At 40.6% G+C, this 72,089-nt stretch overlaps 2 protein-coding genes across 3 annotated transcripts; both read right to left on the reverse strand.

Moving 5' to 3' along the window:
* Positions 1-25,352: 25,352 nt before the first annotated feature.
* Positions 25,353-29,035, reverse strand: LOC117769396 (ladderlectin-like). Of its 2 annotated transcripts, XM_034598273.1 has the most exons (10): positions 29,018-29,035; positions 27,422-27,510; positions 27,220-27,329; positions 26,475-26,528; positions 26,343-26,384; positions 26,208-26,258; positions 26,030-26,121; positions 25,810-25,935; positions 25,586-25,682; positions 25,353-25,464 (listed from the first exon to the last, which is right to left on the reverse strand). In XM_034598273.1, the coding sequence occupies exons 3-10, from the start codon at positions 27,281-27,283 to the stop codon at positions 25,397-25,399; spliced, it is 594 nt and encodes a 197-aa protein (XP_034454164.1). In that variant the 5' UTR covers positions 27,284-27,329; positions 27,422-27,510; positions 29,018-29,035; the 3' UTR covers positions 25,353-25,396. The 2 variants fall into 2 exon arrangements, with proteins under 2 accessions (XP_034454164.1, XP_034454163.1); XM_034598272.1 differs by lacking the exon at positions 29,018-29,035 and having other exon boundaries at positions 27,422-27,530.
* Positions 29,036-30,055: 1,020 nt separating this feature from the next.
* LOC117769365 (ladderlectin-like) lies at positions 30,056-32,102 on the reverse strand. Its single transcript, XM_034598234.1, has 9 exons — positions 31,901-32,102; positions 31,699-31,808; positions 31,548-31,601; positions 31,416-31,457; positions 31,277-31,327; positions 31,099-31,190; positions 30,796-30,921; positions 30,600-30,696; positions 30,056-30,439 (listed from the first exon to the last, which is right to left on the reverse strand). Exons 2-9 carry the CDS (start codon positions 31,760-31,762, stop codon positions 30,369-30,371), a joined length of 597 nt encoding a protein of 198 aa, XP_034454125.1. The 5' UTR covers positions 31,763-31,808; positions 31,901-32,102; the 3' UTR covers positions 30,056-30,368.
* Positions 32,103-72,089: the final 39,987 nt, after the last annotated feature.

Raw genomic sequence — 72,089 nt, forward strand, 5'->3', positions numbered from 1 at the left:
CCATTCCCCAGCCGGTGTGGCCCCCGCGTAAGACCGCTAGGAACAGAGTGTCGGGCCGCTGCGTCTGCACGCTCCGCCATCATCAAATCTATCCATTTAAGTTGAATCGTAGGACATTAGTATAAACACTAACTCCATTTCTTCAACTGTACAGGAAGCTATAGATCGAAGAACCAACACACAAAAGGGTTTTCACACTTTGATATTTTCATTACTTATTTGTGGTCTTTTCAGCACCAGCCGTTTACTGTATTACATTTAAGTTATATATTATTTTCCTTGTTGTTCCCATGTTTAATTCAACGGCTCCTTGAGAGGCTCCAGAGATTCACAGGAATCAATTCAACACAATGTATTTAATGCGGCGTCATTGTTTTTAATGAGTTCTTTGATACCAGCGTCACTGTTCACGGTCTGCAGCCATTAAACAGCTTTATCCATTAATGCTGAACCAAACATCTCCAACTGTTCATGCTGGTTTATATAGTGAAACAGCAGTGTTTGTCACAAAGGTTTGCACTGACAGTGACAGCTCTCCATTAAATGTGGCTACAATTACAACATTTAAATTTCTAACAATAAACCGTTTTTTTTTTTATGGTTTTGGAGAGAGGAGTAATGCTGCGTTCACATTTAAGTGAGTTTTCACGTCGTATTACTGAATATTCACCCATTCTCCTGCAGAAATGAGTAGAGGAGGACTCCGGGCTGAAGTGGTGACAATCGCTGCGTTGTACCTGCTGTGGAAATGCCGGAGAAGACGTGTCATCGTGTGTGGGTTCACAAGAACGTCTGGAGGTTCACGCAGCTCGGGGAATTTCACCGTCTTCTCCAGGAGCTGCGTCTGGATGTCTCATATTTTTCCGCATTTTTCCACAATGTGAATATCTTTGTATTCACATTGTTTGTAGTCACATTGTGCACAAATTTGCTTTGCGTTTAATGTGAATGCAGAACGTAGGAGGTCCAGGTGACAGGCTGCATATCTTCAACTCCTCAGCATAATAATAAACTGCTTTTACTGTGTCCTGCTGATGTGTACTCCCATTGTGTGCAGCATGAAATCCAATTGTATTTATTATACTTTATTAAAATAATGAGTTTTATTGATCAATCTGAGGAACATCAATCACTCATGTGTTGTGTTTACGACAAAGTAGCTGCTTAAAGACTGTTGAGCACTTTGTTGTTGTTTTTTTTACCACAGATGCTCCCTCATCAACCAGGACTGAAATATTAGTGACGTTAAATGATCATGTCAAGCACAACCAACGTGTCTGTTAGCAGGATAACACAAAGGCTACTGAACCAAATTTCTTGAAACTTGCTGAAAGGGTGGTGAACAGGCCGAGGAAGACCTCAGTAACTTTTGGAAAATGCAGAAATTTTAGTGAAAGAAATCAGGCATGTGAGGAGTGCTAATACGAACAGGTGAAATTTGGTTCATGTCCGCACAATGATCCGGATGTATCTGATCTCAATGAATGTATTCATACAAAGTGTAAGATTTGCCCTTGTAGTTTACAACACGGTAAATATATGAAGGTGAAAGGAAGGGATGGGAAGTACTGTGGTTAGAGCCCATTAGGCCTTAGTGAAGACAGATAGCCAAGGCTTTTGAATGAGTATTTTATATATTCAGTTAATTACTAAACTTAAAGAGTTTATAGTCTCTCAAGATGAGCGTGATTTAAAGAAAAAAAATATTGCTGAATTAATTGTACTGAACTTAGTTGGTCAATAGTTTGTTAAGTTATTGATCATTTCAGTCATATCCACTGACCAAAGCTCTTAAAGGTAAAGTACATTAACTCTCTATTGGTTTACGACTATTAGTGAGACACATAGACTATATGTAAAGATGGACAACATGTCCCAACTTCCACCAACTTCCCAGAAATGAAACCAAAATATCCCGGATACGAACACTGCCATCTTGCCCCAATCTTTGGAACCAGAGTAGCGAGGTCTTGAAAATACACATGCATGAAAAATCACCAGTCAGTCTCAGCTGTCAATCATGACATTTCACCCACTTTTTATTGCGTCAAATAATAACTAACTTACCTTAGAACTACAGAAAATGACAGAAACCATCTCTTAGAAATTTATTTGACTTGTATTTGGACCTTTTCTTTTGGCCAATGTCCCAACCCGCTAACCCGGAGGAGGTACGATTTATGACCTATACCTCAGACAGCCACCAGGAGGTGATCGAGACACTTTGGCTTCACTTTGTGGGAGCAGCCACATCATCCATCTTGATATAAGGTCTGTGGTCAGACACAACAACATTTGAATATTACAACTCACTTCCTAGGAAATTGTATTCAGCGTTTTTGCAATATTTGGTGTCATTTGATTTTGTTATTTTATATCTCAGCTAATGTAAGAAGGTGTGTGTTCATAGATGAATGGAGATCTGGTGTCCTTGGGCAGATATTTGTATTCATAACAAACAAGGAAATTAAAGCCAACTAAATCACCTCAGGCTCCCTGCATTTCAATTATAGACAGTATAAAAGGGTTATTGATCCATAGCAGAGGAGACACGCAGGGAGGCAGAGAGATTTTTAAATACTCATCAGTCGCCACACGCCTGCAATGTTTGGTAAATCTGGTCTTTAATTGATTTTTTGGAGGAAGCAAAAGCCGGTGAGCTCCAGCAGACAAGTAAAAGGCTTGAAAGTAATGGTGCGCTCATCTGAAATACATTCCCTTGTGTATCCCTCTGTGCTGTTTCCCTAGTAATCTATATCTTCCCTCAGTGTTGCCCAAGCAAGCCCCTGTGGTTTCTGGCGTTCCATCATCTTTAAGCTGCAGTAAAGAGGAGGGTTGGGTGGCTGCTTAGGTCCATTCAGCGTTCCACCTGACCAAGATAAATGTGAGGAAGGCTCAGTTCACTCCCAAACCAGACCGTCCCCACCTCACCCCATTCCAACAGCTCCAGCACCTCCTTCGATTGGATTAGCTGTAGGATCCAATGTGTTCAGCCAGCTGTGCAGTGCAGAAGCTCGAGGGGTCAACTGGCCAACTCCCAGATGTCCACTAAGACCCTGCGGTTTCCACGGACAGATTACTGAAGGGGCCGAACCAAGCACAGGCTCAGGAGCTCAGGGGGCCAGCGGTGTGGAGAAGGGGGAATACAAAGATACATAAGGTGGCAGGATGACCCCAAACTTTTCAGCACAATATGCAAAACAACAAGGAGACACTAAATAATTACAAAAACAAACAAAAAAATTACCAAGATGCAGAGATGCAAAACAACTATATAGACAAAACGTGGCAAGATACTATGACCCCAAAGAGACACAGCAACGAAAGATTCAAAACGACCACAGAGACACAACATTACTGGAAACAAACTTTGTAGTTACAAAGTAATGCTAAACGACCACAAAAAGACAAAATGACCAGAAAAAAAAAACCAAACAACTACATAACGATGTAAAATGATCAGAAAGAAACATAAAACATCTACAAAATAATTTAATATGATCACAAAAAGGCACACAGATGCAAAACAACCTCACAGAAACACAAAACAACCACAAAAAGAAATTCCAAATGGCCAAACAAAATAATTTCAGTGTCACAAAAAGATGCAAAAACAAGTACAAACAACCTTTTGTAGTGTTTCAGTGTCTCTCTCTCTGTGAGATACACTCCTCTCTGTGCCCAGGAGTCTAATGTCTCATTAGCCAGCCTTCTCTTGTTCCTCACCCCATTGTTTCTTTCTAAGTTTCTTTCTGCCTCTCTCTTTGTCTCTTTGAATATGGTACCTTCCCTTTGCGCCATCTGTCTCCCCTTACTGTCTCCTGTAACACCGCGGACGCTCTTTGTGAAAGATGGGGACGATCACAGAGGATCTCTCTTTATCTGACCCGGCCGTGCCCTTCATCTTCCTCTCACAGTTTGATCTATCATACGCAAGTGCTTTTTATTGTGCTGTGGCAGCCGGCTCTTGGCCCGTGGCTCTGTTTGTCTCTCCCTCTCAGCCCCTCTCATTATTACTGCGACTCTTCCTCTTTTGGGAGTAAGCCAACATATTTTGCATTTCCACTGTGCTACGTTTTTTTTGTCGTCTGTGAAACTGCTCTCAACCTCAAAGGCCCTATACTTGATGTTGCGATACACAAGCTCTATGATTAGGTAAAGGTCATTCTTTAAGACGCCTCAACCTACTTTCCTGAAATAGTCATTATCAGCTCTTAAATGACCTTCACCCAACAAGATACGAATCACAAAGGTAATTTTTGGCTGTTTTGAAGTATGCCGGTTTTAAATCAAAGCCACACGGCCTCTTCCTTGATGCTTATTTTGGCTGTTTCTGTCAATACATCTCGCTCTGCTTGACCCTGCACAGCAACAGATAAAAACTGCGCTGACAAAGTGGAGTCATCCGCTTGACAAACTTCTCAGAGTGAAAGAAGTTCACCATCTCCTCCTCTTCACTCCGTCTCGAGCTCTAATCTTTTCCAATAAAAGTGACAACTTTATAGTTTCTGACAGACTGTCTTATCTTTCTGCTGCGTTGAACTCGGTGTGCACTCGTGTTCATTACCTCTGCCAAAGACTTTTTGTGTTCACCCCTGTCTGTTTGTTTGTCTGTCAGGAGGATTACGCAAGAACAGTACTGAACAGATTTTCATAAAACTGGGTGGAGCGATGGGAATTTTGGTCAAAGGGGTGGAGCCCAAAAATATTTGAACTTATTATTATTTAATTTCTCTCACCTAGAATTTCCACCACATACCGTACTTCACAATATGTTTCACAGTGCTGTGATTGTTCAAGAGATAAAACAGTTACAAGATACAGTTGCAATATTTACAATACTTCATAATGATATTATACCCAAAATGTAGTTGCAGTTAATCTTAGGGGGAAAAGCTATTGTGGCCTTGCTCCAACACATTTTGATTAAACCTCTCAATAACCTCCAATTACAGTCAACTAATACTCTTTGTCCTGCATTCACTAGACAGATAATGGTCTCGCGTGCACTCACCTCTTTGGCAAATCTCTCAGGCGACTTGGCAGTGACAACAAGTCTTATCTCTTTGAAGTGTCAGTTCATATATATCATGAGGACCACGGGGGTATTGTAGCGTCACAATGTTTGTATCAACACAGCAGACACTTTGTTAACAGCCTTTTAACATCCCCCTGCTGCAGCTTATGGGCTTCCCTTCCCCTCAGGTCTCTGTATAATAAGGAGAGGCTGTTCATTTAATCTGAACCCGCTTCAGTAAACGATGAGACAGTTAACTCTTCAGGGTTGTGTAGGTACAGTATTGACTGGGGTTTTAAAGGCTATTTTCAGTCTGTGTATCTGATCTGTGTCATGATAACAGCGACAGTATAAGTTTCCTTATTACATTTCATGATATTGACTAAGCCACAAATCACCATGAAGGGTGTAGAATATTGTGAAACAACAATTTTTAGATTTAATGGTGTATTTACTAAGAATAAACATGTAACTCAGCTCAGTCACAGGTCAATTAACCATGACTAGTTAGATCTAATATTTATTATGTTTTTGTTTAAGCAGCTGAAAAGAGATATGAAGTTTATTCAATTTATAATATAATATTTTATAATAACATATTATAGTAGCTTACAAAAAGGAAGAGGAAAAATGTGCAGACCTGGTTTCAGACTCTAGGGAAGGCAGATGAAAAATAAAACTCTGTCCGGTGGAGATGAGTACAAGGGGCTTTGTTGGAAAATCAACGTTACACCTTCTCCAAAGCCAGTCAGGAGCTCAGAAGGTCAGCCTCTAGTTATGGCTAATAAGGAAGGAGAAGTTTTGGAGAGCCAGCTGCTCCTGAGGAAGCTGTGGGTAGTGTCAGGGAGACGTCCCTGTTCACTGCCTTGCCACCAGGAGATCTTCCGGGACAAGGGGCCAAACATCTATGATCGGCACTGGTGGCGATGCGGCCGGCCCAGAGCCCAGCCGGTTCCAACGTCTACCTGTTCAAGTCGATGTTATTCAAACACCCTTTTTATGTGTGCATGTGTTTTTTTTTTGTCTAAACTGATGAGATGTCTCACAGTTTCTCTCCCTTTCTGTCTTTCTCAATTATTTTTCAACTTGAATTATGTCACTCTCACTCCCGGTGTATCTGATAATAACGTGACACAGATTTCACAACTGCTCTTCTTAGACGATACATTTTCCAATACTTCCTGAGTGAAGCCTTAGAAGAGACAGCTTTTTGGAGGAGACTCTGTATGATCTGGTTCCTGACTCACAGTGGAGTCAGAAGTTTCAAAGCATTGCAAACCCCATTTACCTTGTGTATAAAGGACTTAAATCTCAATTAAAAATAAGTTTTATGTAAACTATGTTTATGTGTAAGCAGCAACATTTCAGCATTCTTGATAATATGTATGGCGTCTAAGTAATTAGTGAGTAAGGCGAGAAACAACTGCGCTTCTTTCAGCAACAAATGAGTCAATGCAGTAATGATGTGATGCTCATAATCATAATTGTGTTCATAATATTCATTTGAGATGTTACTGGAAAAGGTTTAAATGGTATTGGTATTGGTCCGACTGCTGACCAGGGGCTTTTTGTGGGAAGAGCTTTTACAAAACCTATATAACAATAGAAGGGGAACAAAACTGAAAAAAACATCTTATGTCTCCTTTAAAATGCATCGCTGAAATATGCTACTTTGTACAACTGCTGTTTAATACCTAAAAATAGCCATAAAGTTGTACATTTTTTCAGATTTCGTCCTCCATTGCCTTATTCTACTCTACTCTTATTCTAACTTGCGATATTCTTGTCTCTCTTCTCTCGTCTCTCCATCAACGTCTTCCCTCCCTTGTCATTGCCGCACATCTTTCAGTCAGAGCGTCAGTCAATCATCCCAGCAGCTGTAGAAAGGTCAACCATTATAACAATAACAACGACCTTGATTCTGACGGGTTTAATAGATAAAGCAGCTGACCATAGCTGTAGACCTCACGACTCTTACTTCTGCTCATGGAGCGTCCAGGTGGTATATCACTCTGATGATGATGGACTGGTGAGATGGATGAGCTGATACTCTGATGGACCATGTGGAGGTCACACCTATGTTGTATTGTTTTATCCATTGTGTATAGACGCGCTTCTGTGTCGAGCATCAGGTCAGGCTGTTGAGTTTCTCCGTCACATGTGATGACACATGACAGTCTGTGTCACGCCTGTCTCTTCTGATGAACACGCGTGTGTGACCATGTGTGCCACGGCTGCCTTCAGGGACCATTAAGTGCCGCTCGCCCTTTATCTTCACCCTCGGTTTGTCAGTGTACCATGACAGAGAGACAGAAGCCTGCTCTGTTATAACACTGACTTTCCTTATACTGTCCATTGCTACAGCTCCTCTTTTCATCCTCTGTCTGAAACACTTGGTTCTAAGCTCCTGTCTCTTTAAGGGCCCCTCCCAATAAAGCCCTTTTTGCTCTGATTGGCCAGCTGGCTCACTGTAGTGATTGGTCAACAGCCTCCCACGCGTGTAGGAAACGTCGGCCTCCGCTCCCGCTTTACCTGGCTTTGTAAGATAGTGTTGTGAATATTGCAAATGTGGGTCATTGTCACGACATTGCGATGGTGCGGAAATATTGGTCGGACTGCGGAAGCGACATTTTAGGAGCAGTGTTTTCTGCGAGGGAAAGGAGCTCCCTATACAACACACTAGAGGAAAGAAGAACTGAATAGCTTAATAGGTCTCCTTTTGATATTGTTAGGATGTCAAACTGTGATTTCAGTAGAATGCCCAACTGAAATTGTCCTTTTTAGAAATGTATTGTAATTTATTTTGTAAAATATCCCCAGGGAAATATCAGAAATCCTCCTTTTGATCTCACCTGGCGGAACATGGTGAGTCAGTGTTTGATTAAACGCATCTGGCAGACTGAGATCCAACAGAACGACGGACAGAGTAAACAAACTTGTTGGAACTCTGCGGGAACATTTAAATGCTGTTTAATGTGCACAGCATTTAATTAGCTATCTAACTGCAAACTGATGTTGGCTGTGCTCTTTTCCCTGGTGTATAATTGTTTGGTTTCTCATTCAACAAGCTAAGGTGCAGGACAAGTCGTGTTCATGTTTGGAAGTTAGACAGGGGAAACTTTAGCAGGAAGTTAATGTGGTTGTTCAAAGTCTGTGGCTCTCGCGTTGTTGCAAGCTGCTATCTTGTGTATATAGAGTTGTAGTTTCTAATGTTCTTTTGTGAAACCTATCTCTAAATTAGCCTCTAAATTAGTCTGCCTGTAGGTGCGGCGCTGGCCATTGTACTGATAAAGAGCAGAGACAGACAGATTAATTCACATAAGCCACATTTTTACCAAAGGTACGTGGAACTTTTAGTCTCAGGAACTTTTTGCAAGGAGCTTCCTTCAGACTGTTGTTCCTGCATTTCCACCTCAGTCTATAGTGGACCAGTGAAGGATACACACATTCTCCTGCCTGACCTATCAACAACAGATGGCTACAACAAGCTGTTTGACTTTGTTTGTGTTTTATCATTTTGTTGTTATCAAGCTCACTCAAGAGGATAGCTTTAAATATACTTTATCGTTAGGGACCGCCATTTTATATTCCCTCTGAATATCCTCTTCAGTGAAAATATTCGTGAGGGCCTAGACTTTGTCATCGGTCCATCTGTCGTAGGCGTTCTTCTGCAGCTCCATAATGTTGATGCGTTGAAGAACAATAGATAAAAACTGTATACGCAGTAACATGTTTTTTGCAGAACTCAACCAACCTACCTGCCAGCCCCACCTCAAAGGTTCTGGTACTTTAGTACTAACCCCCGAGCAGGGACTTTTTTTAGGGGGTAGTTTGCCTGGAACTTAATTTTGACATTGGTTCCTGTAGTGGAAATGCAATGACTTCCTGCAAAGGTTCCTAGTTCAGGGGGAAAGGTCCTGTTGTCAAAATGCAGCTTTAGTTTGATTTGTTAGCCTAATTGCATTTTCCTCCCATTGTGGCAAGTTACAAACAGAAGAGACGCAACATGGAGGTGAAAGGACAATCAACAAGGGAGAAAGAGAAATCTGTGATACTGTACATTAGTTGCTATAGAAACACAGCTGAAGTCCACTTTGTACAGGTTGTAATATTGTCCACACACCAAAGGCGACCATACATTTGCTGTCAGAAAAGAGGACACTTCTTAGTAGACAAAAAAACTGCTCACTGCTGGTAGGGTCTCCATATTCGTACTCACTAACATGTGATAAAAACATTTATCACAAAGTTCATTCACACACACAGAATTTTACCTATTGTCCCCTCAGCTGGTTACAGGGGTGATTCAGCGAGGTGTGCTGAGATGAGAGATCTAGTTGGCTCACTTTAGGGGTTGACATTTTCTCACACAGTATGTTCCTGGCTTTCTCTAATGGTTTTATTCCAGTGCCTGTAATCGTCACAGCTAACCTGAAAAGACAAAAATCTAATCCCCCCTGAATGTTTCTTTTTTTCCTGTGAAGCATTTTGAGTTCAAGCTGTGAAAATGCCTCATAGTGGGAAACACCTTTACTTTTCCCCCACATGTGGCTGCTTAAATCCTTGGTCTCTGTGTCATTGTATGATGGTGTATTGTGGCCCTTGGGGCACTGGGCTATTTCCCAGGGAATCATTCCTCTACCATGACCCATTTGGAGTGTCTCCATCCGGCTGCCTGCTGAAACCAGAGTGTTTTTTCTTAAGACAGCTTATTTTACCCTTTTCAAAAATGTGTTGATACAAATGTAAAAGCTATTTTGCAGGGATGAGGTAAAACTTCTGCAGAAAGGGTTTAGCCCTCGAAACAGTTTCTATCTACTATCTGTCCAGCTGTAATCTCTCTTGGTTACAAAACGATAATTTGCACCAACGCTTACTTTGTGAAATCTCATTGGTTGCAGGAGATGACCGGATAATGAGCTAATTGTCTTGTGAGAGAACTGAAATTTATTTTATTGCCAAATGGATTGCAGAGGAGCCAGTAGGTGAGAGACAGATCCATTACATCACTGCACCCTCTGCAGTCCACAGTGCCGAACTAATGGAGGTGTCTGTAAAATGTATGGATCCATCTTTCATGGGCTTTATGTGACCGGGGAAAGATGCAGTTCCTCGAACTAGTTATTGAGGCTCCCACCCACCGTGCATTACCACATGTGTCGGAGTTCCTGTTGTGCCGGCTCTTCCACTGGGCTCGAGTTGTAGTGAATCAATATCTCTGGCAGTATCTCATTTCTCTTGTCTGTTTTTGTCTTTCCTCACAAAACTCCTGGGAGCTGGAAAACCCGGAGACAGACACTCTCTCTGTCGTAAATGGATCAGATAGACATTCACTCTGCGTCGTCGCCCGGTTTCCTTGTAAACTTGCGCCGTGAAACATGATGAACAAAGCAGGAGTAACTTTTCCCAAGGTCTTGCGCATCCTTTCGACATCAATCAGCATTGTTACCTTGGAGTTTGACAGAAAAAGATGGGGAATACTCCAGATGACTTCACTTCTCCGAGGTATCTTACCCAATCCACTGACAATTGATAAAAGATGATTTATGTTGCTCTCACCTTTGATGAAGCAATATCACATCAAATTAATGCAAGCGTTTCACAGAGTTGATTAAAGTCTTCGTGGGTAACTCTAATGAGGGTAATATTTTTTCGCAGGCCAATGTTTTTTGCTCACCGTTAAATTTTGAAGGTTAGCTAATGATGCGACTGAATATCCCAACTGAAAAACCCAAACAATGTTCAAACCAGTTGGAAATATAGCACCATCTTCCCCAAAAGAAAAAGATATAGCCTTAATGATCATGTTACACATCATGAGCCCCGTGACAAAGTGCTCGTTTTACTTTACTATCTCTGCAGAGATGATAGATTCACTGTCTTCTCAGGCAGCCTGGCATCACCGGACCAATTCACATTTGCGAATGGGTTCGGGAAACTTTCCGTTCATTTTCGATTTTTCCAAGGAGCCTCTTCGACTCTCACACACCGAAACGCCTCTGGACGCAACTGGAAGACCTACAACCAATCAGAGCAATGAAGCATGAGACGTAGTGCCGAGCAACAGGAACATGTCTGGAAACAAGACAGCTGTTTGTAGAGAAAATACACTGTCCAGTTCATTTGATACAGTCATGAGAGCAGATTCATTTGACCTTTTCACATCGGCGGGAGCCATGATGTTTCTTGACAAAAATGCTCAGCGACGCTCCTCTGTCAGTCATCGCATCAAGTCCGCCCTATTTCAGATGAATGGTTGTTATTGGCTCGACCTGTTTCTGCACGGATGAAAATCCAGGAGTCGGAGGCATCGGGGGGATCCAACAAGAGTTATTTAATTGTTCTGGATTCCATGGTATTTCTTATTGTTGGTTGCTGACATTAGAAACCTTGTTCCTCCATATAGGACAGTGTTTCTACTCCCAAGGCTTCCCTGCCAACAAAGGTTTAGGGTCACAAGAAACATCAAACGAATCAGTGCACAAACACAAAACTTTCTGAAAATGTTCTCTTGTCTTGGTAACCTGTCAGTTCGGTGTTTTGGCTCAGTGTGTCTGAAGGAGGACTCAGAGACTGAAGGTCGTCCTCTGCACAGCTGGACTCTGGGAAGATCATATCAACAACCACCGAACCATGAAAGTGCAGGTTCATTCAATACAGGATTCTTGACCTTGAAGGAACATTTTTATCTCATGCTGTTTTTCCACTGTTCTAACTCACCTTTGTAGCGTCTGTTTGTTTTCACTGGATGTTTGCTGTGTGGCATTTGTGTTTGCTCTATTTTTATGCTCCAGCTTTATTGCCATCCATCACTCAGCACAAGCTGCAGGGAAGATGCCCTAATGTCAAGCATATGTGCGAGGAAACAATTGATGGATAACTGCTTGAAATTCAGACAATTAGTGTTTGACAGTGGCTCGTAAAAAAGGCTTTATGGGTATGTGCTGGAGCAGCAACGACTCAGAGGAAACTGCAAGAGTCGAAGTGGATTTCAAGCATTATATTTTTAGTAATTTGGATTTGAAATAAAACAGCAGCTGGGATTAAATTACCGGATCTCAATTTTAATGCAAAGTAGTTCATGTACACGCACATCGACACTGACAGGGTACCAGAGATTATCGCATGATTCGATACTCAAATACTCAACTTGCAATGCAAAGCAGGTGTTAGTGTCTTGAGTGATAATAATAAGTATGGAAAATATTATGCAAAATGTATTATTATTGGTATAATTTGGGAAGCTGTGGTTGGTTTATACTACAAAAATAGTTAAGATAAAGAGCTACACATTACTTAAGGTATGACCGTTGGTGTTGTAGTTTCTAAATATGAAAAATAAAGGCGTCAAAGCAAGTAACGCTATCGTGAGGCTAATAAATCAGAATAAAACAGGGACATCAGAAACATTAGGTGCTTAAAAGTCACCAGCTTTGTATAATTTTACGAAACAAGAATTCAAGTTTCTCAAGACCAATGTAGTGGATTAGAGAAAAATATGTGTCATAGTTAAGAAAACACCTTCACAACAAAATCAGCAAACTAAAACCAAAATGTAGAATACTGTGAATTAGTACACAGCCAATATACGTCTCTGTCCTAATTTATTCTGACTGCACTGCAACTATTTATGAGCCACAGTTTTTTACACTGACGGATGAACTTTCTATGCAACCTTTAATTTCACTTCACATAAATATACATTTCCACAGACTTGAAATGTACTTCAGACATGTCAGTAATTCATCACACTCAAAGTTATAGCATTGGTGAGTGGGAGGTGATAATGAAGTTCAACACATTTATAGTGTAAATCTCAGTTGATGTGTGGGACGCTCAAACATCCATGGGTTCAGTCAGCTGCCGAAGAAGGTTGCATAGATGATGATGTAAAAGAAATCTAACAGAGATAAAAGTAAATAAAATGTCATGTTTTGCATCTAACTCTCAGATCTTAGACGTCAGAGACTCCCAGCTGCACTTGAATGCACCAACCGGAGACAAATCATGTTTAAATCCATCATCACGCAACAATAACACAACTATGACACAGAGAAAAAACAACAGATCAACAACAGATTTGTGTCATGTAGCATTTTATTAAAATAACTAATAACATCAGTAATAACTGACTGAACAGACACGAGGACGTCTTTAGTGTGATTTCACGTGTTTTCTGACAGAACTTTAGACTGTTCCACTTCTTCTTTTTATTATTTTTCATATGAAGACAAATGACTGCTTCCATCTCAGCCGTGAGATATATTTAAAATGTTTCATGTCTGCTCTTGCAGCGAGTTCATGAACATCTATAATAATAACCTTTTTTTTTTTTTTATTCTCTCTAAGAAGCTCTTGTTTGATTAAACTCTTGAGCAGTTCTGATGAACCAGGCGCACATTCAAAACCTCAAGATTAATGATGAAGAAACAAACATTAATTCATTGGGCTGAGATTCACATTTTAAGATGCCCTTGACATGTAAAATCATGGAAACCAGTCTAGTGGCAGTTACATGCATCTCATCTGTGACAGGATAATTAAATAGGGTAAAAAGATTTTTCCAAAGGATAAACTTGACAAGAAATGCTATTAATAAATAGCTGTTTTTACTTTGTCTTAGCAACTTTTCTCCGTCTCGTATCCAATTTGTGAGAAATGCTTTTTTTTAAAGAAGAAACTTTATCACATGTCTCATATCATGACTAAGTTTTTTCTCTCAGTACGGTGCCTGTCAGCTTTTGAACTGATTTTACATGTTTTAAATTCCAGTCATGCAAGGTAGTACCTCAAGGAATCCTGAATATTTTTCATGCCCTAATCATGTGTTATTGCTGAAGCGTCTCATTCTGTCAAATATATCATGTATGTCACAAAGTATTTGGAGTCTTGGTCAAATCCTTTTCAACACGATTCTCTGACCATGTGTCATTCAGCATTTTATCAACTGACAGAAGCTAAAAATCCTCCAACTGCCACTTTACTTTGTCTTTGAATTGAAGCTGATCCTTCTTTTGCTGTCACAGCTTATTGACTCCGAAACACAGCCTGAGAGAAGCCATATATTTGCTTTATAACCTGTTTTATACTTAGGGTTAGGGTTAGACATTTATGTCTCATCTTCTTTAGAGCACTTTACAATTTGCAAACTCCCAAAGAGTGGGTTTGTTTACTCACTTAAACAATTCAAGTGTGCTTGTAAAACTGTGTTGTTTAATTAAAAGGTAATTTTGAGTAGAGAGTGCAGAGAGAGAAAATAAACGTGTTCAGTGATCACCATTTGTTCTGGAATTAACTGTTATCATTCATCTTAATGGCAACTGATGCAGGGAGTTAATGATTGAGGGAGTCTGACTGATAGATGCAACACTTTTGGTTTTCCCTGCAGCAGTACGGTGCAGGTTCATGACTGAAGGGTCAGGCAATGAAATAATATATATATATATATATATATAAAGTCGGCGCTGAGTTGATAGCTGAAGGCCGTGCATCAATTATCAATGGATTTACATACTTAGCAACATAAATCTTTGAATGAATAATGATGATGCACTCGCTGAGGTTTTGCAGCACTAGGACGTGCACTAACACTTCAGCATCACTACGTGCGTGTGCAGTGCTTTTGATTTCAGTACATGTACATGATACGTCCATCACGCACTTGCATGCATGTTTATTTGGTCCTCTTGGAGACGTCCTGCTGTTTGCTTTCAGACACAAGAGTGAGGGAGCCGTAATTGCCAGACTTTAAAAGCACTGGCCTTTTATCAATCAAATGACATGTGACTTTGAAGAGAGCATCTTCATGTCTTCAAAGAGAAGCCAGGGAGGGAGAGAGGAGGACAGAGGGAAGACAAAGAGAGAGAGAGCATCGATAAATGCTGGGCGACTGCTCCTCTGCCAATTAAATGGAGAAGAGGACTGTCACTGGTCGATGTTGAGCTTTTTTATTGGTCATTATGTGACACATCAAAGTTCAGACATATTTTCAAACAAGCTGTAAATACCTGGAGTATCCTAATTGACTTCCATGGAATAGTCCCTAATGCAGGATGTGGAGATGATCGTTGATGATTTTTGTGTTGAGACATGAAATCATTGTGAATCCAGTGGCCTGACAGAGGTGTGGGCCTGATGAAATGAGAAGCTGTTACTCTCTTCATATCTCGTATATATCCTCATATCTCTGAGCAGTGGGTGATTTATTTTTAATAGGAACACCATCCTGCTCCTAGACCACACACACACACACCTCCCAAGACTAATCCTTAATACTATAATTGCGATCATAAATGTGATTAAATAGAGCTGCTCTTAGGTTAAATATATATATGTATATAATGTGGAGATCTGTTATGAAGTTAGCTAAACTTCAGTGAGGATGTTGTCGTCTATTTCCTCGTTCCTCCTCAGTCACAAGCACCTTTGCTGCTATCTCTCTTCATCCAATCACAACCTGACATGCTTGCGTCGAGCCCGTCACTTGTAATCTGTCAAACTTTCTCCCATCTCCTGTTATTCAGTTTTCATTTCAGCTCTGTGATCAGTGCACCACCCACCTCCACCCCTGCACCACCTGGGATACCTGGTCATTTCCCATCAAACCGTGCAACCAGCGGGGGATCTTTCATCTTTTGAAGCATGTTAATGTTCATGACGTGGCTTAAGTTCTTCTTTTTATTGTAAAAAATGTTTTACAAGTGCGTCTCTGAGGTTCATTCTACCTGCTCTACTGCCATAGTATATTCCCCACATAACTCAGAATCAATGGCTCATTGTGTCCTTTTGTTTTTTTTCTCTGAAGAATGACAAGACGACAGTATTTTCTCCGTTGTGCGTCACTGAGGGATTGTTTTGACTGGCAGCGCTCTACGGCAGAGTCTTTGACAGCCACTATTATTCTGACTTCATCTTTATTGTGGCGGTTAAAAGTTTGTTTTGTCCTTTTTTTTCCAAGCTCCTTTTTCATGCCGTCGGGATTTTTATTTTTTTTGTCTGCTCGAAACTATTTCGTCTTCATGACTGACGGCAGGAGGCCCGAGCGTCATTGAAAGCGTCGGAACAGCGCTCGTCGCTCGTCTCCGATGAATCCTCAAGTCACATTCTGACTCACTGTATAATGGATGAGCCTGATGAATCACACGAGGGGAATGTTTAACCTGCCGTCTTTAATTTACTCCTAACATCACCTGATGATCCTGTTCACATTGCACAGGTTAGATATTGGAGCACAAAGTTACACCTACACGATTCACAAAGTTTTTATTGATGTAAAACATAAACCATACACCCACTCCTCTGTTTCTGTTACTACACCTCTGCATATTTCCCTCTGATTACATTAAAAACAACAGGACCTTTATTTTAAATGACTTTTTCTATGCGAGGCCATTCCAGCCACTATAGTAGCTACTGTATAGTAATTACCTGTGTGCCTATCATTGTTCATCCAATATCTTCTCATACTGTGCTGTGACACATTTAATGGGTATAATAAAACCAATTTTTATTGCTCTTCTGCAGGATTAGATTAGTATTTGATGTGCCGTATGGTTAGAGCCTGTTCTTGAGGGATGAGTTGAAGGAGTCTTTTTATTGACTCTAAATAAATCAATTTTCACTTGTCCATCACATTTTTTTATCAGGAAAATGAAAAGAGAGAAAAGAAGCCAAAATGGGTCGGATGTTAAGGTGTGTGTGTGTGTGTGTGTGTGTGTGTGTGGGGGGGGGGCTGCCTATGGATGTTTGATTCAATGATTTATGACTGTAAAGAGGCAATAAGGTGTATGGTATAAAGCAACATGTACCTGGGGAAACCGCTGTTTGTTTCCATGGTCTCTGCCACAGCTCTTGTGATTTGGGGTGTTTCTTCGAACAAATACACACACACACACACACACTCACACACATCCTGCAGGATTTAATTTTCCTGATAAAAATATGTGAAGTGAAAAGTCATTGTGGACATAGTCATCAAAACCTCACCCCTACCCTTAACCATGACCAATCAATGCCTAACCCTAACCTTTTTGCCTCATTAGATTGTACTTTGTCCCCCAAGAGGTCTACCGGTTCAGACAAGGTCAGTGTTTATGCTGGAAAAGGTCCTAAAGAGGCAACAGAAAGTGAGTACACACACACACACACACACACACAACAGCAAACAAGCAATCACTGCCACAGCCCAACGCTGAGCCACCACGGCCAGTCAGCAGAAGCGCCTCATGGTTCCAGCTCGTCCAAGGGGAGCTGGAGGACAGGAGGGGGGTGAGCAGTGAGCGACAGCAGCAGGAAGAGGCTAACCAGCCGGCTCTTCCTTCTTCCTGTTGGTGTCAGGATTGCTGACCAGCCGTGGGACCTCAGAGCTCTTCCACTTAATTACCAAACACCTCTGTGACTCGATAATCATGTACATGTCGGTGAATAGGCCGCTGTGTACAAACATCTACTTGAAGGCTTCTCCTGCTCTCAGCAGTGATACTGAGAATAGTTAAAAGGTTTTACTGGAGCCAGCAAACACACCTACACTGTTGGTACAGTACAAATCCCTGATAACAAGTGAACAGAAGGAATTGATCTGTGTAATCAGTGCATAATCCAAAAACTTTATATTTTACAGAATTATATGGATCCCATCTGTTGGCACAGTTTTTTATTCAAAGAAAGATGAATTGCCTACAAGTGTAAATGTGTGAGTGAATTGTTTTCTCTTTAAGTGCAATACGCTGGTGACCTTTTTCCCAATGTCAGCTGGGATTGGCTCCAACAACCCCCTGCGACCATTTTTGAGCCTAGAACCTACGGAGTGAGGGCACTTTGGGAACCATTTTCCCATTTTCAATAAGCTGTTTGAGGGTTAGACTTGATTTTAAGGTTAGGGTTAGGGGCTAAGGAATGCATTATGCCTCACTCAGATAGACAGAAGTACAAGTTTGTGTGTGTGTCTTTGTCTGTGTTTGTGTGTGTTCACTCACCTGATTACCTGATTACCTCCCACCTGGTTCCAACTGACCTGCAGCTTCAGACCTCCAGACACTCATCACCTCATTGTCAGCTCAACCTCATTGGTAGCTATTCTCTCCATCTTTTCAAAAACAGCAATGATTTACGATGAAAGCCAGATGTTTAAACTATCATACGTTTTTTTTTAATGTCTCTATTTGCTTTAGAGGCTGAGAAATAAACGTTTTTGCAAATGTTGGCAATCAGCTCTTTGGAAATCCGACAGGTTTAATGTGGTAGTTTTCAATCAGTGCTTCGGTGTTAGTGTTGAGCCTGTTACTATTCAGCACCTCAGGTCTTAATGGGTTAACTATGGAACATTTCCCAGACTTTTCTCTAATACTTCTACACTGAGGAGCCTGGTCCAACCACAATCATTTGCATTTGGGTCTTAAGCAGCTCCACTGCAGCAGCCGGTGATGAAGTTCCGTCATCAAGGACTAATCAATGGTATTTTCGAGAGGTTCGAGTTTGTAAGTCTCTATTTAAAGAAGTGGCTCAAAGTCACAAAGCCAATTCTCAAATGTCTTGGTTCCCACTGCCACAGGCAATTTCCATAAAGTATATATTCAATAAAGTATCCCTCTATCTATCTATCTATCTATCTATCTATCTATCTATGTTTCCAGTCAAACCAAACAATTTCCCTCTGTAGCATGTTTCCATCTTCACTATCATTCAATCTGCATGTGGTCATATTTTTTGTTTTATACAGCAGTGTGAACATGGCTGTGTTATCAGAGCTCAGACCGATGCAAGCTGGGCCACAGGCATCATAGAAAACCAGAAAAATATTCTCTGACAGTGAAAAATATGGAGAATGAAATGTCAAAACACCTGAAGATAGTCCCAAAACACAGATGTTTACAGGTTTTCAAATGATTCTTATTTCGACTGTTTGTATTAAAACTCTTGCGTCTGCGGCGTTTTCACAATTTAAGGCAGTCGTAGGTGGCGCCTGCGGACTCCTATTTTTTTTTTCCCTCGCTGCATTCCTGAAGGTATCGGAGAGAAAAACTCACAAAGATGCTACTCGCCTGAATGTTGCAACTCAACAAAGACAAAACAGTGAATGAATCCATCAGAATTACCTGTTCCCCAGTGTTCACACTGCCTGAAGCTGTGTTTATGCCTTGTCTGAGCCGACGAGGAAGCAAAGTGAAAATAAACCCCACGGACCGAGGCAGTGATACAAACAGGCAGCTCGCCCGTCTTCCTCGTTGTTTTTTAATAACACTATGTGGATTCTGCGGGGACTCAATGCTTTTTAACTAGATCTGAAGCGCGAGATATATTTAACTGTACGTTGAGAAATCATCCATGTGTGGTGTTTTTTTTTTTTTCCTTCTTATCTTTCACCAACCATCTGGCTGTGAATGATTAAAATAGAAGCTGCAGGTTTACAGGCTGAACGTCCACTCTGACGGACAGAAAACTGATAAGGACGAGCTCATTGGGTAAATAAATGGCTGATGATGTGGCAGCTTTGGAGGTTGTTTGGACCAGAAGACCAATCAGTATTTTCCTGTTTGATTATTCATCAGTAAACATTCTTCTCCCGCCTGTCGATGCTGCTGCCGTGGTAATGGATGTTTTTATTAAGGCTGATTAGATAAATTGTAGGGGATGAAGACACATTTTTCTGGAAGTGCACCCTCAAGGGTAATTCGAGGAAGAATCAGTCAATGAAACATGTTCATCTCAAACCTCATAATGCAGTGCTGATTGTTTGAGGTGTGGAGCGAGAGGCAGGAGAGACTCAGGCTTTATCTCCCATCTCTATTATCCCTCACACACACAAATCCAGGGACTTGGTGTTCGCTTCCTCCTCTGCCTCTTCAAGGAAATGAGAGGAAAAGTCTCGCTTCAGTGTCTGAACAACGGCTGTTTCCCGACAGCACAAAAACAAAAAGTGAATTTGTGTTCCACTCATCAATTGACCTCTGATGATAAAAAAAAAAAAAAGGTTGTTTACAACAATTGCCCACTCCCAAATACTGCTGTCTCCTCATAGGGAGACATTCATTTTAATTAAATGGAACAATATCCAGAAGCTGCACAATGTATTTACTGCAAGAATTCAGACAATGGCAGGTTGTTGCAAAATATGAAACTGCTGAGATTTTCTGTCGTGTGTGAAGCTGATTAGATATAGCAGCCTAAAAAAGTTTGGTCTCTGTGGTAGATGATCCTGATTTCGCACAGCACACCCAATAAATCTAATGTTGATTTGTTGAAATGTCTAAAAACTCCTAAACATGGGTTATATGTATTTTGTTGACTTGTGTACTTACATGATTTACTTTACCCATGAATTTTCTCGTCTCTGCTATAACCTCCGGGGGCAAACGACTTTAACAAAGTAAAACACACGGCTGGCCAGTTAAATAGCCAATTGTTTTTTTCCTTCCACTATATTTGTATTGGTCACTCGTAATGGATCAGGTATGTCTTTGCCATTTGCTGTGTAACGTGAACAAAACTTGAACACATTTCCTCATCCTTGAACATGATTTGTGCCAGAGTAACGTAAAGGTTAGTAAAAGGTAGATTTTCATCAGTAATGGTGGTGAAGACTACAACTCCCATGATCCCATGCTGCTTCATGATGTCATAAAACTGGGAATTTTGTTATTGTTTTGATTGAGAGACCCCTAAATTACATACGGAACATTTAAGATTGAATAACATAAATAGTGTAAATACTCAAGTTTGTGGAAATGCATTACATTGTTTATCACAGAGATGTTGATAATACTTTGACCAAAGCTTTTGGACAAAGTTAGAAATAACTTTCAATTGCATAACTTTAGCTACATTTATACTGAAAACATTCACCAGACTTCACTTTTAAGACAATGTAGAAGTAGAAAAATGTCCCTAACTGGTTATACCTATTGTCTCTGACATTATTTCACACAGAAACATATCAGTGGTCAGTCCAGGTCCATCCACGCCACAGAGAGAGCATTACAGTTGTTAGTTCATGTTGTGCCGTGAGATGAGTCTGATATTTTCAATGCTAACTGCATTTCCTCACATAGTAAATAATCTCAGTCGTAATGCAACCGAACCACTTGAGGTTAATTGGTGATAACTGGAAGACGTATCAGGAGACTGAGATGTCTAACACAGAAACAGAAGCCTTTAATGATGCTCAGTGAACATCAATTCTGAAAATATCCTTCCTGATAATCAAATACTTCCCTACTTACATACTTCAACACACACTTATTGCATGGCCAAACAAGGTTATTCCTCATGGTGCTACATCACATCCATACATGTATAGCGACCGTATCCTGAACACTTTATCATGTCCGACTTATCTCATGTTGCTGAAACTCAATTACCTCTTCCCCACTAAGAGAGACTAACTGACCATAAGACCGTGAGACACAGGCTGTTTGCTGTGCTTCTCTACCTTATCAGTACCTTCACAGCTGTCCTGCAAACAGACAGTAAACTGTTGTTTATAGAGACTGGCATGTGAGTGTGACCAGTACACAGACATTCCCGGAATAAGAGAAAGGCGACGTAATGAAAGTAAATAAACCTTGGTGTGGAAACTGTATCCTTTTGCATCATGGTTGTTTGTTTCTCCTGTCATGAGAACCAGTGTCGTTATGCCCTTTGACTTTATTATAGCAAAGGATCTATAAAGTGTAGGCGACACAGCATTATCTGAAACCCGCTGGTTTATTGTTCGGTAAGTGACGGATCAAAGCAGGAAAGGGAAGCTATAAAATCGAATTGTATGTTTGCTTTGGTGTGCCCGGAAGGAACGCTGGCTGTTTGATTGACAAGGACAAATGTACATTTATGAAGATATATATGATATAACAGAGTATCTGTGTATAATAGTCTTAGTTCTGTGTGCAACAAAATGTCTTATTTGCTGTGATGATATGCATTAGTTTATTTCATCTTTGGGAGATGTTTACTTCCAATGTTTTCCAGTTGCATATCCCTACAAAATAAAAGCTAGTGCCAATTACATTATAAGTGTAGTCAGGAAATACTCCTGACCAAAAATAAAGAAGTCCCAAGCATCAGAAATGTCACAGAAAATGCCATAAATGCATATTGGGTAAGTACAAAATCTATATGTCGTAAAATGTAAAGATAAAACTTCTCTCTACTGGAATTTGACTTCTTCTTCGCTGCTCTGCCATTGGTTAGTTTGAGTGCGAAAGAAGAAGTGATTTTCAGTGGTGCAGCATTAGCCAGAGCAAACTCAAACTTTTACTGTAAATACAAAATGGTTTCCTGACACTTCTCTGCAGTTGTTTTCACGCTAACACGTTTTTGCGCTGGCTCCAGGTAAATTTATGATAGATTGCTCTCGGTCGGGATGATCTACATTTTGTGCTGATGTAGTTTCACTTGCCTGGTGTTGCTGATGTTGTCTGTGGGTGAGGAGGATGTGTAACGACACACGTGCACACACACCCGGCAGGGTCAAAAAGCCATCCACTACTAGGAGGCAGTTTTGCAATCCATGCATTTTATTGTGCCTGCTGTGTGTTTCCATGATTAAGGATGCACTTGTACAAAGATCCTGTGAGGTTTCTCTTTCCATGTAAATGATCAGATGTCAGTTTATACACATCCCACCAAATGAAACTAATATACAGTGTTACCCCCCCCCCCCCCCCCCATTGCCAAATTGTGTAGGCATGCAAATATATACTGGTGTGCCAATTTGTTTTTAGAATAACTATTCAATAAAGTTTGTGACAAATTGTGTAATTTTTCCCTTGAATTAAAATTGTGTGGCACTTTATTTCGATTTAATGGCCTTACACACACAGCAATGTGGTTGTTTTTCTCAATCTCATGGCAACAAGGCAATATATTATATATACAAACAACCAAAAGAGATATTTCCTGTTTTTCTATTAATAATACATCTCATTTTTATCAGCTTTCTTCTCTCTCTCTCTCTCTCCCTGCCTCGGTGTAACTTCTCCTCCTCCTCATCCTCCTCTCCTATTGAAAGCTTGATCATTGTGAAGGAAATTGTTCCCAGCTTCTCCTTCAACTGGGTGGTTTACAACCAATAGGCCTTAAAATGGCTTCATTTCCCATCAGCACCACCCGCCCCAGGGAGCATTTAGTGGAGCTAAAGGCCAATCAGGAGTCCAGGAGATCAGTAAAACCTTGGCCTGAAATCAATCCCCAGAGTTCATGAGCTCATGACTCTGGGGCACAAGGGGATTTAACTTGCTACTGATACATTCATTTTAACCAGGGTCCCTTCAGAAGGACCAACAACCTCCAATAAGTCGATATCTATTAAAAGGCCCATGATTGACATAAATACCTACCGGAGTAAAATACTGCGAATCCCTTCGTCTTCCAGGCAGAATCCTGTATTTTTGTCACGACTGTTGAGTTTGCCTGTTTCAATTTATTTTTAATGAAGATTAAACATCATGAACACCATTGAACAACCAACAGAAACAGAACAGCACAGTGTGAAGAGGCCAGATGACTTGTCCTGCATCCTTTGCCACCATTTCACAAATTTGAAAATACACTGGCGGTTCTGCATCTTCCTCTATGGAGCCAAGATGGCGACCACTGGGGGGTGAAAGGTGTCCAATGTTTCACTGGGTACTCACAGTAATTGGTTAATCCCATGTGAATGGACCTTATGCACTGAAATTGGTAAGTGGGAAGGACATTGTAGCTGTAGTGAGTGACAGGCTTCACCACTGCTAAGCTGGATCACTGACACACTGTAAATCTCAGCATCTTCTTTTTGTGTCTACTCTGTCGAATGACCTGCAACAACAAAACAGTAACAGATCATCGTCTCTGTTACAATAATGAAGGTAAGGACTAACCTTCAGGTGGGGATATCGGAAGGTGACCGGTTTCTACATAGACTTGATTCATTTGCAAAATATGATCCTACTTCAATCAGCTATACTGTGTAACTCCCGCAGAGTCAAGTTGACTTGATACCATTCCAGCCCTCTTAATGACTTGCTCAGTGTCTGTGTCACAACTCAATATAGAATCAATCATTCATGAGGAATAATTTTCTGGATCAGCATGGTGCCGCATGTTGAATTGGCCCTTGGACAAATCAAACTCAACCTGTGGCAGCCAGCTGAGACAGATCAGAGGAGAGCCGTCTCTCATTTTCAACGACGACCCAGACGTTGTCCTAACCTTGACCCTGTTATGATAATCTCCTCTTGAATCACAGGCTTAAAGAAAGAGATTTCAACTGTGACTCCGTTAATGAGACACAGCTTCATAGAGCTGAGGTGGTTCTATGCCTGAATTGGTTTTGCACATCAATTGGTGATTCTATTAGTTTCTGACAGATGATGTTAGCTGAATATAAGCGTGACAAAATTAAAACCAAATATTCGGATAAATTATTTTTAGGGATAACTGTCCACCAGTTGATGCAGACATTAGGGTCATGGTTACAAGACTGGGTGTAAACAGATGCTGAATACATTGCATTGCTGGATGATTTGGGGAATTTATTTTGTATTTTAGCCTCGTTGTTGACCAATAATTTTTGCTCACTTTAAAATTCCGATTTAGGAATGTTCATTTTAAAATGAATGATACCAACAAGATTAAAATGTACCATAGAATGGACAAGTAACTGAGACACATTTAAAGAAAACTACCACAACAAAAGGTGTTTGTTTCTACATGTGCAATTAGCTGCATAACCATTACTTTAGACTAGGTATTTATTGCTGTGGATAATTTAACCTTTTAACGAATGAGATTGAAGAACTACATTACTGAAGTTGAAAGTATTAAGAATAGTTATCTAGACTTCAAAAATATACCAAGGTCTCAAGTAGATTCAGCAACGTTCAAGAAAGAACACTCTTGATATATTAGTAGGTATGATACATACTTCATTCTGTGGGTGAAGAGCAAGTTAAGTATCAGAAACATTCAGTTGAGGGGATCTGGCCGATAATACCTAACCTGCAGATACCTGAGTGGGTCTTAACTGAGCCGGTAAGATGCCTGGCCCAAGGGTGGAATAAAAATGTGGGACAGAAGAACTTCAACAGGATAGATGTAGATGGTTTGACTGTACACTTCTCTAAGGGTTGACTGAAAGGCACAAAAAACAACTCTGTGCATTTGTACATTTTTATTGAATTTCAATTTCTGTTCTCTGAGTCACATCCATTATACATCTGAATACACCAAAGTAAAAACAACACAAAAAACAGCTTGGGTCACTACTGAGTTTTTGGTCCATTCACAAATCTGATTAGGCAGAAAGAAGGAGGCATCACATGAAGCATGAAGCCATCAACAAATCTGCCACAGCTAAAACAAGATAATGATACAGGTCAGTAAACATGTGTCCTGCTGTCACGTTCAGCAGTCAGTTCTCTTCACGCAGATGGACGGCCATCCATTACCACAGGCATGATTGGCCCAACCGGCTGTAACAGAAAACATTTGTTCATTAATATTGTGTGCTGAAATCTCAAATATTAAAAAAATCTCATCATTAACTGCTATTGGTAGTCGCTGTGGACTTGATGTGACTGATGGAAATCTTACCCCTGGCATCAAGGTAGATGCACGGGTATGAGCTGGGGGAGCGCTGAGCGCTCCAGAAGTTGTAGTCGAAGTGGCTCTGGTCCACCCACCTCCAGCCCTGCACACATATCATATGAAGTTTAACAACCAGCAGACCTTTATCAGACTTTTGTGTTCATGAAGCCGAACTATGAAGGTGAATCATATGCGGCAGGCAGTTTGATGGATAGATTGGTGGTGGATACCTGGAAGTAAAGTCCCCCCATCCAGGCAAGGGAGCCTCCTCCCCTACTGGTCAGCTGCTGCAGGAAGTTGTACTCAAACAAATCATGGGCAGATGCCATGGTGGCTCCAAGACTATTGCAATTGGCCTGAAAGAAACACACACAAACACACAAATGTTATAAACTTAAAAACTGAGATTTGACTGTCTTGGTGAATCTTTGAGTAAAGAATTAAATTTACCGCAGCGTTGGTCCAGGATCTGCCAGCGCTCACATACAGATAGCAGCTACTCTTGTATCTCTCCCAACCAGCAGGACACACAAAGAAACGACCTACAGAGCAGAGAGAGGAGCAATGTGACGTCATTACATTGTACAGACAGAGTCTGTTTTCAATGTTTCATTTAAAGACAACCAACCTTCGACTGAAGGAGCCATCTCTCCAGCAGACAGCATCTCAGGCTCTTCTGCTGAAGATGAAAAACATGATCATATTATTTCACTATTAAACACAGAATATAATTATTCATTCATTCATTCATTCATCTTTTTACCTTCAGGAGCAAACACTCCAGCTTCATTTTCTGCCACTGAGACTGAAACAGAAAACAGGAGCTCTGTTACAGTTTGATCAGTCAAACACACAGTTGGTTGTTCAGGTGGTTTTCTATGTGAGAGCAGCTTACCCAGGTTTTCCTCCTGCAGCTCCTGTGTTCCTTCAACTGGTTCAACAGCTTCAACTGAGCAGAGAACAGAAGGAAATGGAAGCTTCACGTCACTGGTCTATGATTAAGTTTATTTACTTCATAACATATTCAAACACAAAGGTCTGGATCAGGGATTCATATGGTCTCCCTGTATCTTCCTATAAACTATGGGGGGTCACAGAGGTCACGTTCATGAAAATTCCAATATGGATCCTGACCTTCAGAATAAAAGGGTCCTGTGAGGTCACATCTTGTTAATGTGATGTCAGTTGTTCGTCATACACACTGAATGAGTCATATGTGGATTAATAATCAGCATCATGAAAACAGATAAAATAAAACATGCGTCTACTCTTCCATCAATCATCAGCAGCTGATTATTAATGCCTCATATGCTATAAGATATTGTTCCCACAATAAAATTTAAAAAGGGCAAATTTAACTCCATTTTCAAACTGTGTCAATTTTTAATCTGTGTACTGAAAAGTACTCACACCCTTTATCCATATTTTCTCCTTAAACAATCGCTTATTATTTCATTTACATTCACATTTCTAAAAATATTTATATTCGCTTTCTGTGTATTTTGATTTTTTAACTAATTAACTGAAATTATTCATATTTCATGTTGTGCAGCAAGTAATTTCCCTGTTTAATTCTGATGACACGTGGAGCTGCACAACTGTTTCTGAAGACATGAAACGGTGTGAAAAGTTAATCTGACCTGCTTTGGCTGTGACAGCAAGAACACCGCTGAGCACAACCGTGAGGAGGAGGAGGGTCTTCATGATGAAGATGTTGAGGACGATGAAGATTGATGAAGAGACTTAACGTCTGGAGGGAGACAGAGACAATCAAACCAGTTAACAAGCAGAAAGTCAAATAGACTTCTGTGGAATGAGACAGAGAGAGAGCAGGAGTCTTACCTGTGTGGTAGATGTGTGTTGAGGTTCTTCAGGTATCAGCTGATGCTGCAGTGATGAAGAGGAGGCTGCTCTGCTCTTTATATACAAACCTGAACCACAGGCAGAGCACAGAGCAGCAGGTGATCAATGCACTTTGATCTAAATGTGACTTTATAAGTGTTTGTCTTTTGTCTCTTGAAGACAACCTTGAATAAAGTAATAACAATAAATCGTGAAGCCAATAATGAAATAGCGTTATCAACAATACTGATTGGACTGATAAAGTGATGACCGGAATGATAAAGTGATAAAACATTAATGATGCTGTGACCCAGAAAATACCTGACAGCTCTTACTGAAACATGTGATTGACAAAAAGTAAACAATTACTTTAGCAAGGCATTTGTACTGGGATTATACGTCAAGAAATTATACAATATGATGGTTCTAATAATACTAATAATATTCTTATTTTGTAACAATAACATTTATTCACTATTATGTGACTGAACCAGGATTCACACATTTCAGGACTGCAGTTTGGAAAATGAAACCAGAAAATAACAAAAAACAAAAAGTATTGGAATGTAACATCCGACAATAATACTCGATAAACAAGTATCAGAATCAGGTTTATAGCCAAGTAGGTTAACAATGAATATAAATGAATGTAAAAATAGGAAACAAAATTAAATATTAATAAGTACAGTTAGTCCTTCTTTGGCCACAGGAAGTTGAAGTGGGAGACAACAAAGAGTCCATGTGTGTGATATACAATGTAAAAAGCTTCATAAAGAAAGTGAACAGTATGAATGAGTTTAGATTAGAAAACAAACCCCAATGATTCCTGTTCACTTCCTTTTCATCTTCAAAGTGTTTACAACACATTTCTTTATCATTTGTTTATTGTCGTATGTTGTTGAAACAACTCCCACAATAAAACTTTACACACTAGAACAGACACACTGACCGAACTGCAGAAGTAAAACTGGTGTGGCTGTAATATAGTTCATTATCTAACAGGGTTAAAGTGATAAAACAGTTTCTGTAAACGTGCCAGTGCACTAAAATATAAACAACCCAGTAAATTTCCAAGGAAAACTGCAAAACCACACTTACACATGAACAAACAGTCGACTGTTGAACTGGAAATTCAAATATGAAACAATAAACAAACTGGATTATTTTTATTCCCATAAACAATGTCACTCTAAAACTGAAGCTCTCTCATTTCTAGCAGTGGTGTTGTATTATAAGTTTTGTTAAAAATACATATAGTTGTGTAATTATTTGTAACAATCTCTCAATCATGCTCGGTTACAGGACTCCATATTTTGTAATGTCTTGATTCATGACTGTGTCGTGCTTGTGTTTCTGTTTTTCTGTTTTCCTCATGTAGCAGTTGTCATGTTGTGGAATCAGGATCTTCCTCACTGGAGAATCCAGTTTCAGTGCTACATCACATACAAAATAATCAAAGTCTTCCAGAGGTGAAAATGAGTTGCATAGTTATGCCGATGACACACAACTCAATGTGTCTGCAGATCACACAGGATCGATTGATTTGCTTTTTAAATGTTTTTTTAATTTCAATGTCAGGATGTCACAACACTTTACCAGAATCTAATTGAAATCTTAGTCATTAGTTCTTTAGCTCTGAGAAAAGAAAACTTGTCAGAAAGTTATAATCTCTTGGATTTACCCCAATCCAATAAGCAAGAGCCCTTGGTGTGGTCTGTGGTGTGGTCTGTAATGTGGTCTGTGGTGTGGTCTGTGGTGTGGTCACATCTGATCCCACAGGACGATAAGTGGATTAGAAAGAAAAGCCGAATGTCATAATGTCAACATGGAGACACAGTGTGAATTTGAAGAAGACATCTTGTTTCTGTCTGACTTCACTGAGGGACAAACTGTTTAAGGTACTTTAGTTAAGGATCATTTGGTGACATTAACCCAATGTAATGGATTCAAAGTGGGTCAGTGGACTGTCCACATGAGAGCACGCTGGGGGCGTGTTCTCTTTCTTGCCTTACTGGCCAATCAGAAATGAGTTAATGACCTCCACCAATAAGGTTATGTTTTCTCCCCTGTCTCTTGATTTGTTTGTTGGATGGTTTGTTTGATTGTCAGCAGGATTACACAAAAAACTTTAGAGCAGATTTCCATGAAACTAGATGGAGGGATGAGACATGGGCCTAAGAAAGAAACCATCAAATGTTGGTGCTCGTCTGAACAAAGGGCTGGATGCAGAAATATTTGTTTTGACTTTCTTTAACTTCTAGATTTTTACATTTTAATAGGTCTCTCAGAGAATAATTAATGGATCCTGATGAAAAATCAGGCATATTTATGAAACTAGTATCTATGAGTTTGTGCAATCTGGTGCAGCTTGATTGAATTTAAGACTATTGGCCCTTTGCAGAGGTATTCTGCATGTTAACATTATGGAGTAATACTACAGCAGTGTTAAACAGTGAGTACATGTAATCAAGCATCAGAAGATTCTTGGAGTTGTACTTTATATTCTACATTATTATAATTATTGAATAGCGAACACACGCTAATGCTGCTGAATGGCACAAGAATAACAATGTTCAATGTTCTTTTCATTTATTTATTTAATACATTTTAACAGCCTCTGAACATTATTCATCAGAAAACATATATTCCAAAGTATAAAAAACACAAGAAAACCAACTTCACTGAGTCTTCAACCTGTTTACATATCGTAGCATCTGATTACATCACATCAAGAGAGAAGAAGCATCATATACAGCACGAAGCCGTCAACAGATCTGTCAACAGATCTGTCACTGCAGAAACACACTGCACCTACACAGCAAACTCCTGAGCCAGGACAGATTGATCATTTTTCTCAAATCATTGGTAAGCTACCATTCAAAATGTCCTCCATCACATTCTAATGATGATTGAGGTCAGTAAACACATGTGTGTGCTGCTGTCAGGTTTAGCAGGTATCAGTGCTCTTCCTGCAGATGGACGGCCATCCATTGGCACAGTTGTTATTGGACCAACCAGCTGAAACAGAAAGAATGGGTTCATTAATGTTATGCTCAGATAATACGAGACTGATTTCACCTATAATGACGACCAGCCTTTGTTTTTTGTTATAAAGCACATATGGTGCGAGCTGATGAAGAGTAAAGAATTGATTTGACTGATAGAAATGTTGTCGTACCCCTGGTGTTGAGGTGGAGGCACTGGTATCGGCTGACGGCGTGCTGAGCGCTCCAGAAGTTGTAGTTGAAGGGGCTCTGGTCCACCCACCTCCAGCCCTGGACACACGTCACATGAAGTTTAACAACCAGCAGACTTTTATCAGACTTTTAACTGTGACGATGAATCATCTGTTTCTGGGTGTTTAGTGTAATAACCTGGAAGTAAAGTCCCCCCATCCAGGCAAGGGAGCCTCCTCCCCTACTGGTCAGCTGCTGCAGGAAGCTGTACTCAAACAAATCATGGGCAGAAGCCATGGTGGCTCCAAGACTATTGCAATTGGCCTGAAAGTGACACACACACGTATACAGACATATATTATGTTAAGGTAATGAATGAAGTTTTTTCAAGTTAAAGAAAGTCCGGTTGTCATTTGAGCAGCAGGTAAACTCAGTTTTTTTGCCGTAAGTGACTCTTTGAGTAAAGAATTTAAATAACTATGAGTAAAGAATTAAATTTACCGCAGCGCTGGTCCAGGATCTGCCAGCGCTCACATACAGATAGCAGCTACTCTTGTATCTCTCCCAACCAGCAGGACACACAAAGAAACGACCTACAGAGCAGAGAGAGGAGCAATGTGACGTCATTACATTGTACATACAGAGTCTGTTTTCAATGTTTCATTTAAAGACAACCAACCTTCGACTGAAGGAGCCATCTCTCCAGCAGACAGCATCTCAGGCTCTTCTGCTGAAGATGAAAAACATGATCATATTATTTCACTATTAAACACAGAATATAATTATTCATTCATTCATTCATTCATTCATCTTTTTACCTTCAGGAACAAACACTCCAGCTTCATTTTCTGCCACTGAGGCTGAAACAGAAAACAGGAGCTCTGTTACAGTTTGATCAGTCAAACACACAGTTGGTTCTTCAGGTGGTTTTCTATGTGAGAGCGGCTTACCCAGGTTTTCCTCCTGCAGCTCCTGTGTTCCTTCAACTGGTTCAACAGCTTCAACTGAGCAGAGAACACAAGGAAATGGAAGCTTCACGTCACTGGTCTACGATTTAATTTATTTACTTCATAACATATTCAAACACAAAGTTAATCTGACCTGGTTTGGCTGTGACAGCAAGAACACCGCTGAGGACAACCGTGAGGAGGAGGAGGGTCTTCATGATGAAGATGTTGAGGACGATGAAGATTGATGAAGAGACTTAACGTCTGGAGGGAGACAGAGACAATCAAACCAGTTAACAAGCAGAAAGTCAAATAGACTTCTGTGGAATGAGACGGAGAGAGAGCAGGAGTCTTACCTGTGTGGTAGATGTGTGTTGAGGTTCTTCAGGTATCAGCTGATGCTGCAGTGATGAAGAGGAGGCTGCTCTGCTCTTTATATACAAACCTGAACCACAGGCAGAGCACAGAGCAGCAGGTGATCAATGCACTTTGATCTAAATGTGACTTTATTTGTCTTTTTTGTCTCTTGAAGACAACCTTGAATAAAAAACAATAATAAAACGTTAAGCCAATAATTAAGTAGCGTTATCAACAATATTGATTGGACTGATAAAGTGATGAACGGAATGATAAAGTGATAAAACATTAATGATGCTGTGACCCAGAAAATACCTGACAGCTCTTACTGAAACATGTGATTGACAAAAAGTAAACAATTACTTTAGCAAGGCATTTGTACTGGGATTATACGTCAAGAAATTATACAATATGATGGTTCTAATAGTACTAATAATACTCTTATTTTGTAACAATAAACTTTGTTCACTATTATGTGACTGAACCAGGATTCACACATTTCAGGACTGCAGTTCGGAAAATGAAACCAGATAATTACAAATAACAAAAAGTATTGGAATGTAACATCCGACAATAATACTCGATAAACAAGAATCAGAATCAGGTTTATAGCCAAGTAAGTTAACAATCAATATAAATGAATGTAAAAATAGGAAACAAAATTAAATATTTAAATATTTAAATATTAATAAGTACAGTTAGTCCTTCTTTGGCCACAGGAAGTTGAAGTGGGAGACAACAAAGAGTCCATGTGTGTGATATACAATGTAAAAAGCTTCATAAAGAAAGTGAACAGTATGAATGAGTTTAGATTAGAAAACAAACCCCAATGATTCCTGTTCACTTCCTTTTCATCTTCAAAGTGTTTACAACACATTTCTTTGTCATTTGTTTATTGTCGTATGTTGTTGAAACAACTCCCACAATAAAACTTTACACACCAGAACAGACACACTGACCGAACTGTGGAAGTAAAACTGGTGTGGCTGTAATATAGTTCATTATCTAACAGGGTTAAAGTGATAAAACAGTTTCTGTAAACGTGCCAGTGCACTAAAATATAAACAACCCAGTAAAATTAAAAGGAAAATTGCAAAACCACACGTACACATGAACAAACACAGTCGACTGTTGAACTGGAAATTCAAACATGAACTGAAATATACAAATTGTAGTATATAGATACTGCAATTTGTATTGAGGTCAATATATATATATTTATATATATTAGAGACATGCATTCATTGTGTCTTTTTCTGATTATTTTTGCTGTTAATCATTTTATTTGTATTTTTTTAACTTTTTGTGTAATGTCCTCTTCTTCTTTTTATGTTCTTATTCTGATTTGTAATTACTGCATTGTTTTCAATTACCCTTAAAAAACTAAAAACTATTTGTTTAAATTTGGCCTTTTCACCATTTTCATCTGGTAATATATGTTATTATTGTTGCATTGATATGTTATTCAATGTGTTGGACTGCAGATGTTGAAATGATGAAATGTTCTTTATGGTACATAGAGGATTAATTCAGATTACAGAGGTTTAAACTCTGTGAATGACCAAGGACAACTTTTGCCAAACACCTTTTTGCCAAATTTGCACGTAAAGACACTGAGCATCTTGAAATGTGCTCTATAAAATATTATTACAACCACATCGTTGGCTGAAGGTCGTCGACTCGTCATTTTATAAAACACCTGAGCTGCTGCAGGATTTACTGGCCAGGTCTGTTGCCATCCTGCTTGTGCCAGCTACTGGAGCTCTGAGCGTCTCATTGCTGACAAATGATGGAAGCTTTGCAAAGACTGATTCATCATTTTTCAACTCATGGGTAACTGATGCTGTTGCTCTCTTTGTATTTCAAAGTAACATCTCCCCCGCAGACGAGCCACATTACGCTGTGACTAACTCTGAGCTGGCACGCAGTCTGATTTGTTAAAAAGACGTAAAAATGGGGTGAGTGGGACGATCGTAGAGAAAAAGCTGCAGCGTCACTGGGTGAGAAACAATAGTTGGGAAAGTATTTTTGGGCACCGGCCAAATCGGACGCTTTCTGACTGCATCACTCGTCAACATCTTACTGCCAGCAGGTCGGTGGGCTGTGTACTGTTGAAGCCTGCACTAGTTTTCACACAGACTTTTTAAAAACTCCTTGTGTTTTGACTGAATTCCTCTCTTCCCACTGTATCGCTCCTCTGACTGTGCTGCCGCCCAGTCACCAGGACAGCTAATGGGGTTGTCAGCGGTTAACAGGCCTGTGATGCCGTTGTCGGGAACATTAACACAGCAACACCACCACAATGAACGTGTTATCGGGCCTCGCCATGGCAACATGCAGACGCAAATTAATGAATAGGACTTTAATGAGCCGGGCTGTCGCTGTGTTGGGGGAATTTTCCTAAGAATATTATTAAAGAGAATGAAAGGAAATGTACAACAGCCCCGTTGCTTTATGACAAGCATGCTGGTAGGATGGTCGCCCCTTTGTCAAAAGCATATTTACAATCAGCAAAGCTACATGTATACAGCATTAATCATTAAACTTCACTATAAATATTCAAGATGTCATGAAATGTTTATGGCTGAAATGTCACAACCATGTTACACATGTACAAAATAAACATCTAACTGTTCTGTTTATAAGCTTTAGTTTAAAGCGAGATGGCAAAATTGTTAGTGCCAGTGTTTTGGTAAATACCCAGACAAACATAAATGTGAATATTGGACACACACACACACACACATTGGGAGTATGTCAGACATTGGATTTTTTTTAGAAATGAAATCCCAGTGCCGTACACTGCATGTTTGTATTGAACCTGGTGTCAGGGAAGAGCAGGACAGGCTTGTGGCTCAGCCAGCAGCCGCCGCTCCTCAGTAATTTACAGGTCTGCCAGGGAGAGCTCACACAGCAAGAGGCGTACGAGTATTTAGAAATGTGAAATGAACTCCAGATCGGGAGATTGAGCCACCGGTGGATGTATGATTTGTTCCTGTTGACTTTACTGCAGGGTTTTTTTTTCTTCTGTGGGGATATGAATATATTTGCTTTTCTATGCCAGATTTAGGACTTGGCAGAAAACCCATGAGCCTGAGGTTTTGTGAGGTAGCTTATGTGTGCGTTTGTAGTAGGTGGGAGTATTTTCAGTGTTTTCATGCCTCGGAAATAATGTCTGGGTTTGTACTTTGCTCTGAGCTAATGTCATGTGTAGAATGCTTCATGCCTTTTGTCTAGCCTGTCAAGATGAACTTTGGTCAGGGCCACTGTTTATCACACTTCTGAGAATTGCCTTACAGAATGCGGCAAGGAGCCAACTCGAATTAAAAAAGTGTGAGAGGAAGTGAGAGGAATCGCACATGTTATCTTATCTCATAAAATATAATTAATTTACACTTCAAGAGTAATAATAATAATAATAATAATAATAATAATAACAAGTGGTAGTGAAGAGCAGGAATAACCAATCAGGCTCGTAAAACATTTCAAAGAGGTTTCATTGTGAAGTGTAAACGATCAATAACAAGCTTATATATTTGTGAAGAGCAGAGAATAAGGATACAGAATATAATAGAGTAATATCCTGTCAAATGTCCAATTAAAATGTGAATAATTACGGTGGTCCTGAAGTGCACATCTCGACAAATCTCAAATCTCAAATAACAAAGACAAATAAGAATTTCTAATTTGTTGTCCAAAATAATCATATCTCAGTAGATGTGAGCTTCTGTTTCTAACCTGCAGCCACTAAGGTTCTACTCTTAACAAACTGAAAACATCGGAGCTTCCTCTGATATTTTGTTGAATGTTGTAAGAAATTTGGGTTTAGTGGTTATTAAGTTTATGAATAAAGATACTTTTATGTTTATCGTACTGATTGATTAGTAAGAGTTTCTGTAATAAGTGTTGTGATCACTTTATTGGACACAGTTGGGAAAGTGTTGCTGGTCTTTGTCTGTTCACGTGTCTCAGTGGTTTCATTTAGCGGAGCTTCAACCTTTCGAGTGGAGATCCCAGGTCAGTGGGAGGTGACGTGCCGGGAGGCCAGGCTGCTGAACCTGGTGAGCAGAGATTGAGCAAACAACAGCAGGAGGAAGAATGAGTCGTAAAAGTCAATATAAAGTCAGACTCACTTCAGGGTCACAGTGGCCTCAGCGCTACTTCTCTCCTGTGACAAAAGGCCGAATTTGAAACGACAGCAGAGATTACAAAGCCCTCATATCAATGAGGATTGAGTCATAAAAAAAGTCGGAGATCTGACAACCTTTAAATGTAATTCTGGTTTTGACCTTGGACTGTCCTTTAACCCATCTAAATCAATGCACTTCTTCTCGTAGTAGCTGAATAACGATCCCAGAAGAGGATTTAAAATCTCACTTTTTCATTCCTCTTGTGAGTGTCTCTCCAGATGGGCCTGGTAACATGACCATGGACTCTAACTCGGCAATGACCACGTCAGACCCCAACATCTGGGCAACAGCCATAAAAAAAATGGAGATGGCTCTGGTTAGCACAAGTGGACAGCAGCTCCTGCCAGGTACAGAAAACCTGCTTCATGCTGCCAAACAAGGTGCCACACAAAAGTGCATAGTATAATATGGTGCTTTTTTTTACACATTCTACAGCCCACAATTTAGAAATACCGCATTGTGGTCTTATGCCTCTGCAAACCTGCAGTTTCAGATTGGTTACCATGACCTTTGACCTTTGACCACTGAAATTAGATCTACTCATTGTTGAATCCATGGTCAAAATTTGAAAAAATACCACAAAGGCAGAGGCATTTGGAGGTCACAGTGACCTTTGACCTCCTAATTCTAATCAGGTCATCCCTTAGTCCAAGTGAATGTTTGCACCAGATGTAATGAAATTCGTATGGCGGTTCCCGATGCAGCACATCAACAACAACACAAGGTCATTGTGACCTTGACCTTTGACTTTTAATCACCTAAATTAAATCCGTTCATCTTTTTTGTTTTACTGAACTGCTGCATTAAATAAAAACCTAACCGTGTTTCATAAGGTCCCAGCAACTTGACCTTTGACCATCAAATTCGAATCAATTCATCCGTGAGTCTAAGTGGACATTTGAACCAAATTTTGAGAAATTCCCTTGAGGTGTTGTTGAAATGTTGTGTTCTCAAGAATGAAAGGGATGGACAACCTCAAACAGAGGCATACAAACCCAACATTCATTATATTCATGTTAAAAACTCAATATGTTAGGTCGTGCATGAATATTCTGACAAATGGTTCTCTTTGTTTTTTACCGTTCTTGGTCATGAGAAGATAAAGGTAAAGAAGCCTGCATGTTTAAAGTTGGGAGAAACAGTCGCCTTAAAGGATTTGGTCGTTTGCTTGTATTCACAGACCGGCTGGAAAAAATATGTGTAGGAGCACAGATGAGTAAGAGCGGTTCCTCCCCCTCCGCTGCCCTCAAGTACCCTTGAGCAAGTCGGCCAGCATCACACCAGGCAGCTCCTGATGCGTCAGTGTTTGAATGTCTGGAGCCGCTTCTCCTCTGTATCTCCTCCCCCAGGCAGTTATAATTAAGATTGTGCTGGGAGTCCATCTTTCTGCTGAAGTAAAAACATATTCCGAGGATGATTACATGCTTTTAAACCTGTCTGGGGCCCATTGGGGCAGTAAGTCATCCTCGTTTGACTTCACAGAGTCCAGCGCTGAAAGGTACAATATGTAACTTTACTACATTAAAATGTCTAAAAACAACTAGAACTATGTTGTATACTTGTTGAGTTGTGCACTTAAATTCTACAAAGGTCACATGAGGTCATAGAACGTGTTTCTCGGCATAACAAATAGGCAACGTTTACAGCAACGAGCTTTAGGAGAAGATAATGTTTCTGCATGCTGATCCCTTCTGTGTAACCAAGCTTACTTCGAGACGTGGAGAGATGTAAACACTTCCCCATCCATATAATCCCTCGAGTGCGTGGTTTTTCTTAAACTGTGGTTCACAACCCCGACTGAGACACCAGCTGACGTCTTTTGTTGAGGAGTGTGACTCAGCGTGCACGTCCATGCACTGAAAACACAAATGCCACAGTTCAACGCAACAATACAAATACAATAAAAGATGCTATTTATGCGAAAACCAGAAACTTTAGTAGCCTACACAAGAGATGTTTATGCTCTAGACTCTGATGTTTTTTTTGAAGTGAGAATACAGTTACCCTTGTTTAACACATTGTATTGTTGCTTTTGTTGCTAAATAAAAAACTGCTTTTAGGGTAATGATTCAACTGGAACTTAAGTCTCTAAACTTGTATTTTCCAGGCAGTTTTTGACATTATATCTGAGCTGGGTGTTGACGGGTGCACAACATTGAAAAACTAAATGCTGAGCTGCCTCAAATGAGATATTTTTACAGCATTTAATTTAGAGGAGCTGGTATTATTCTCCAGTCAGGAGAAGTGTTCAAGCTACTCTGCCTTTTTGTGGTGAAACACACCCTCAGGAGAAGATAATCACACACACACACACACACACACACGCACTGCCGTCTCTACATCCTACCAGCATTGATGAAAACATGCAAATAAACAAAGCACAAAAATGTCTGTAAATCTGACGTTATAGTGAATTACAGACCGTATATAAAATGGAAGACATTTCTCCACTTCCTCCTGTTGTATAAAAATGAACTTGGGTGCAGGTGATGTAATTTGGGGTCTGAGCCGTAGCGATGGAGCATCAAATAACAAATTAAAACCAAACTTGCAGGAAAAATGAACACTTGGAGATACAACAGTTTGATTAGATCTACCTCAAATGACAGAATCCATCTTTAAAAATGTATTTCTCGTGTACTTTGACTTGTTTGGCCCATGTCCCATCCACCAATATGGAGGAGGCAGGGTTTATGATCTATACTGCAGCCAGCCACCAGGGGGCAATCAAGATGATGTGGCTTCACTGTTGGGGAGCTGTCATGTTGTCCATCTTCATATACACTCTATGGTTATGACAAATAAATTGTGACACCCTCCCATCAAAGAATCAAGTGATTGAAATTCTAGCACCCGCCTCAGTTTTTCTCATGTTGCAGTTGATCAAAGTCATGATGTGGAAAATAATCTGCCTCCTGCCACTTCCTGTTTATTGTTTTCACAATATGTGTCTCATGAGAACAATGAACAATGGAAGGAAAAGCAAATCAAAGGGATGTGTCATTGACGCGTAGTTAAGAGACCACACACCATCTGATCTGAATTATTTGAGCTCGACCAGCACAGATAAGACTTCGTCCATATTACTTTGAGAACACTGGATGAATATTTCATGATCTTTAAGATTAATGAAGCATTGGTGTGTGCACCCATAAGTTTATTATTTTACAGTGTCATTACAGCCTCAGAGAGCACTTATATTTAAGTATCCTGTATTGGGAACATTACGTTCCGCCTTTAAAATTCCACTTTTCATTTATGACATAAGGTTGGACTCCTCCGTTTTACTCCCCATCTGTGATTCATCTCCGCTACGTACATGCATAGAATTGCCTGGGAGTCCATATGCTTGTGGAAGTTGCTGCCATCCGCTACCACAATATTGAATTTTTACTGCTCTCACTCAGAACAGCCTCCGCCAGTGCTCAGTTCAAGTGTATCATAAACATTACCCACAGAGAGCGGAGCTGTCCGGCGTGATGGAGAGGGAGGGAAACACTCTTGTCCACGCATTAAAAGGAAGAGGTGTGTTGGGGGATTTGATCTGTGTGGCCACCGTTGGATTAAGCGATAGTTGAGGTAATAAATCTTCATTAAGGTCGTTTTGCTGAAGTGGATTGTGAAGCGCGTCGTAGCGATGAAGAGAGGGGAGGAGGAGGAGACGGGGAGGGAGGAGTCAGGTGGAGAGGACAGCTGTGTCTCCCCACATGGATCATCTGGAAACGCAGCTGGTGCTTCCCTGTACCCTTGTCTCCTCCTTCCTCCTCTGTCCATTTCTCTTCCTCCTCCCTCCCTCTCTCCTTTCTCCCTCGCCATCCCAAATTACCTAACGTCTTCATTAATGTCTCATTACAGCTGAGTCAGCCACTCTAACCCACTGCCACGTTGGAGCGCACATTGCTCATTTGGTTTGTAGAGAGACGAGCACTTTCCCCAGTGTTAGTCTGCACTGCATCGCACTGAAACCCTCTAAATGCATGGGTGTAATTACAGGTGATCACTTTTGAAAATCCTAGTTTTATCTGCTCTGCTTATTATAACTTACTATTTAGTGTCAACATACCCACCCACTTTAATTGAATCATAATATATATAAATATTCATGAATACCCTTGTGCTCAAAAATAAGTACATATCCATTGAGGGAATTAACAAAATAAACCTGCAGTGTCTCATTGTTAATTACCTCAAGCTAGGAGGTCATGGTTTCGTCTGTGTCTGTTTTGTCATTAGTTTTATTATTATGCGAAAACTACTTGATGGATAACCACGAAACTTGGTGGAACCAATCAACTAACAATTTATATAATTGCTATGCTCATAATGTAATAAATGTGCTACTGTCAGTCATGGTCAGTATGATCCCTCTGCAGACGGATCATACCTGTAACTCCACTCCAACCATCTACGTCTTCATCGCCCTTGAACCATTTATGGAGAGAAAATCTCAGTTCAACCAAAGTTGACTGCTAAGTGCAGCCTGAGTTACGACTGTGTCCGTACTCCCTGATCTGCCTCCACTTAAACTGGCAGCTGAAAGGAGTCCTGCTAGTGGTAAACCTGACCTATGCTGAACTCCATCCATAATCCATAGGTCCAGTAGACTTTGGCAAGAGATGCACGGTCATATATTCCAATCTGTTAGCTTTGAACCTCTTGAACTTTGAAAACTAGTCGGAACATCCTCAACACACGCAAATGCTCTCGGACTGGAAGCGAGAGGAAACTACTGGCCTCTGTTTAGAGATGCCTCTCCAATATGGTTTCAATAACATTTTGTATCTTACCATCATCACATCCACGATCGAGGTCTGCACCGGTCCAAAGTCTGAAATATTCCCAATGACCCTGAACCTGACCGGCATCAACAAATTTTCCAAAAGCTAAAAGAGATGATATGAACAAGACCTGAGGATAGTCACGCCCGATCCCAAACCCAAGAGTAATTGGACTCAACCTGAAATGTGATTTAATCATCTGTCAATCCACTTTCTGCTGCTTATCCGGGGTTGGGTCACCATGGCAGCAGGTCAAGAAAAGTAACCCTGACGTTCCTGTTAACATTGTCTGGCTCCTCCTCGGGGCTCCTGAGGCTCCCACACCAGATAAGATATATAATCTCCTCAGCGTGTTATAGGTTGAATCACACAGACCTATAGAGCGATAGCAGTACATGTCTTGTGTAAAAATACACATTGATCTCATCTGATGGTTTATGTAACAGCACATGGATGCAGCTTAGAGCAAATCCTCAGTGATTCACTTGGGCTTGAGACATAAAGACTGAAGATCCACAAGGATAAACTCAATATAGCGGATATGACTCTAGTCCTGCTTGGGTTTGTGTGTAAGAAACAAGGGGACACGTGAGGATCTCTGCCTTATCTCCACCGAGGAGACTGTGTTTTCACACTTGTCCTTTTGTTTGTCGCCAAGATTACACAAAAATTGATTTCAAAAATCTAAATTTGTGAAATATGGTGTGTTTTTTTAAACATTTTCACTGATTTCCCAGGGACACATTCATGAATCTTAGTGAAATAAACGAAGCATATTTAGGCGACTGAAATGTTTGCAAGTAGGTGCAGCTTGATTGAACTTTAGGGGACGATTGGGCCTTGGCTCAGCTATGTGTTCTACCGAGTGCTATTCTACTTTGTTTTGCTGGCTTGTTTGTTTGTTAGTCAGCAGGATTACCCCAAAACCACAGGATGGATTTCCACAAAATTCTGTGGAAGGATGGGACATGGGCCAAGAGAGAATCTATTACATTTTGGCGTGGATTCGAACAAAGGAGCTGATCCGGGTTTAGTTTTTTCTCTTTCTTTAAGTTTGTTACAGGAAATGTTTCATGGATCTTGATGAAAAATGTCCGGTATATTTAGGACACTCATATCTCCAAGGGTGAGTGATTAGGAACAGCTTAGGGCACTGCCTGGCCTTGGCTGAGGCACTCCAGGGAGCCACTCTAGTCATTACAGTAATGAAGGTGGGCAAAAAAGTTATGTTTTTTTCCCCCAGCGATAAGTATATCTAAGCAAACTGGAATGTAAGGGACATGTCAGTCAATCAAAATCAGTTTGCACCCACACAGTCTTGAGCAAAGCTTTAATCAGGCACAATAATTCCTACCTGTGTGGGTGCACCTTGGCTGTGCACCTCCGGTAAACTCCACAACACTGACAGGACCTCTGAGAGGCTGCACACAGCCAGTGGGTGAAGTAAAACACCTCTAATACTGCATGTCACCAAACTGCTTATTACACGGTAGCACATTGCCTATACCTCCACCTACACATGTGAAATACACAATGTATGTGTGCATGTGATGAACATGTGCTGGACCTGTGCTGAACGGACATAAATTCAATTAAGATGAATCCTCTTATCAACTGCTGGCAGGAAAACCAACAAAGTGTATTTCCACAAAATGTTGCAGTTTTCCTTTAGCATACTACTCATATCTAGTTGCATTTGATCCTCTAACTGCAGAACACAGTGTGAAGCATGTTGTCAGTGCTGCATTTAGATAAGTGCTTGACAAATAAAGACTTATTAAATAATTCCTGCAGTGGGCCATTGAAGTGTCACTAAAAATGCCTTAATGTAAATTAATTCATTATCTGTGAGTCATTTGTCATTCTCTAACATAGCCATCTTATTTTTAGAATGAAACCTCCCTTTATAATGTGGCAGCAGATCAGCCTGCGTGTCTTTGCATGTCTGTTAATCACGCCTGTCAAGATTTGCACGTCAATTGCATAACACAGAAATGCCAAAGCAATGGATCTGAAAACTACTGTGTATGAAATAAATGCATGAAAAATGAATAGGACTCTTTGCTCTATGTTAGCTATGTACGATGAGCTGTCATAGTAAATAAGTAAAGCTACATTGATCAGCTTTGGCCGTATGTCCCAAAACATGAGAGGTGGCCTAGTTCTTATGACACTGATGTTTGTTCAAGTGCTAATTTTTCTGACAAGTTTGAATATAATTAGTTTTTTGATGCTATAAAAACAGGGTGAAACGTCACGATTGTCGGCTGAGACTGACTCACGATTGGTCGAGCATGTGTATCCAATCGCTGCAGTGCAGACTCTGGCTCCAAATGCGCGAGGTAAGCGTTTCAATCTGCGATATTTCGGCTTCACTTCTGGAGGAAGTTGCAATGTTGTCGTCCATCTTTATAAACCGTCTATGATATAATACGATACCATTCAACAGCACCAGGAACTACATCCTCCAAAATTATCGTAATCAACACTTTCAACACAAACAGAGTGAACCTGAGTGAAAATGGTTTATTTTTGTATGACACCGCTTTACTGCAGAGGTTGTGTGAGACAGTGGTGACTCCCTGTGGCCAGAGCCGAGGCACTTTTGTACTTTTGAGTATGTTATTGAATTTAGGGCAAGTAAACTTCAGCCCAGTTTGAGCTGTGTTGACCATAAAGACGAGAGGTCCATCGATCTATATGTGATAGATACCTTTATGGCCCGGGTTGGTGAATGGAGGTTGTATATGTTGGTGCAGTGTTATTATTGGGGTATTGAATGGAGGCTGTTATATCCCTGAGTCATACACCTACACTGCAATGACAGCAGAATATTGTGGAGGAGCCAGAGAAAAGTTTCTCCTCCGTCTCTCGCCTATCCGTCAAATATGATTATATCTGTCTCTCTCTCTTTCTCTCTCTCTCACACACACTCTCTTTTTCTCTCCCTGTGACCTTACAACCTCACAGGCTACCACTTATTATCTCCGACACTCTCATCTCTAAATCTGGCAGGATTTATTCACTCTGGCAGCGACGTCTAAGACGCTTTATCTCTGAGATATAATTTAGCTTTTTTTATTTTCAAGAGTTTACAGAAAGACTTTAGGCGTCGTAACTCACAATCTCCTCCAAAGAAAGATTACGGCAGGTTTTTCTGCTCCAGATTACATCCCTGTCTCCCTCTGTCCTCTGGTCGACCTTGCCAACAAATTTACTGTCCCAACAGATAAAAGTGCTTCGGTACATAAAGGCCACGAAAACGACTTCAGAGCTAAACCTGTCCAAAACTTTTATATATCAGTCATGTAATGTAATGTGACCAACAGCAGTTAAATACCTTTGTTTTCTATACCGTCCATTACTCCTCCTAGGTTTCTGTCTCTTTTTAAATTACCATGTGAAGAAAAGGTAGTGCTAACTTTATTACACCACCTCAGTCCACACAGTCTCAAATAAATGGAAATTACTACACTTTCAGTATTTTGGGATTCACCTGAAAGCCTGTGGGATCAAGGTTTAAGGCTTATATGGTAAAAATCCAGGCCAGAATTAATAAAGCAAAAGTGATTTGCTGTTCATAAAGATTTCATAGAGTTTCACAGGTACCACTGTCGCAGAACAAATGTGATATATATGTCACAATACAGAGAATTAAATGAAGAATCATCCATGGTTTATAGAAATGAAACAAATTTGGAGTGATATCCGATGGAGAAATAGAGATGCAGATGGGGGCACACTTGGCAGGAGAGTGAAAGGCTTGGTTCCAGGAGGGTTGGGCCTGTCTGTTCATTAAAAAATATTACCCATATTACTCAGCATGCCTCACAGCGCCTGTTCATGTCCCCCTGGCTGCAACCCATCGTTGACGCTGCAGAGAGGGAACGTTTTCTCGTCAAAATCACAGTTTGAGAAGGACGACAGGGCAGGAGAGGCTGCGTCGCGGTGGAAAAGTGAATAAAACAATGATGTCCATGAGCTTGTTGTAATCAACTTTATATTTTTTTCTCAAATCTAATTTCATTTCTGGGCCTCCTACACTCAGATGGACTGAAATACGATTGCATTCAACAAACCTCTGGGAAAGATTTTATCCTTGGAAATAAAGCCTCAGTGTGTAATGTGTGTGTGTGCAGATGCTGCAGAGCCGTGCCATGTACAGTAATGAAGGAGTACACAGAGAAATTGATTAAAAAATATGAAAAAAAAAACTCAGAGTCAAACAGTGCACGAGAGAAACAGCGATCAGAGATAAACAGACACTGGCGTCTTGTGTGGGTGGACGGAGACTGTGAGGTTTCTCTTGATGTTTTTTAGTTTTTTTTAGGGCACTTTCATGATATCTAGGTCTCTCAGGAGTTCCTCACTACAAGCACCTTTTTTGCACTGAATACACTCAAACACGGGGTCAAAGCACCGTTAGTGATGAAACATAAAACATGACTTCTGAACTGAAGCGCCACTGTTGCCATAGCTATGAGCGAGCGGGAGCAGCAGCGGAAAAATCTCCAGGAAGAGGAGGCAGTAAATATTTCACTTGAATCTACTCATGTAAAACCTCATGTTGGTCCTGTATGGATGGACTGAGGATCACCAAAGTCACTGGGGTTCATCTTACGGGGAGCATGATCATGCTGGAAAGGTGCACTGACTAACATCTCAAGAGATATTCTCTGCAACAATGCAACAATGCAACAAAACAACACACAAACTTCGGCTGGAGCTCTGGCACAGGAGGAGAGAGAGAGAGGGGGATTTGAAGCTGTTGGCAGTGAGGGAACGCGTGAATATCAATTTTGCAAGTTGTTGAGTTTATGTGTTTCAGCAGCAGCATAAAAGTTGCGTGACTGTTTTTAATTCATCATCATTTAACATCATTTAATGCAGTTTTCCCATTGTCTGTAAACTTTTGGTGCTGACTGTCTGATATTTTCAGAATTTTCATGCGGCCCGTCTTCCAGCCGTAAAAAAAAAGGTTCCTGAAGAGAGTGAGACGTTTTCTGTTTGCGAAAAAGTGTCAAACCTCAAACACCTCAGGTCTCGTGTATTCAACAGAAACTACTGCATGTGAAGAAAATCTGTATTTCTCCGTCTTCTTTTATGGATTTTGATTGTATGATGTGTCCGTGTGATCGCTGTGTGTTGCTGCAGAAGAAAGAAGCCCTCAATCTCCGACTCTGACGGACTTGACGTGACATGACAGCCCGCTTGATGGTGCGTGTTGCCACTTTGTTTTGTTCTCTCTTCTTTAACTCCACAGCTGCTCTGCTGGAGATGAAGTGTGTCAACAAGAAGTCACTGTGTCTGTTTTATCCGCAGAGGAAAGAAAAAACAACAAAATATGCCGAGAAAATCCAATCTGTTTCCCTACAACCCATTATACATTCTTTATTTATAATCCGGGTGCAATTTTACACGCAATACTTGTTTTTGTTGCCTTGGTTGTGATTATCATATTGACACATCAGTGAACTTTTCGTGTTTTTGTTGTTATTGGATTAATTAGTTGATTAAAATACGTCTTCATTACGTCTTCGGGCTTCAGTGAGGTGAGTCGGCTACGCTCCTGATCAGATTAGTTCTTGCCCTCAATCTACATTTTGGTTGCGAAAAAAATAGAACAAATAAACAGCATTGCTGGCCCGTCTTGTGCCTTTCTGATAGGATTAGCAAAAACAAACAAGCGACAAAATGTGCAGGCGTAGAGGAAAAACACATTCATACACGCCAAGTGAACCCTGAGCAGTCAGAGCGCGTGTGACCTGAGTTCAGTGTGTAGAAGCTGGGGAAGCTGGGATATCACCCCCGCTGGTGACTGCTGGTCTGATCTCAGTGTTCTGTTGGGCGAGATCGAGCAATTTTTAATCCTGTGGACAAAAGCTACAGCAAACCAGACCTGGTTTCATGTTTTGACACAGACCTGGTGGGTGAGAGAAAACTATTCATTTTCATTCAGGATGTAAACCTTATCCCCTTCACCAGTAGGAACTGTCAGTGGTGGTGAAATCTCATGCGTGTACAGAGTAACAATAGCGTCCACTTTTTTACCCACTCTCCTCCCAGATGGTTTGAACACATTTCTGTTACAGAGGCTGCACTTTGGTTTTGACTGGACCGAGGCTGCTCTTTGTGTGCAGACCATAAACTGTGTATAAAGATGGACAACACGTCGCCACCATCTACTGACGAACAAAAAATGAAACCAAAATACCCACGATACAGCTGCTGCCATCCGATGCTTTAGAGCCTGAGTAGTGATCGTGTTGTGGAGCCGCAGTATCAAGGTCCCGCCCAATCCAGTCACAGGTCAGTCTCAGCTGTCAATTATCGCATCTCACTTGTTTTGTAGCACCAAAAAAACAAACTAAAACCAAACTTACTGGGAAAACAGTGTAATGAGACCGACCATGACAGACACATTCCATCCACCCATTATCTGTAATGGTTGTTCTTTGAAGGTCGTCAGGGGAGCTGGAGCCAATCCCAGCTGACATTTGGCGAGAGGCGGGCTGCAGGTCGGCCGCAGGGCCAACACACACAGAGACAAACAACCATTCACTCTCACATTCAGACCTGCAGAGTCTCCAATTAACCTCTAATCCCCTACATGCCTTTGGACTGTGGGAGGAGACCCAGAGAAAACAACGTGTAAACTCCACACAGAAGTGGCCAGGCCGAATCTGGGAATTGAACCGGGAACCGTCTTCCTGTGAGGTGACAGAAATTGATTTAAGGTGTATTTAGAAAATTTTTGCTTGGTCCATGTCCCATCCACTAAAATGGCTGGATTTATGACCTCTACTGGAGCCAGCCACCTGGGGACAATCAAGACGCTTTGGCCGTGTCGTCAATCTTCATGTACATTCTGTGGCGTGAACACGTTCATGCTGCGGAGGGTCGCTTGAGTTTTAAAGGCTTTTCTTTAACTTCCTTTTTAATTGTATGAGAGTGTGAAGACAAACAAATAGAATGGTGAGGACGTAACAAACAGTACTTATCATACGTCCTTGTGCTGATGAGACAAACTCAAACCCAGAAAGAAAACAAAAATTTGAAAACGTGGATATTGTGAAAATGATACATTGCATTACAGCATTGATATCCATCAGACAGCTATTGTTTTGTTTTCTCTCTCGGCAAATACAGATACAAAATGCAATTAGCATCATCTGTGAGCAGCGCAGACAGATACACAGATACACTTTTAATGGAAAACAGCACATTCCGGTGTGATGCTGTAATAATTGGATCAGATGTTGTACGAACCTGTTTCTCTGTTCCTGCTTCACTTCTGCATCACTTATCTTTCCCCCCTCCACGTTATCCATCGTTCCTCTCCTCCACATGAAGAAGTCGTTCATCGCTCTGGAAATCTCACAGTGTTTGCATCATCACCTGCCTCCTCTCCCTCTGCCACCTGGCTATTAAGACAGATGTTGGAGTGAGCAACAGGAGACAGAGAGAGCGACCACGGTATCGCAGCGCTTCATCTTTATGGTGTTTAGTTCAGCAGCATCGTGTCACTGATGACTTTTTTTCCCATTTCTCCCTCGGCTGCAAAATAGTCCATCCAACTCTCTTACTCTCTCTCTCTCTCTCTCTCTCTCTCTCTCTCTCTCTCTCTCTCTCTCTCTCTGTTGACTCCTCCAGAAAAAAGAAAAAACTTCCTCTTGAGCTCATGTTGCATCAGTGTTCTGTTGTGTTCTCATTTCAGTTTTGTCTCAGTCAGGTTTTTGTCACTCACACAGGGATGGAGGCTTAATTGGCATGCACAGCATTACACACACACACACACACACGCACACAATGGCGTGGCCTCCTGTCTCTGATGCTGTCTGCAGCAAAAAGCTAGGAATGAGTGTACATATTTCAATATATATATATATGTGGGAGTGAGTGTGTGTGGGGTGGGGGTTCATGTAGGACAGACACATTATAGAGACCAAAAAGTAAGTTTAAATAACCTTAGATCAATACATTTTAAGGTAAGACTAAGGTTAGGTTAGTGTGTTAGTGTGTGTGTGTGTACGTGCGTGCAAACCAGGTGCAATCTAAATCAGTAACTGTGAATAATTTAATTTAGCTTTTGTGTTTTCCTAAACTAGTGCAGTGCCCGTTCTAGATATTCCTGTGTAGAATGGGATGTTGGTTTGGACTGTGGTGATGCTGGTTGCACAAAGAGCTGTTCACCTGTTTAAGACTCCATACGCAGAACCTCAATGTGTGTGTGGGTGTGTGTGACAGAGATTTCAAGAAAGACAGACACCAGGAGAGAGAGAGAGAGAGAGAGAGAGAGAGAGAGAGAGAGAGAGAGAGAGAAAGGACAACAGACTAAGTAAAAATGTCTTAGATATTCATGCTTTTCTTCAGATGATATATTCATGAGTAGTTGATATAATGTGTTATTTATAAGCTGCTTGTATGTCACCACTCTTCACACAAGTGTTGCTCTGTGCTCAGGGATGACGTACACAATGTAAAATGGAACATGAATCAGCCAGCGTGTGCTCCGATGATGCCCCAGTAAAGGTTATCTGTGGCTGGGAAGTGGAGGCACATTTTCCTCATGTTTGTCACTGTTTTTTTCGCTGCAGCTGCTGCGTCGCTGGACTCCAGACTTTTGACCCCCTGATGACAGAGAATGCCCCCCCCTCTACTAAATCCCATGATGCCCGGCCTGGCGTCCCCCTCCTTCCCTCTCGCAGGACCTTCCAGTTGCCAAGGAGATCATCACTGCAAGATCCGCAAGCTGCTTCCTCACCACCCCAGTGAGTTATCGTCCGCCGCTGGAACAGATAGAAGCATCACAGAAACACTGTAAGCTGACCCATCTGCAGCGAGGGCCCGGCACATGTTTTATTTATCCATGCAGTTGTGTGCATTATCTATGACTTGTCCCTCTGCAGAGACACACACACCCCCCTGCCGGATATCGTGCGACCACAGCGAAGAAGCGAGTCTCCTTTCTTAATGTCACCTCTAATACCTCTTATTACCGCGACCCAGCAGAGCGTAGCTGATTTGCATTTACGTCTCATCAGGACGGGAAAAAAGGAAAGGGGGGGGGGAAATTAAAAGGAGGATTTAGGGTGAGTGTGTGTATCGTGTGTGATGTCAGCGGATGTTTAATTGGTGGAGTGACCTCTGTGAGCGCATGAAACACTGCAGCTGGCTTCAATACGACAGGTCGAAGAGGAGCTGGACTCGGCTCACCCGTGTCACTGCATCTCTTCTCAACTTCTCTCCACCCGCTCACTCTACTCTAATATACATTTATAATCATGTCTTGTTTTTCTCCGTCTCCATCTCCACCTCCTCTCCTGCCACCTTGTGAATTAAACAGTCAAATCCAGTTAATTACCAGATCACACAAACACACACTTGCACAAAAACACACGTACGTTACGTATGCACCAGACGTTCTCGCTCCATATTCTACATTTTAAATGTGTGTGCATCACTATCTATACCACATATCCTGTAACTATGTCGCAGCACCAACATAAAGAGACGAACCATTCACACTTATGGTGAATTTAAAGTTTCCATTTAACCTAAAACCCAGCCTGAGGAAGCCGGAGAACCTGGAGAAAACTCACACAGACACTGAGAACATGCACAGAAAGGGCCAAGACCTGGGGCTCTGAACAATGAATCACTGTGTCGTCCTCTTCACAAAATGGGATATGAAATTAAAACACCAGCTAAGAACAGTTAAAATGATTCTGTTCTCTTTATCATTTGATGCACACGTTTGGTTTAAATCCTCTTTAAAGCGACAGTCCTGTCCTCTGCGGGTCGGTTTAGGTCTTTAATGGTAATTAGGTTCATTTCTCCTAACAGAGGTTACACAGCCAGTATGAAATAACACAGAGCAATAGAGGAGAGAACACCGTCCATATGCTCAGTGAAGGTTCTGAGACGACACCCAAAAGGGCCATTGTGACAAAAATACCAGTTTTCATTACGGCTTCCATGAAATACTGTTTTCATGTCTGTGAATATGAAGGACAAAAGGAAATATTGTTTCATATTTCTACACATTTTGAGCTGGAAGGGTTATTTAATCTAGTGTTCGCTCCTATCACGGACAGATTCATTTAATTATACTCAGGCCTTTGAAATATCTTATTGTTCTTATTGTTATCTAGCAGGATTACGCCCCCAAAAAAATACTGGATGGATTAGAACCCATTCAATTTTGGTTACGATACAGTTGACGGTTCCAGAAATTATTCTTTTCACTTTCTTTAACATTGCGAGATGGGACGGTATTTAGGGGACTGATGTGTTCAGTTTGTCCTCAAGAGGAACATCTGGATTTAGTGACTCTACATGTGGCTTCATAAGGGGACTGCTGGCGGAGGTGTGCGTCCCACTGAGTGCCATTCTTCTAGTTCATTATAAAGCTGAATGAGGAGTTGGCCTGTTCACTGCTCAGTGTTACAACACTTCATCATGTATTAACACTCCTCCTATGACCTAAATAACTTCACACTCTTTCCCAGGGTGAGCACTTCCTTTTATACCTTTTTGTTTTTAATGCAGGCACAGACTCAGAGCCCTGTCACTAAAAGGACCAGTCTTTTGAGCTCTTCTTGAGTTTCAGGCTTCACTTCACTTTCTTTTTCATTGTGTCTCTGACGAAACATGTGGTTAAAAAAAAGACAGAGCCTGAGAGAGACTTTCTATAAAGTGATGAGGAGGGGTTCACATGCTAGAAGGTTCAGAAATCCATCTCCTGGGTCTCTCACACTAAAAACTTCATGCTACTTTTAAAGCACTTTGGAAAGAAGCATTCACCCACTGGCGTGTTAGGATATAATGCGGCGCACCCATTAGGAAGCCTGAACGAATCTCTCACTTTAACCCCTCTCCCCATCCTTTCTACACTTGTGAATTGCGAAATCTTTTGCCACCATCCTCTCCTCCCTCACCTTTTCTTTTCTCTCATACCTGTCTCCTTTTTTCATCTGCTTCCCTTTATGTCACCTTTAAAGCAAAACGTGCGTCACTGACGAGCGTGGGTCAGTACGTTAGTCTTCACAGGAAGCCAATTTGCTCCCGACATGAAAGGGTTTGCACTGTTTTATTTCACTGAGGAAGTGGGTGAGAGGAGGTTGTTGGCGGAGTTGAAGTCCATCATGCACGACACCTCATCTTATCTTAATTTAGCTTAAAAGGTGTTACTGCCTTCTACAACAGACCAAGAGGCTGTCAAAACTGTCCTTCAAAACCAATCACGTTTTTTTTAAAGCATCTAAATGACAATATTTCAGGGACGGAAATTAACGCAACAATTTATTTGCAGAGATGCAGAGAGTTTCTTCCAGAACTGAACAGAGCTACTGTATGTTTTTTATTTACTTGTGGTTCACTTGTGTGGGTTTTACTCTGTAATTGAAAAACCACTGGGGGTCGTTCCAAGAGGTTCACGGTTTGATAAAGCTCCACCTCAGGGGCCAACGCAGAGGCTGACATGCATATTTCTTTAAATGTATTTCTGAATATCGTGGCTTGTGTGTGTGTGTGTGTGTGTGTGTGTGTGTGTGTGTGTGTGTGTGTGTGTGTGCGTGTGTGTGTGTGTGCGTGTGTTTCATAGTCTACCTTTATCAACACATTTCAGAAAATGGAGACGATTGGTGTGTATGATTGTGAGTCACTGCTCAGTTTCCTACACTATTTGTTTTGTGTCTGGCAGGCGATATCCGTGTGTGTGTGTGTGTGTGTGTGTGTGTGTGTGTGTGTGTGTGTGTGATGGGGATAGAGGGTAGCAGGTTACATATGGTGGCTATCACAGGAAGCAAGACCCCCAGCTACCTTTCATGCAGCTTCCTCCTCATTGACCTTTAACAGTACATAAACTATCTCTCTTTCTCTCTCTTTCTCTCTGCAGGCTGCCTTTACAACAGAATCTCTATCGTTCTCTTCCTCTTCCTCTTTTTAAAGCTTTACAAATAAGTAAATTCATCAATTAGTGGATTTAATTAAATTGCATACATTTTTACAGTCAAATAATCATCTGAGTCTGACTAACTTCTTGCTTTGCCCTCATGTCTGTGTCAGACTGAGATTTAATTCTGGCATGGTTGGCTTTTGTACAAAACTGACGATTATTTTAAAAATATTGAATAATTGGATCCCTCTGATTATTTTTAAGTCATCATTCAGTATTTTAGTCGAAATCCAAAAGATAATGAGTCATTATATTGGCTGGATCACAGCGGCATCGTCTCCCAATTATTCTCCTCTCACCACAGGTGTCCCTTTGTTCTTGTCTCTTTCTCTTCATCCCTGATTCCCACAGACACACATTCATTTTTGTCTCTGGCCTTTCAGTGCTGAAGACCAACTGTACATTCAATTTACTGCTTCAGGGAATTCCACGTCTTTAATGGTCATCATCTCCCCGGGCTCTTCTGTTTCTTTTTACTTTTTCATCAATGTCAGACCCGTCTGTCTGTAATTACCCCCCAGAAAAAGACCCCAGATGCCCTTCACAACCCTCCTGTCTACGTGACCATATTTCTAAAAATTAATAAAAGACCCCAGTGTGGATTTCATCCTCCCTTCAAAGCCAAACGTTTGGTGAGGCAGTCACATCTTGGACGTTTTCCTGCAAATTCTGTTGGTTTTAACGTCAGCCCGAATGTCAGATTGTTACTGTGTTGTCCTTTTATATCGTCCTCCTTGTTCATCAGTCAAACTCTTGTCAGAAATTGTAAATTAATGCTGAATCTCACAATGAACCGTGTCATGTTTTAGCTGACTGCAAAGTAAAGATGGCCAGACGATCACCTTGGTGCTGTCCTGTAGTCACTGTGTTTGTTTGTGTGTGTGTGTGTGTGTGTGTGTGTGTGTGTGTGTGTGTGTGTGGATTGTGTGAATGGGAGAGCAGCCGTGTCCATGTTTCAGTTTTAATGACATCATCATCGGCAAGGTCAGCGTTTGGGCCATGTTCCACTGCGAGCTGCGACATGAGGAGGACGAAGCCATAAAGTACGTTTGATGGGTTTTACCATAACTTTGCTCGGGGCCCTCCAGCACTAAAGCTACAGGATGGGATAATAGCTCCTCTTGGGCCTATAATTTAGAATTTCATGTCCAATCGTTTGAGTACTGAATGAAAAAATACACAGCACTTTTTTTCTCATTTAGGAGATGATTGATGGAAAGTTGTGCGATTTAGGCCACAGCTTTACAGCCCTGGGAATCAATTTCGTCAACATGAACGAGTCCTATATCTCTGCTTCAAGTACTTTTCACATAACTGCGCCAGCCACTTTGTTCTGAGTGTCAGTCAGAAAATGTCACTGTACTTTTAAGACAGCTGCTGTAAAAGTAGGATTATGTTTTTCATATAAAATTGTTATTTAAAATATGCTTGACAACAATGACCTTCAGTTGTGTGGAAAGCCATTGTCAAAGGATGGCCCAGAATCTTTGAGCAGTTTGGCAGCCGCGCAAAGTGAGGGGTAGGAGCTCATGGCTGTCAATCAGTGCATGAACTCACTTCTATTCCACTTCTCCTGCACTGGTTTTCACATTTGTAAAACTTTCCCAAAGTGTAGAGAAGAGACTTTTTGTGACATCATCTCTACTCGTGTGTGCACATACATTTTCCAGTGGTAGAAACACTAATATGCATGAGCAGCTGGACATTGCAGCTCGGTAATTTTCATTAAAGTGACTGATCGGCGTCTTTCAGACTGGTATGTAGTTCTTAGAAATTTGAGACCACAGGGACATCAAGGCGATGGATGATGGGGCAACTGGGAGAGCTAATTGTCTAAATAGCTAAATGATAAGTGGATTACCAGAAGAAGGAGTCTACTTTTCCATTGCCGCAGAACTTGTGAGGTTTTGAATGGGACTGAAACTGCAAAGAACAGACATGACTTACTGTATGTGGGGAAATTATTTCAGAAGAATACTTTGCCTGGGCAGAGTCCTTATGGCCTGTTTGAATTCAGGCAGCGTGCAAGTGTCCATAGATTCAGCCCTTTTATACGTTCACAGCATTCATATAGTGCCTATACCTGCTTCACAATAAAAGACAATATGGGACCTTCAACATTGGTTTTGCATCACATCTCAGCTTTTTACATAAAACTCTGTGGATAAATGTGCAAGAAAAAACAGTTTAGGTGAGAATTTGTTTCGGAAAAGGTATTTTCACAAAGCACCTCAACTCAAAAGTGTAGCAATGTCATTCATTGGTTCCCTAATACAAGAGACAACAAATGTTCAGCCCCAAAGCCCAAACTTTACCGAAGCACTCAGCGTTAAATGTTCAATCAACAGACAAAGAGTGTGGGGGGGGGGGGATTGGATGCTTTGCCAAACACAACAACACCAAATTTGTGTTAATCTTTATTCCATCTTTTCTAGGTTAGACATCAAAACCCTCTGTGCAGACTTACCCACCCACATCCATCGAAGCCCTGATCTGCGATAAGATCAGTCAACATTTATCTCTGTTCAGTCAGTAACGTCCTTCATGTGGCGGACCAACCTCTCTCTGGTGAGAAGGATTTGATTTTCATGCTAGCGATATCATCGCTGTGATATGAAAAACATTCCAGCATATTCTTTCCTGTTAGCGCTTATCATTCTATATTTCCATCATGATTCAGTCACATAGAAATCTCAACCTTTTAGAATGAATCTATTGGTTTTTCAGCCGCCGTCATTATGAGGTGGGAAAAGATGTGGAACCAAATACTCTTCAAATGTCAAGAGGAAATTGTTTCAGTGGGAGAAAATATGCAGTTTCATTTGATTTCTCCTGTCATATTATTCCCATTATGTAGCTTGAATGCAGTTTGTCAAGCACTCAGTTCATGGCCATGTTATGGTTTTATATCATGCACACACACTCGTTGAGAGAGGAAATACAACCTTTGCTGTTTCAGCCTCATACTTCAGTCTTGAAATCTTCTGCCGAGTGTGTCGCCGATCCCAAGACAGTGTTGGATTTAACTGATGGAAAGCAAAATAAAAACCACCACAACTCATAATGGATCTTTGAAGACTCTGAAGTACAAAAAGACAAAAAGTATTGACTTCTCAGTAAGCAATGCAAAGATATCCCATCGCACCCGGTCGTATCATGTGGATTTATTCAGTATAACCCCTCAAATGTTCAGAAGGACATTGGTTGTTCAATTTCAATATGCTTATAGCAAAGTTTCAACATGAAATCATTTCTCCTCGGTTTATTTCTGACAGACTTTATGACCAGAAACAGACACCGTACTTTCAGCCCTACTTCTGAGAGACAAATATCTGTGAGATATGATGGAAATATGAGTGTTGTTCACTCATCTCTGTTGCAAAACTCCTCTGGTATCAAAAGTGTGGAAAAGAAGAAAAGATACAGTTAAGTTTAGTATTTAATCCTCTAAAATGATACAGAGAGTCAAAATCACTCAAATCTTTCAAATTGGCTTTTTTCTTTCTATTTTAGGAATTTATAACTTCGGGGTCCTTCAAGCTCATGCACGCTTTTTGGTAGATTTCCTGAAGATTAAACTTGTGCTGCATGAGGTTGAAACTAGTTTTACCTTTCTCCTCTTTTCTTTCAGTCCCCTTGTTCGACAGACCTTCCACCTCGAGCCGCGAGGGAACGCCCTCCAGGGTGTTAGTCGGTATTCGCTGGTGGTCCGCCTGAAAACTCCACTGGGCGGCTCATCATGAAGCTCTTAGGACATCAGAGAGATCAGGACGAACTTCTCTCATATCAGATTTGCTGAGTAAATCACTGTGGATAAGACTCTGGTTTGGTGTCTTGACTTTAAAACCAGTGTAAACTCTTATCTCCCACTCTCTCATGTAGAATTAGTCTGATAAGCCAGCCTCTCCCTTTTATTGTTTGTTGGGCTCTCGCCAAATCCCCCACTCCTTCGTAAACCCTCAACAAACCCTCAGCTCAGGTTTGTCTGGTTCTTATTGGTTTAAATTGGGCTTAAAGGTCAGAGGATTACAGCTTTCTTTCTTCGCCACCGAGATAATATTGAATCTGTTGAAACTGCTCATATTGCTGGTCCACTGCCTTCAGAGCAGCCGACCCTCCCTCCCTCCCTCCCTCGGCACTCCTTCACCTCAGGTGGTTGAAGAATGATGAGCTGTTAACCTTTGCTGTGATGGAAATGAAATGGCTGATATCTATCACTCAGAACTACAACTCTCCAGCTTTGCACATTCACTCGGGACCATTTGACAGATGGATAAACAGAGGGGGAGATGGATGGACGGGTAGATGGGATGTTTGCTGTACTCCATACCGATAGTTTAGAGGTGAATGACACTGGCCGTAGAGTTGAAGAAACAAGAGCGTTGTGCAGGAAACAAGAGTTTTATAGACTCCTGTGTTTATAGCAGTCAGAATGCATCTTTTGTATGCATCTCTTACTGTATTTGAACTTGGTGGTTGTTTCTTTCATGATTATTTACCATAGCCTTTAGCCTAACTAGTATTTTTGCATAATTTGGAACATGTACAGTGGCAGATTTGTCAGTGAAACCTCATGTATCATACGGTTCTTCATTTTGCGCATGGTGCATAAATTCTGTACATCGTAAAACATACAAAAAGAGCTGTGACAGGTTCAAACAAGGTAACGGTGTCTGTCCACATGTTTCCCTGTGTCCTTTACGTTGTCAGGGTTGTAAAGAAAATGTTCTTCTAAACATCCGCTGTTATCTTCAGCCCGGAGCCGCGTTCACATTCACCACACACAGCGCAAAAGCTCACAAACCTTTTTAAGCTTGCATGAGCCAAATGCTTCAGTTGTATAAAGGACACATCGTTCTGCATCCACTTAGACTTTGTGTGCCTCAAAACTGAGCCTTGCTTTCAGTCTCAACCACATTATATTGGAAAACCTCTTCACTCCAACAACGACCATGATATGAGGCCCTTCAACCAAATATGTCTCCCTTTATAGTGGCAGTAGAAATGGTCCTTAATATTATATTATATTATTAGTCTTATCAGAATCAGAATATCATGATATATAGTATTGAATGTTGGCATTGGAAAATTTAAATTAGTTGATTATTCAATTGAAGGATTCGCCACAGATTCAGTTTTGGATTAGTATTCTTCCACATGGTCGCACCAGGAGACAAATGAATTTAAAATCCTCCGGCCGTCGGGACGTAGCTTTACGTGCTCTTATAGAAGAAAAGGTCTTTCTGCTCATCATGTGACTCCAGCTTATAATTTTATTTTTATTTTATCTCCATCCGGCAGCTTCCCCTGCACAGATGCCTTAAATGTCTCCATGTGAAATGCTGGTCATATATTCCCTCCTCACAAAGCTCATTTAAAACACCAGCCACTGCAATAAGACCCTCTGCATTATTTAATGTGTGTGTGTCTGTGTGTGTGTGTCTGCGGGTGATTTCATCTACCTGTTCCCTGCAGGATGACTGGAGGTATAAACCCATATATTAACCACACGACAGACCTCTGAAGCCTCCTCATAAATACGATCTGTACACTGTGGCCTCTTCTCCCAAAACACACACACACACACACATGAACACACACAGCGAGCAGCCTGGGCCCACTAAGGTTTCCCTTCATGTGATATTGATGCAAACTGACAGCCTTAAGCACAGAGAGCAGACTCAAGAAACCACCCAAAATTCACACTCATGTCTTTCGTCTGCCGGCCCCCACATCGGAATTCATCTCCTCCTTGCTCTGATGAGAGGGAGTGTTCATAAGCATTTGGAGGAAAAGTCGGGCCCAGGGCTTTGAGCTTGTTTCCTGGGTTTTCACTTCCCGCTGTGCTGTATGCACAGATCATTTACACCCAAAATACCCCAAAAGATTGCACTTTATTAACAATTAGCTTCAAGAATGATTCATTTAAAGGACACATATGATGCTTTTTTCAGTTTTCAAATTTTTTATAAGTAGATTAAGTGTTTTGTATATGTTTTTGTGTATGTAAAAGTTATGCAAAGTTAAAAAACCTAAAGAGAAACGCCCATCACAATATAGGGTGTCAGCTGGCCAATCGGAGCAGACTTTATTGGGAGGGGGGTCTTAAAGAGCCAGGAGCTAAATCCAAGTGTTTTCCGACAGAGGCTGAAAAGAGGAGCTGCAGCAGTGGACAAGATGGGGGAAGTTATTGTGTTTTATGAACATGGCAACGTTTTAAAGTAAGAACCCAAATTAAAATCATAAAACTTAATATCATTATGTCTCCTTAAATTAGTCTTTTTGGACGTTTCTCCTTGTGTTTTTACTTTGTTTTGTGTATTTGGATTTATATGTTTGTTGTTTTTTTTAGTTCTTTATTTCCTGTTTTATTTTTTATTTTATTTTGTGTCACTCTCACTTTACTTCCGGTCTTTGTCTGGTTTCCCTCCATTGTTGATTACCTGCTGCACCAGCACCTCACCTGTGTCTTGTTAGCTTGTGTATTTAATCCCTTTGTGTCCACTTCCTGTTTGCCAGTTTGTTTCTTATCAGTTTTTCTGTGTTGTTTCCAGTGTTTTCTGTAGAGATTTGACCTTGTGTATTTTCCCTGTTATGATTTTTTTGCTGTGATAGTAAGTTGTATAGACACCACTGCCTTATTTACAACCCAATTTATAAGTTAAGGTAAAGACTTTGTGTTATCAGTCCTCGAGTGTCTTGTGCTTTCGGGTCCTCACCTGATTTCTGGATTTCTTTAGGTGATCATCAAGTATTTGGGCTCGAGCACAGACACACAAAAAAAAGCATCAGCTGGATCCACATGAACTTTGGCGTGGCCAGAGATGACTTCTATGAGTAGGAGTGTCGGCATCGCACTTTGGCGAGAGAGAAAAATCCCTAACGCTAAATGAGGAGGATCGCCTCTGGCTTCCTCCCCCTCCTTCCATCATCCACCACTCTGAGCACACGTGAAGGGAGAAGGGAGATGAGATGAAACACTAACATGAAACATTCATACATGTGTACTTGTGCATCGCGAGTATGAAATAAAGTGTCAAGCTGGACATGAAAGATTTCTAATCGCTTACAGCTACAACTTCTTCTTCATAAACAATTCATCTTTTGATTTCTTCTCTAATGATTTCTTGTTTTATTAAAGGTCAAAATATAATGAACCAGAATGGCTCTCAGTAGAGTGGGTATAAGTATATTTAAATGTACTAGATCCTGATTTTTGGATCCGCACCAAATTGTACACAGTCATGAATATGATTACCCCTAAAAATGTCTGTTTTTAAAGTAAAGATCCATTAATTATTCTCTGAGGAATCAAAGAAAATGTTGGAAAACACCCTCACAATGTTAAAGAAAGTTTAATAAGTTCTTCCCTGACCCATACCACATCCTTCCGCCAAGTTTTGTCATAATAAACTCTACAAAGTTTTTGCGTAACCCTGCCGCAACCAATAAAAAAAAATAAAAAAAAGAACAAGGGTAAAACATAACTGGAGGTAAAAGTAACCATCATCAGACATCTTCAATTTGCTTTGAGTTAAAATACCATGAATTATCATAGTTGATTCAAAATGATGAATTGAACCTGTTGCAAAAACATTCAGATATGAGAGTCCATGCAGTACTGAGGCACCTCTGCTTCCACAAGGCTTCAATGTCAACTTGAAACTCATTTTATCCTTTGGTTACTACAAGAAGATGCATTAAATCTGGGTAGATGTTTAACTTTTCCTCCACAAATCTGACAAAATATGAAAATTCTAACTAGAATTATTTGACAAAAAACAGAAGATGACTTCAAAAGTAAATAAGAATTCCATTTCCAGCATGATTTTTTTTTTTTTTACAGCTGTTCTCTGAGCTCCTGGGGGATTGACAATGTTTACCCAATGACACACTTTGTGGCCTAATCGTCCCATTTTTCATTTCTGTTGAGAATTATTACGTTCTGAATAATTTCCTGCACATTTAAACTGACTGTGCCATCTGCTCCTTGTCAGAATGGCTCTGACTTATGGATAAAAACAAAAACTCTGAAGTTTTCGGCTTATCGGGTATTTATATCTGATAAAAAAAGAGCTAATACGTTCTTATATTTTTGTATTCATGATCGGGTAATGTCTCAGCTAAAGACCCATCAAATGAGAATCCAAATCTCTGTGGCCTCTGTCATTGATCGAATACCTCTAATATTCCTCCAGATTGTCTATTAATAATGCTGCTGCAGGGGAGAGCATGTGTGATGAGACTTGAGTCTGCCTATAAACAAATCCTCCAAGATTCAGGAGATAACACCTTGATTCAATATCTGTAGCTGTAATAGATCATCGTTCACGCCAACCATCTGATGGACCTCACCGTGTGTGTGTGTGTGTGTGTGTGTGTGTGTGTGTGTGTGTGTGTGTGGTTAGGATCAACAGAGAGAAATGGAGAGCATCTGCACAACCCGGCTTAAATAAAAACAAACCTCCCCGGCTGCTCAATCTGTAGAGACGCTAAGTAATGCATGTGAGAGTGGGTGTGTGTGTGTGTGCGCGCGCTCCTCTGACAGCGCAATGAACAACTACAGTGGAACAACAATAGAAAACCATAAAGTATCATCTGAATATTCACCAGACAACACAGGAGTGCAGCTCCAATTCGACGAGCTTTGTTTACCAAAGATATTTATAGGCGAGACGGGAGCTCGTTGACGTTCCCCCGAATCTGTTCTTCTTATTGAATCGTCTGATCTCTTACATTCAGCGTATAGATGTGACATTTCCTTTAAAACTTCAATCATCTATTTCATCCATTCTTTATTGTTTCCCACCGAGATATTTTCATCTCATCGGCTTCACGTCCACATTCCCTCCTCCCAGAAACACGTGCTCGTGACCTGCCGACGACCCAGCAAACAATTAGAATATGCTGTTGCTAAGCCAGCGGCAATAAAACACAAAATAATGCACCAACATTGATTACATTTTATTTTAGCTTCATGTAAATGAGCAGCTGAGAGTTGAGATGTCCTCTTTTGCAAGAGGCTTTAATTGTTGCTACACTGTGAAATGTTCTTCTCATCTGGGCTGAACTTGTTGCCTCCCGCGTGTTTATGATCATCAAATAATGATGTGTGTTTGCAGAGGCAGCTTTTCCTCGCTGCTGGTGACCCGAACTCATTCCTTCTGTTCACGCTACAGACGGAACTCGAGTTGGCAGATCCTGTTCTCTTGGCGAACTTCTGTGGTATCGATTTTGGCCTCATATCTGTCTCCTTACTTTATACTTTCCTCCTATGTTGGAGTTTGTGAAGGCAGCACTTTTTTACTTCACGGCTTCTTTTCCTCCACACTACCTCTAGCGAAATATTGACCCTGAATTGTTCTCTGCACCTTCTCTCCTCCCTGTTTTCATCGATGACAATAAAACCGTTTCCAGGAGTCTGGAGAACTGGACTTTCTTTAGAGTTTGCCTTTCAAACGTGGCTCAGCTTTTTCATCCTGAGATATATATTTGTTTTTTTTTTCATTTTTGTGTCTGTCGTGTGCAAGAAACATCATCAACGCATCCACTGGCTCGTGATGAATCCTGCGGAGGATCTGCTGCTGTGTTCTCACATCGGCTCCTCCAGATATTCTGCAGAGATTGTACGAGCGGGGCTAGCTGTAGAAATTCGGACATTTGCACTCTCTCATACAGCTCCTCTGGAGTATGGCTGCAGGTTCTCCGGAGTTCAGTGCAAGCAAGAGCATGAACATCTGACTTGGCTGCAACAGGGTGCATTTTCCGTAATGTTTAACCCTAATGTATCTGCAGACACTGTAACGGTTTGGATCAGGAAAGGTTGTTGCCAGTTGACCCGTGACGATAAGGCGAGACCAAAATCTCACAAGGTCCTAATTTTGCACTAGTCACGGCAACAGGTGAGAGGAACCAGCATATTTACAGATTAGGGAGCGCTCTTTGAGTGTGTCTCTCATGGTCACACATACATGCACTCGGTAAACAATTTATTCTATGTCACGGCCCCCGGAGAATAACGCTGCATTCTACAGAATTTGCCATTCAGTAAGTGCTATACTTGTAACGGGTGCATTCGACCATGCTACGCTGCAGTAATTCCCTTGACACTCTCCAGTCTACTGCTTTATCGCAGGTCACCGGCTCTGTACACGGCAAATCAAATGCTCAGATATCTGGTGAGAAATACCATGACATAAATACACCTGCACATTTCTCTTTCTCTTTTCTCCCTGTGTTTTTCTCTCACTCACAGCGAAAGCATCAACATTAAACAAAAATTACATTGACAAATATGTTATTGCTATATTGTGCAACAAGATGATGGCAAACGTATGCGCACAAATTGGTGAAACTTAAAAGTGATTAAAGTGTTCGGTGAATTCCTTAATATTTTTGAAATTGGCATTTGTTTTTCATTAAATTAGGCAGTTTGACATTTCTTTTTCAAGAGAGACCGGAGAACAGGAGGCATCAGACACATACAACACAACAAGGAGTTAATAAATAAAAGCAACACAACAAGGCGTTGATTGGAACAATTACAGGAAACATGAAAAACATCAGATAACAGAGATTTAAAATCACCACAGGGGATGTAAGACTGCAGTTGGAGGACAGACTGCAGCTCGCTCTATTAAAACGGTGCAAAATACATGAACCCAATTCTGCCGACATGACTGTGATGTTAATGTTCTGTTGAAATATTATGATTCTGTCACTTTACAACAACATCACCGCTGTAATTTTTATTTACTATTAGTTATATTCATTTTCAGTTACATTTTTTAGTGAGGCATTTCAAGCAGAATTAGTTTTGCAAATAGTAATGATTTCAATGGCAAACTCCTGGGAAGGACTTTGAACAAGCTTTTAAATCAATGGAATATTAAAATACAGGTGTATGTATGAAGCATACTAATGTGTTGTATATATACATATTTGAGGCTGTAAGATTCTTTTCCCTTTAATGTCCTGTATTAGTTCGAGATGTTTGCAGTAAACACCGTTCTTCTTTTTCCATTTACCTGATACATTAGAATTTAAAACATTCAAATGAAATGTGGGAAAATGAAAAAGTAATAACAATCTATGAATATTTTAGCTGAATGGTGGAAAACAACAATGGTGAGGTTGTGTCGCCTGAGATCAGGTTGTCACCGTGCTGCTGTCGATGCATATTTATAAGCTTCTTGTATTGATACCTGCGCGTGTTGCATTGGTTTCAAAGGGCAGATGGGAGTGGGTTACAACCGGCCAGGACTTTCTCTTTCTGTGCCCCTCACTCATTGTATGTGTCTATCGGTCTCCGTCAGTCACCCTCGCTCGCTCTGCTCTCTCTCTCTTTCTCTCTCATTAAAGGCCCACCGCGTCCAACACAATAATCCATACAAACACTTATTTCTATTCATGAGTTTGTCTTCCGCTCGCCGTAGTTCCACCCATGCAAATGTCAACACTGTGATCGGTGTCCCGCGAGGCGGTTTTCACACCTGTGAACAAAAGGCACATCCATATTTACCAGGCTGCTCTTTTGTCAGAGTTCCAGACTGCCGTCCAAGGACACGTTATTGTGAGGATTCACACTCCTGTCACCTTGAATAGAATTATCTTTATTGAAAAGCCCTGGGAATTGCGCCCATTCTTGTCGGTGTGTCATTGTCCGCTGGACACGTGAGGAGAGGGTCCTGCTCGTGACTCGTACATGGACGTTTTACATGCCCGCTGTATTTGACCAAAAACTGAATGTATATTATTGCCGATACCTCTTTATATTCATTAACCAATCATGCATCCATTTCATATTGACTTTTTCTCTATATACAACCGGTGTTTTCTAGGTTTGTCGATTTGTCTTTTTCTTGTGCCGCTTATCCTTCGAGAGTCGCAGGGGGAGCTGGAGCCAATCCCAGCTGGCATTGGGAGAGCTGGCGTACACACTTGACAGGCTACCAGCGTATCACATGGCAGCATCCAGAGACCAACAACCATTCACATTCTCAGACTCCAATTAACCTCACCCCCAATCTGCATGTTTTTGGACCAGGAAGCTTCTTGCAACACCATGCGCACCTTTAAAAAAAAAAAAGCAGTCTGAAAGTGTGCTGTGTTAAGGACGATTCATGGTTCTGCATTGAAGCTACGCCGTAGGTCGCCTAGTTGTATTACAATTTTGGCGTGAGGCTCATGAATTGGGCTTTACACACCTTTTTAATTGATTACCTTGACTTGACACTCAGCTGCAATGACCCTGCCCTCCACTGTAGCCCTGCAGAGAAAAAACACCATAACACTTTTTACCTTCAGATGTTTTTTCTCTCAAGCAAACTCCTGCCTAGATCAATCTTGGAATTGAGTCTACTGTAGAACAGGCTGTTTGAAGATGCCCTGTTTCTGAATCGACCTCTAATCTGCTACAACATCCAGTGGACATCTGGGGTTGAATAGTAAAGTACTGGTGTACTAAGGGTTGCACACCTCGTCTTGATTTGTGCAGATGTCGCTTGCACTTCTTCAAATGTATGGAACGGACAAAATCCTGTCTTGACAAGTGGGCCGAGTTGGATTTCCACCATTTCACGATTCACTGAGAACATTTCCCGCCCCAAAAAATAACAGCAAACGAGCATGAACCAGTAGAGCAGTTGTAAATGCTGCCTTGACACCAGCACATCTCTCACAGACCTACCACTGGGAGATGAAGTGCTGACTGCCCATTTCGCAATAACCGTTTCTGCTAACCGGTCAGGGAATACCAGACTTTAAGGCTGTGTCCTTTTAAGCAGGGAAAAAAAGAGAAATCTGACCTGGAGTGTTGCTTCCACCGCGGGCTGTGTCTCAGCCCTAACCACATCTAGTTTCTGACATGTCTTGCTAAGCATGACTGCCTTCTATCAAAAACACAGCTGAGATCTCCTGGGTGCTTCGTTCTCACCAGGGAGATATTTTCACCTCTCAGTGCTTCCAGAAAAATGGAGGAAAACTCTGTTGTCTGAGATGAAGAATCTGCCGTGTGCTCACTTTGTTGGAGTTGGATTTTTATTTTATTTTTCTGCCAAATGCTGGCATCTTTAACCAAGTGTCTTTCTAAAGTAGTTGTGATCTGATTTCTTAATGGGACAACTGGTTGGTCCGTCCAGACTTTAAAATGTCATACATTTTCTTAAATTGAAATATTTTAAACATTAATCATTATATTGTCTCTACTAGCTTGATAACCTTTGATTTATTTTCAGACTGTAAAGTAAAGTCTCATCCTCACGCTGTAAAAAAATATGTATAGCTAATCCTGCACATACAGTAGACTTATCATATATATTCTAACATACGCAAGATCAATTTTCATTCATTTCAACACCACTGTACATGTCAATGTAATATATATTTTATAAATATGTTGTCCACCTTTATATACAGTCTTTGGTCAAAACAATAACAATGAATTGACATATACTTAAATAAAGCCTATAGATGGAACATTTTTCTAATATGTTTACTAAGAAACATGTTTTTGATTTATATATTTAATGTCTCACTGTGATGAGGGCCAGTGATGGTAGAGACACAGCAGTAGATTGCGAGTAAAACTTAAGTACTTTAAGAATAAATGTATTAATAATACTGACACCGAGTGGAACACACACACACACACTGACTTACAGTTAGACATTCCAAGGCTAAAGTGTACGGTCCAATATAAGAGCCTCTATATACAGCCATAACATAAAACAGACACCGTGGAGGGAAATTGCAATATCAATACACCGTAATCCAGCTCAGACCTAATGCAGTCTTAACCTTGAACATATCAATAGTATAAATATATATATATAGTTATTGCTTTGGGAATTGGGGGAAATCTATCCAAATGTCTTCAACCTCAGATGGTCTCAGGTGGCCAGTCAGCAAAAAAATCAGTATATCTTATAAATACCGAAGTGTTTATAGGGCAGCCATCACAGTCTGAAGCATTTGTTACAGGTGAGAAGAGCAACGACGGATGACTCTAAATTTACTTCAAATAAGGCAACAGTTTTCTCTGATTTGTTGATAAGATTGAATAATGTTTTTCTTATATTATATTATAATTCAAATGATTAAGAGAGCATTTGAATAGAAGTCATTTTTTTATTTAAGTTTTTAAATGCCAAATTTATATAATTGTTTTAAAGTTGCATCTGTCTCCAGTGTTTTCCCATTTCTCTTCTACAAGCCACATCCATCAATTAGTTTTCTGTTTTGTTACAGAAAGAGATTATTGATACATTCACACCCAACCGCAATATATGTTTACTTTTGTTTAAAAATTACAATTCCATTTACTCATTATTTATGGAGGATGTTTTTTCTCATTCCCCACAGGAAAAACAATGCACATGATGAAAGTGTATTTTTCCACCAGTTTTTTGATTTAATGCACCATCTGCCAGAGCCAAAAGCCTTTTAAGCTTTAATAAAACTTCAGCCGGAAGAATAACATCCATATTACCAGGTTTATGCCATAAAACTGTCTCTCTTTGTCATGTTGCCACCCTCTGAAGTTTCTCTCTCTTTTTTCTTGCTTTATTCTATTCACCGTGTGTGTATGTTGGATGTTTTACTTCTTTTCTTTGTCTAGTTTTCCCACTTCTGTGATTGTCTGCCCTGTGTTACCTCATGCCACTGATCTGTTCCCTGGAGTTTTCCCTTGTGTGTTTGCTCCCACATTTTTTTTGTCCCAGTGTCTTTTGACTTGGATTCACCGTTTGTATCCGGAGCCTTAAGCCTGTTAATTTCACAATAAATTATCGTCACTGCACTGCACCTACCTTCCCTGGTGTGTTCTGCATTTGGGTCATGAAACCTTTATCCATAACACTCAACACCACAGAGGAAACCTGTAAATCTGCTGAAAATGTGGACTCAGTAATGAAAAATGTCAAGTATTTTCTTCACGAAGTGCATAATATTTGAAAATATATATGTTTAGGAATTCTATGTTTTGACGGTGCTACATGTTGGCTGAATCCTCAAGTGCAGAAATGTTTTGGGTAGAAAATCATCTACTGGTGGGTAAAGGCTAGTAAGTGACAAGCATTGCCAATTGCATGTGGAAGAAGACTAGAGCCAAATGACATTACATTTTACTTGCATTAATCACCTTTCTTTAAATTACCTAAAATGAGTTAAATTTCAAGAAGCCAAATAATCCCACATGCAGATTAGTGTCTATAGGAAGAAACTTGTTTAGAGAACACACAAACTGATATAAAGATTAGGAAGCGTATTTGTTCGACTGGAGGAGTTTGCGACACATGGTGCTCAGGTCTGTGTCTGCTAAGCTTAGACATTTATTACAATGAGTTTCAGAAGGGCCTCTGGTGTCGGGCGGTGTATGTGTAGCCAATATTTTTTCTGTTTTTCTTTTGCCCTTCCACACGTCTGTGCTCTCCCTTCCCATAGCTGCACAGATGGTCTTTATTCCGCACAGCTTCCAAACAAAAGGCAAGGGACCATTTCTCCAAAGCTCAACACCTGAACCTGGACATATGGCATAAGCAGGTTGAGGTTGCTATTTTAACTGTCCTACAAGATTGCTCAATTTGTATAACTGCATACAATAATGTATATGGGGTTATTAAGGACCATTTAGCAGTGATTTGATCAATATGTTTTGGATTTTGTAGTTAAGTCAAAAAGGGTAAGATGTGTATATGCCCTTATTTGTAATGGTACAAAGAAAAATAGCAAGAGGCCTATACTTAAACCCTGAGGCATTCCTACGGGTTGACTTTGAAACTGTTAGGAGCTGCACCCATAATAACGACTTAGACATTTTTGTAGTAAGTTTTAATTGCATGGTTTAGTGTCAAACTAAAATACATATAATATACATTTTTCAGTGTTTTTCTGTCTCTTAAAAACTTTTATTTAACACTTTTCTTCTTCAAGTTCCGACAGTAATATCTGTGATCCTATTTACACCTCATACTAACTTGCAAGATCAAGCTGTGAAAGCAGGCAAGGTGTTGTCTTCAAAATGCCTGAAAAATCCAAATATGAGAGTTATATTCATAACAGCTGTCAAAGGCCTGTGAATGGATCTCATTATACAGACATATATATAGATCTGTAAACAGATTGCATATTAATACGCAGATGTGGTCTTAAAGTTGTAATCTTCTGAATGAGGTTTTTATATAATTTGAGGTTCTGATTCATCTCCGCTGCTCCAGACTGCTTCATCATTTGCTGTTTGTGATCATTTGCGTATAGACAAAGTACAATTCATGTTTGCGTAATTTGTCTGGGCAGGAAATTAATGTTATCTGTCTTTTCAGAAGCTGTCAGGGTTTGCTTTTTTTCATTGTTATTTACTGCCACATTAATTATGGTGAAGACTTGTGCAGCTCTAGGTGTAGATCTGATTGGATTTGATTTGAAGAGAGCCTCTTAAAGCCTGAGTTAGAGCTGTAATCAACGATATCTCCTACACAGACACACACACACACGTGCACATTTATTCATGCACTCTCACCACACCACTGTGTATAATGCTGTAGAGCCATGCACAGAAAACACACATCATTGCAAATCAAGCTTTGTCACAGCATGTTGCTGGAACATTTTCTCTGGTGAATGTCAATGAGGCCCTATTGAATATTCATGTACAGTATCAAAAGGGAACAGTGTTCATTCTGCTCCATCCCCTGCAGAACTATGAAAATGCTAATAGCTTTCCAGAAATAGACCTATGACATTAACAAGTATTCAAACCGGCTTCTGGGAGCTGTCCACATTACAATCTTGATACATTAATCACACTTTACACTTTAACCCACGAATATTGATTTGCTGTTAGGCGGAGCCCCCTGCCTCTACACGTTGCTGTTAGCTCCCCGGTGTATTGGCAGCAGCCTTTGTTTCGGGGCTGGTAGCTCACACGATGAGTGAACGCCCAGATCCCGATGTTTGTACCGGCTGCTGCTCAAAAGCCTCTGGTGTTCAACATAAGTGTAAATAAGCTCCTGGATCATTATCTGTGAGGCTGGGTTACCGTATCTATAATAAGGCAAACTGATTTAAAAACGGTGCATTGTTAGTTTTTGTTAAACACTCCTGTTTTGCTCAATGACACTGCCTAAAGATGAAGAAAATGCAAACAAGCTTTTGCATAAAAAAAAAAAAAAAATTGTAATGGTGAACGCTCAGGGCTGGAGGAGAACTGGGAATCCGAGTTTCACATTCTTTACCAACGCTGCCATCCCACCGACCGTCCCTCCAGGGAATGTGGTTCAATCTGACACTTTGGTCCTGATTAAATTTCCAACAACTATTGGATCAATAGTTTCACTTACTATCTGTCAGAACTGAAATGTGTGCATGTTGTTGCTCATGAACAATGACTTTTACTAAGCCGTATTTTGGTTAGTGCTACGGTAGAATGCTGATACTCTAAAATGATAAACATTATAAAGACAAAACTTCAGCATGTTAGGCTCTATGGTTAGGATTGTCCCTATGAGTGTGTTAGCATGCCTACATTAGCATTTAGCTCCGAGCCCCACTCTAATTGAAGCTATCTTCCAAGAAAAAAAGAAGATGGCATAAAAACACTTGCATTGAACAGATGATAAAAACAGATTTTTTTTGAGTGGTTATTCTTCTTTTGTTTAGTTATTATTATAATTCTAATGTGGTTTCTCAGTAGTTGTAACTCATGTTTCTAACAGAAGAGGTTTTTTTCACAGCAAACACTTGAGGGTGTTTTCCATGTTAACAGCAGAACACTGGGTTCATGATGGATTACATTTCTCTTTGAGCTTTACTTCTTTAACATGCTCAATAGCCTGTTTTAATCCCACTGTCTTTTATCTGTCCTATATTTTCACACTGCATTAAACAGAGAAGAAAGGCCTTGTGTTTTATAACGTGATAATAGAGCTTGTGTGTGTGTGTGTGTGTGTGGTCTAAGTACTTCTTATGTTGTGGGGACATAAGTCTGTTTACGCACTCACATTATGGGGATTTGTTCTTCTTTGTCCATCTTAATAAAAGCCATTTGTTCCCCATAAAATAAGTAGAAAGTACCACTCATACCCCATGTTGCCTTTTCTGCTGCGGATTTCTCTATTATAAGAGAGTAACAGTGTCACAATCTCACAAAACAACTTCATTTAATTTATGCAGAGGATACTGACATTGTTTTGAATATTTTTTGAAAAACAAATGTGTGTGGAATTACCTGAACACAAAAACACAATTTCTCCAGAGAAGATCAGGGTTTACCAACACTGTTACATTTAGGAGTTCACCTTAAAATGACAGCTAAAGCAAAAAGGCAGCTATTAGAAAAATGAATGTTTGACTTCTTGATATTTTCTGCTAAACGAGTAGAATGGTTTTAACACCGTAGTCATCAGCCAGTAAGACTGTGACTTTGTGACGAACTTTCCGTATTTGTGTTCACTGTGTGTGTGTGTGTGTGTGTGTGTGTGTGTGTGTGTGTGTGTACGCAAGGCAATAAATAACAAGGTAGGAGGTTGATCTCTCTGCAGGTCAAACTGTAGCAGTCTAACAGTGTCAAGAGTGAAGGTCAGAGTATTTTCATTTTTTTAGAAAAATAGATATTTTATTCTCCTCAGAGCAACAAACAAGGTCAGTTCACTGAATTGAGGCAATTTGTAGCCTTGCTGTTTTGTCTCCTTGAACTTGGATCAGACACAGACTTGGACCTTAGATCAGGAGGATAGGTTAAGTGGCACTGATTTATTTAAGTGTGTAGTTTGATATGTCTTGCAGTTGTTTGCTGTTGATGCGTCACAGAGGTTATTTTAGGGAAGAGGACCTTTTTGCTGGTCCCCACAACTTCAAACAGCTGAGCAGCTTTGAGGGGTAAGACTCAGTTTTTGGGATGAGGTCAGAATCGGGTTTAAGGGTTAAAGGTTTTAGTTTTCTTGGTTTTGGTAAGGTACTAGGGAAGTGTTATGCCAGAGAGTATCCTCAAAATGTGTAAGACAGTCTATAGGTTATGTTAAGCAGAGTCGGTACACATACAATCCACAGTGTCGATCTGTATCTGGTGTTTGGAGAAATGTGCACAGTGAGGATAGGAAGAGATGGAGATAAAGAATGTAGGAAATTATTATTTGTAGTAGTTATAGACCAAATACGGCCAAATCGAATGAGTTGCACAAAAACTGACAACTGTTTGTCGCGCAGTAGCACCTGGGAATCGTAGAGAAATCGTATAAAACACAAACAAAGACAGAAGTGGTCTTGC

The sequence above is a fragment of the Hippoglossus hippoglossus genome, chromosome 10 (genome assembly GCF_009819705.1).
Source record: "Hippoglossus hippoglossus isolate fHipHip1 chromosome 10, fHipHip1.pri, whole genome shotgun sequence".
NCBI lineage: Eukaryota > Metazoa > Chordata > Actinopteri > Pleuronectiformes > Pleuronectidae > Hippoglossus > Hippoglossus hippoglossus.

What these genes read in the sequence shown, in the direction of transcription:
- LOC117769396 (XM_034598273.1), bottom strand. Translation starts at nt 27,283, where the DNA reads ATGAAGACCCTCCTCCTCCTCACGGTTGTGCTCAGCGGTGTTCTTGCT. An exon ending in TGGAGTGTTTGCTCCTGAAG is followed by an intron (nt 26,259 to 26,342) that starts GTAAAAAGATGA and finishes TTTCATCTTCAG; the next exon opens with CAGAAGAGCCTGAGATGCTG. An exon ending in TGGGGGGACTTTACTTCCAG is followed by an intron (nt 25,683 to 25,809) that starts GTATCCACCACC and finishes ATATGTGTGCAG; the next exon opens with GGCTGGAGGTGGGTGGACCA.
- LOC117769365 (XM_034598234.1), bottom strand. Translation starts at nt 31,762, where the DNA reads ATGAAGACCCTCCTCCTCCTCACGGTTGTCCTCAGCGGTGTTCTTGCT. An exon ending in TGGAGTGTTTGTTCCTGAAG is followed by an intron (nt 31,328 to 31,415) that starts GTAAAAAGATGA and finishes TTTCATCTTCAG; the next exon opens with CAGAAGAGCCTGAGATGCTG. An exon ending in CCTCCACCTCAACACCAGGG is followed by an intron (nt 30,440 to 30,599) that starts GTACGACAACAT and finishes TTTCTGTTTCAG; the next exon opens with CTGGTTGGTCCAATAACAAC.